Raw genomic sequence first — 64,301 nt, 5'->3', positions numbered from 1 at the left:
GATTATGGAAGGTTGGTTGAAATTGACCCATTCCTTTGTATGCTGCAGCATTTGAAGCACTTGAAAATTCCAAGGTGTCATGGTTTGAGGATGTTTAAAGGAGCTCCATCAACACTCAATCTAGGTATGGTACATCAATCATGAGCAGAATCATTAGGGGCGCGCATGATAAGATTTCTATTTTTCTATTTCTTTATTTCTATATTTCTCTATTTTTCGGAATAGGTTTGGAACATAAATCTGTTTGGTAACCTAATTTGATTTTTTTTTATTTCTAGAACAGATTTCTATTCCAGAAATAGATTTGAAGAAGAAATTAAAAGCTAAAATTTTTAACTTCTCAGTTTCTAAAATAGAAATTGAAAAATCAATTTCTGGCCAAAAATCAATTTTTGTTCCAGAAATTTTGTCATGCATACCCTAGGTAACCTAAAGCATCTATCAACGCTAAGGATGGAAAATGTGGAACTCCTTGAACTTCCGGATTCAATAGGAGAGATAGCCGGTCTTCAAGAGTTGTCTTTAAGTAACTCATCTGTTAATGTACTTCCTAATTCAATTGGGAAATTGAAATCTCTAATCAAGTTGAATCTATCTTCCACAAACATTATAGAGCTGCTTGATTCGATTGGAGAGCTTAAGAGATTGGAGGTACTACTCATGCAAAGCTGTAAATTAAGAAAGCTATCTAAGGCAATTGAGATGTTGGAGAAGCTTGCACTTTTGGAAGCTAGCAGGTGCAGATTTTTGGAGGGAGGAATTTCAATGGAAAATGGGGCATTATCATTTTTGAAAATCCTAGTCTTAGGAGAAACCTGTATTTCTGAAGTGCCACCCAAGTATAAGTGGGCTCTCTCAACTTCAGGGTTTGGTTCGGGTACTCATCAAGAGCTTTAAGAATTGCGAGAGCTTCCTACGAGTTTGGAATTGTTGAACATTTCGTCTTCATTACAGATGATTCCGGATCTGTCAAACCTGACAACTTACAATTTTTGGCTTTATCTGACTTTGGTCGTCCAAGATATGTTAATATGCCTCGAGCATCACCAAGCGCATGCCAAGCTCAAGATTTGCAGTGGATTGGTAGCTTAACTAAGTTGAAATCGTTAACGTTGGACCTCGTAGATATGACCGCGTTCCCTTCTGACTTTAGCCCCCTTACCGAACTCATACAGCTCCAATTACTGGGCTCCACCTTTCAATTTCTCAAGGGGAATCCACCCAATGCTTCGTCTTTGACGTTCTATGACCTTGAGCTAGTGATCTGGTTTGGATTCCACATCAAGATTGATTTGATTGAAGACAAGGACTTTCTATACAAAGAAGCTTTACTTATGGAAACCAAGATTTCGTTTGTATGGGCGATCGGAATCAATTTGGGATTTTACCTTTGTCACTCAACGGCTACCAAATCTTCTAAGATACGAGCTGTCCAATGGGTATATTGGAAGACGATTCTCCGGGGGATGCTGTCCAACGGTAGTTTGGAAGTGGAGGAGTATTTAAGGAGATCATGGACCGATGAGCAAGTAAGAGACGGAGCGTAGAATTTATAATTCCAAAGTCTAAGCGACTTTAGATCATATACTTGTCTCTTGAGAGCTTAAACGTTTGTAATCGTGAGAGAAATACCAAGAGAGTGACTTAGTGAGATAGTGTGATCTACTAAGTGTTTGCACTCGGAGTTGTAATCTCTTGTTGATTGCATAGTGGAATCCAGCCAAGAAGGCTGTTATCGTGGGAGAGTGGACGTAGGCTTGGATTAAGCCGAACCACTATAATTTCTGTGTTCTTATTCTCTTCCCTAACTCCTTTATTTTGTTCATACTAGCACTCTCAATTGGTATCGAGCCAAGTGCTCGGTTTATAAAAGTGTTTTTACTTTTGAGCTAAAGATTCTTTATGGCTAGTATGTTGGCACCAGGTCTTATGGAAGGGCAAAGCAACACAAGGCCACCATATTTCGATGGAAGAAAATACAAGCAGAATGGCCAGAAAAGAACAAAAAGAAGAAGATGATGAGCAAGAAAATTTATGCTTGATGGAACATTCAGAATCTGAGTCTCACTCGGACAGAGACTCGAATCGAGTCCGATTGTAACCGCACTCGGAACCGATGAGGAAATCAAGGGGAGAAATCGAATCCAAAAGAAAAGGAAAAGAATCGTGATCACCTCAAAAGGCAACAAATTGAGGGGGAGCTTTGATCAATTATGGAAAAATCTTTTTGATTGATCGTGATCTTATTATGGATGGAAGGAAAGGTAATTGTGTCAGAATTTATTCTACAAAATCCGGTTAGTGCATCTCTTATTACCTTTTGTCATTAACAAATCTCATATTGATATTATCATTTTATTATGACAAAAATGGTACGTGAATTTCATGATGCATCCGTGATTTTTATTGGATATTTACTGATATGATCGAAGTGAGCTATATTGCATATCTTTAATATTCGATAAAAGCTGATTTTTGGAAATTGTGATTCATGCAAGATATTTGTTATCATTCTCTACGTGAATCCATTATTATCGCTTTTTGATTAAGACAAAAAGGGGAGAAGATATGAATATGCATATGTGCTGATTGGTTGATATTATCTATGGCATAATATTGAGCTGTAATTATTTTCTAAATATTATTATGCTCAATCTATTTGTTATCTTCTGATATCCTTTGATTTAAATTTTTAAAAGCATGTTTACAAATCTGCATATTCAGAGATTGTTTTGTCATCATCAAAAAGAGAGAGATTGTTAGGGAAATCCCTTATGATGTTTTGAAGATGACAAAATAAATCAAATGCTACTAACATGTTTGATGGTTGAGTAATAGACCATGCAGATGTTAGAACATGTAAAGGATATTGGCAAAGTCTGAAGACGACCAGAAGACTCGAGACTCAAAGTCTGAAGACTGCCAGACTCGAGACTCAAAGTCTGAAGACTGTTAGACTCAAGACTCAAAGTCTGAAGACTGCCAGACTTTAGTGTCAAAGTCTGTTCTACATCGAAGTCTACTTACTCGACTAATTCCCATCGAACGTGAATGCCTGAACTAGAAGACAGACTCTATGCTGAAGCTGAATTGGGTATGCGACCTTAAAGTCTACGCTGCACCATTGTAAAGTCTCAAGACTCATATTGTAAAGTCTAAAGACTCAGACTTTACATCCAGATTCGATGAATCGTAACTCAAGCCCAATCATATAACGGCTAGTGATCTGGTTTGGATTCCACATCAAGATTGATTTGATTGAAGACAAGGACTTTCTATACAAAGAAGCTTTACTTATGGAAACCAAGATTTCGTTTGTATGGGCGATCGGAATCAATTTGGGATTTTACCTTTGTCACTCAACGGCTACCAAATCTTCTAAGATACGAGCTGTCCAATGGGTATATTGGAAGACGATTCTCCGGGATGCTGTCCAACGGTAGTTTGGAAGTGGAGGAGTATTTAAGGAGATCATGGACCGATGAGCAAGTAAGAGACGGAGCGTAGAATTTATAATTCCAAAGTCTAAGCGACTTTAGATCATATACTTGTCTCTTGAGAGCTTAAACGTTTGTAATCGTGAGAGAAATACCAAGAGAGTGACTTAGTGAGATAGTGTGATCTACTAAGTGTTTGCACTCGGAGTTGTAATCTCTTGTTGATTGCATAGTGGAATCCAGCCAAGAAGGTCGTTATCGTGGGAGAGTGGACGTAGGCTTGGATTAAGCCGAACCACTATAATTTCTGTGTTCTTATTCTCTTCCCTAACTCCTTTATTTTGTTCATACTAGCACTCTCAACCTTGAGTCCGTAGATGAATGGCCATGCCTTCACACCTTCAAATATTTGCGCAGCATAGATATAAGCAGGTCGTGCTTAACAGAAATTTCACTGGATGTCCTTGGACAATTGTGGAGCCTTGTCCAATTGCACGTATTGGACTGTCAATTCCTTGAAAAATTATCCCATACACCAAGCTTAAGAGAGCTATGGTCTTTGAAGGTTAATAATTGCCCACGGCTAGTTGAGATTCAAGGTCTTGAAAGATTAGAATCAGTGGAGCATTTGTCTATTACTTCCTACCCGTCCTTAAAAGAGCTACCGGATCTTTCCAGCTTACAGAACCTGGCAACATTGCGTTTATCTTGCTGTGACTCGTTGGAATGTTTGCCTATTGTAGCAAATGAGGAAGTATGTCGTATCACTGTTTCTTCATGCAGGATGCTGTCTCACGTTTGATATTCCTTATCAGCTTCCAACTAGGAAGGTTACGATGGGCAGCTGACAATCCACAACCAGAAATGGCAGCATTCGAGTGCCCTGCTGAGAGGCTGTTGTCTGCACTCCTGTCGACTCTGTTCACTAGTCATCTTTGTCGTGATATTTTTACTATTTCAAATATGATCCCAATTTTATATTTCCCAATTAATTTCGACTTATTGCCTAATTTATTACCCACGTTTATTACATGATATTTGTCCGTTAGTATGTTATCATAACGGTCTTAATGAAAGATGTCGGTAACGTAAGAAACGAAATAAAACGTCAGATCGTCTAGTTCAAACCCTATCACTACAGAAAATGCACCATTGGCTTGTGGAATAGGACGTACAGATTTGGTATTTTCATATTCACAGATCAATCGTGCTTTTAGGGTTTTCTGCATTTGCAAATTTTCATTAATGGCTAGAGGTATGTCGATTTTATGTTTCCGCAAATCGATCCCAAATTATGTACATAATTGTTTGAGAATGATAAATCGGGATCATTAGGTTTTATTTAAAAGGGATAAATGCACCAGAAGTCCTAAAACTTGTTAGAAAAGTGCAATTAAGTCTCTCCGTTAGTTCCGTCCAATTACACAAACGGAAAAAGCTAAGCTGGCTTATTTCAACAATTTTTCTCTCTTAAGGTAAATAACTTAAAGCCCAAATTCCACGTGAGCAAAACGAGAGTGTTTTGGACATTTACTAATCATCATCATTCTTCTCTTGCACGAAGTCCTCATTCTCTCTTCATCCTCTCCCCTCTTTGTTTTCCCAAATCCAAGTTCTAAGCCCTAAGTCCCAAGCGAGTTCGTGCGAGCCCCAAATCGAAGCTACAAGTTACCTTCTTTGTCGATCGCGAGTTCATACAAACCCTAAATCAATGGTCTGAGATATCTTCATCGTCGATCACCGGTCCTTGCGAGTCGTCCCTCCTCGTGGTGTCGCGATGGCAAATCGAAGGCTCGCATCAAACCTCTTCTTGTTGCATGCGAGTCATCCTGCGGAAGCAAGTCCGTGCAAATCGTGAGTCGTGCAAACCCTAAATTGTCATTTCGTTGTGTGGTGGTGCCAAATCGAAAGTCTGCATTCAATCTCATGCATTCATGCCATTTTCCAGAATGACTCTATGCTATTCCCACTTACATGCATCCACTGAACAAACATAAGCCCATTAATATTGTGCTCGAGTTTCTCCTTCTGTTGTTGATCAAGTTTACATATAATTTTTCTATGACTGGCTGTATTCACGAAAGAAATTATGTCATAAAGCCAAGTTTCACTTTTAAAAGGCCCTAAAAATGTTTCGAGTAGAGTTGACTAGAGAAAAAAAATGAGAGAATTAGAGCTTGAGCATGACGATGTGTAGACGAGGAGAGATGGAGAGAGCAGCGTGACTAGAGCAAGTCGTATTGCTAGAGCGAATTTGTGTGAGTTGTTCATTCTCATTTTGTGGTGTCAAATCCCTTCGATTGTTGCTTCTTTATTTTTCGGAAATTGCAGGTAAGGAAATTGGCAAATATCTTTGTCGAACATTGGCTTCATAGAGGATTGAAATCGACCGGTCACCGAATACTTCGAGATGGCAATGGTTGTGTGAAAGAACCAGCATTCTTGTAAGAATCTATTGTGGATATATAATTCGACATTGTTGCTGGATGGAAATGCAACTTTTTCCATGTAGTGTTTTGTAAAGTGGCAAATCAGCGGCTGACTCTCTCCTTTGCGTAGGTATCACACTTAGCCCTTTTAATCAAAATCAGTTGGTACTGCTTTATTAAGATTAGAAATAATTCTGGTCACCATAATGAATTCATTGCAAAGCCAATTTCAAAACGAAAGTACTATTTATTTTTATCCCTCGCAGGTTCGATGGCCAACAATAAAGCCCCTGTTACCGTTTTCTTTGGAGGTAAATTTCAAGTAGGACCACCATTGGAATACATAGGTGGAAAGGTCAATGTTGTCGAAATTGACTTAAGTGATGGTTCATTGTCTAATGTAACTAGAGTTATTGAGGCTTTGGGTGGGTGCAAAATAGAGAAACTCTATTACAGAGTTCCCAAAAGTAGTATTGTTGAAAATTGTCTTAGATATTTATGGGATGATTTTGCTGTGATAGATCTCTTCTATCATCATCTACATTATGAAATTATTGAACTATATGTGGAGTATGTTGATGATAAAGAGACAACTATTGAGATAGAAAATGAAGGTCTGTATGATGTGGATGTGGAAAGAGTTCATAAGGTGACTAGTAAAGTGTTCGAAAATGTGATTGGTAATCCTAATGATGACATGAATTGGGTTGAAGTTGGTGATGGGGAACTAGATGATAATGAGAATGCTGGTAATGTCTTCGAAAATGTGAATGGGAATGCTAATGATGGCAAGAATCAGGTTGAGGTTGCTAATCAAGATCAAGATGAGGATGATGATGATACATTTAATTTGGTGGATACGAAACACTCAAGTGATGATGATCATCTTGAACTGATTGAAGCAAGGACAAAGTTAAAGGAATATTCAACTGTACATAGGCTCATGACTAGGGTTAACATTGAACCAGTTGGTACTTCCTAATCAAATGTTAACTTACCAATAGTAACTTGTCCTCAGTCTGTGGATGAATCTGGGTATGAAACAGAATACTATAATTCAGATGATGAAGAAAGTTTTCATTTGAGTTCCAATGATGAGGGTGAAGAGGAGGAAGATGTTCTTTCAAGGAAGGGAAGTAGGTTCCCATCATATATTCGAAATGATACTAATCCAGTATTCGTTGTTGGCATGACATTCTAGGATGCAATTGAGTTCAAAGATGCAATTTTGAGGTATTCAGTGGCTGAGCAAAGGGCAATTAAGTACACAAAGAATATTAGCAGATTTGTGAGAGCGAGGTGTGCGCAAACCAATTGTAAGTGGATGATTTATGGCGCTCTTGATAACAACACCGGATCATTTCATTTGAAAAAATATATGGATGAGCATATATGTAGTATCACTTTTGAGAACAAGAGAGTATCTAGTGCTTACTTAGCCAAACATTTCATGACTCTAATTTCTGCAATGCCTAAAATTAAGGCACCGGAATTGAAGAAACTAGTTAGGGAACAACTAGGGGTGAATGTTATTGTGAGTCAATGTAGGAGAACAAAACTAAAAGTGTTGAAGGCATTGAAAGGCAATTATAGTAAGGAGTATGCACAAATGTGGGACTACTTGATGGAGCTTTACACTGCAAGCCCCGCAAGCATTTTTAAATTGAAAGTTGAAAGGCCATTACCAAATTCCCTTCCATTATTTAATAGGGTTTACATTTGCTTTGACTCTTGCAAGAAAGGGTTTTTGACAGGATGTAGAAAAGTCATTGGACTAGATGGATGTTTCTTGAGAGGCTTAATCAATGGTGGGTTGTTGTGTGCTATAGGGAGGGATGCTAATAACCAAATGTATCCAGTGGCATGGGCAGTGGTAAGAATTGAGAATAAGGACACATGGACATAGTTTATCGACTTGTTGAAGTCAGAGCTCGATATGGATAATGGTAGTGGTTGGGCTTTAATAAGTGACCAACAAAAGGTATGTAATACTTTGTTATCACTCATCTTGAAATTGTTTGTGACACTTTACATAATGTTTATTAGTTTTAATATATTTTTTTATGTTTTATGTATTTGTCGTGGTCTAATCCCTTCGGTTGCTGAACTTTTACCAAGAGCAAAACACAGGATGTGTGCAAGGCATATATATTCCAATTCGGGTAAACAATATAAAGGAAAACAATTGATGAAACAGTTTTGGAAATGTGCCAAGAGTACTAATATGACAGATTTTGAGGTCCATAGACAGAGATTGAAGGAAATGACTCCACAAGGTCATGATGATCTATTCTAAACTGATCCAAAACACTGGTGCAAAGCCTTATTTGACACCAACATAAAATGCGATGTCGTTGATAATAATCTCTGTGAAGCTTTCAATGGTAGATGTGTTGAAGCTAGGTGCAAAGCCATTGTGAGTATGCTGTAAGATATTAGAATCATGATCATGAATAAAATGCACAGTCAGAGAGATGCATGTGCTAGGTGGAAAAGAAATTATGGTCCAAGAATTATGCATAAGTTACATCGGCATACAACTGCTAGTAGGTATTGTCATTTGATATGGAATGGAGAACAAGGATATGAGATTATGGAAGGCGGTGACAAATATGTGATTGACTTAAATTTGAAGACTTGTTCTTGCAGAAGTTGGGACGTTAGTGGAATTTCATGTTGTCATGCAATATGTGCAATACATCATAAGCAAAATTATCCAGGTGACTACCTAGCTGAGTCTTTCAGCAAGGATAAATACTTGAGTACTTATCAATTCATGATGCCTATTGTGAGGGGACAAAAGTTATGGAAAAAAACCAACAAAGATGCTCTTCAACCCCTACCAGTCAAGAAGATGCCTGGAAGGCCAAAAAGGAGCAGAAAAAAGCAACCAATTGAGCTTGTAAAAGGTGACAGAATGACTAAAGAAGGTAGACAAATGACTTGTTCTACTTGCAATATCATTGGACATAACATCAAGGGATGTCTATTGAAAAAGGTATGTCTTCATGTCGATACTAAGTTTATTATCTTAATTTGCCGTCAATTAATACTTGTCATGTACTTCTTAGGCCAATGCTCAAGGCAATGAATGTACATCAAGTGCCGATGTCAATGCACCCAAATCTGTGAATAAAAGAGAACAAGTAAGTAATTCTAATCTTGATATGCAATATATGAATACGTCAATGGTACATTTAATGATAATGACCATAAAATTAGGCCAAAGCTAAAGCGACGCCAAGTACAAGTGAAAGAAGATCTAAAGGTCGAGATATTACTTTTGTGGAGGCAAGTGCAGAATGTGGTGGGCAAGCCAATGCTTCAGCTCAGGCTTGTAGCGGGGCCAATGCTTTTGCTGAAGTCACTATTGATTAAAGACAATGAATTTATTTTGCTCAAGCAAGTGTAATAGCACATGATGGACCTAAAAAAATTCCAGTGAGTAATACCTCAATCCCCATGCACTTATGTGTTGTCATTTATTCTCATGTCAAATGATTTTTTCCAATTTAAGAGACCTGCAACTGAAAAGGAAAAGATGCAAGGGCAATCACAACCAAAGAAGAACAAAATGGTAGGATTTGGTTGTTACACAAACCCTAAGACAAACCTTCAAATTCTCAATGTGAGTAATATTTTAACATTTTATAATGATAAGTCATTGTCTCATTGAGCTAAAATATGTCCATTATAATGCAGCCCAGTACTCCTGGTGCAAGATTATTGAGCCTACCAAACAAAGGAGTAATTGCAAGAGCTTTCAATACAAAGGCACCATCACAATCCCAAGTCAACGCACAACCTCAATTTTTAACAAATTTTCCTCAAGAGCATGTTGCTACAAAGACGAAGGCGCCATCACAATCTCAAGCCACTTCCGAACCTCAATCATTAACAAATTTTCCTCAATAGCATGTTGCTACAAAGATGAAGGCGCCATCACAATCTCAAGCCACTTCCGAACCTCAATCATTAACAAATTTTCCTCGGGAGCATGTTGCTACAAAGGCGAAGGCGCCATCACAGTCTCAAGCCACTTCCCATTCTCAATCATTAACAAATTTTCCTTGAAAGCATGTTGCTATAAAGGCGAAGGTGCCATCACAGCCTCAATCATTAAGAAATTCTTCTCAAAAACATGTTGCTACAAAGGCAAAGGCGCCGTTACAGCCTCAAGCTAGTTCCAAGCCTCGGTCATCAACAACTTTCCTCATAAAAGTGTTGCTACAAAGGCGAAGGCACCATATACAAGGAAAAGCTCTAGACTTTTGAATCAAGTGAAGGCCAAACCTGCAGGACCATCAGAGTTCATAAACTTGGATTAATATATTTTCTACATTTTTTTGTTGAGCAAGCTTGTTTTTGGTAAATTTTGTTTCTATAGATTCCCCATTTATGATGATGTAAATATGGGATTTGGTGTCCCCGTAAGATGATGGAGGAATGATTATTTTGATATCTAAGCAATCGGTTTAGTTGCTTCATTGTAATGCCTCAATCCCCATGCATTTTAGTGGCTTTTAAGTCACAATACACTTAATACTTACTGGCTGTATTTGTTGGCTAAGTGATGCACCACATATTGATCACTAATATAAATATTATGCTAAATATTGATTACTTATGTATCTTTAAGTTACTATGTATTTAAGGTGCTCATTTAAATGGGTTAGTTTCAGACCTTAAGCTTTATACAAAAACAATTGATATATAAACTTGTAGAATAAGTTCTTTTACATAAAAACATATATGCAAATCCCAGTGGATTCTTTACGAAGTTGTGCAGAATGAGTTCTTCCAAACGTGAAGCAACTTAATCGGAACATGATAAGGAGCACCATAAATCTAAATAGCACACATTCATCTCATTAATCCATAACCAGACTTACAAACTTAGAAACGGGGTTCTATGGAAGACTAAGAAACTTCCCACCAAGTCTCATGTTACACATAACCAACACAAAGATACAGCACATGCACAAAACAAATGCCATTTGATACAGCATCTTTTCTTTCTTCACTTGTGTGAGTTCCTCCTTCAAACATCTATTCTTCGCCTTTTGAGTCTTAATTTCAGCTAACAATGAGCTCACTTCGACCTCATCATGCCTTGATTGACTTGATTCACAAAATGCTTGATTCCTTTCGAGGAGGTCGACTATCATGTCCCTTACTTGATCTGGTATCTTCGGATCAACCCACATGAAGAAATTGCAGCAACTTGGACTATCGAACTTAGCACATCCACGGAACCTTCATCCTGCATTTTTCCTTGTCTTTGCTATGAGAATTGGTGATTTAAGACCACAATAGCAAGTCAGCTCCGACTCAACCTCCTTAGAATTTACCCCACTTGATTCACATGTTGTCGGCCTCAATCTTCTAGTCGCCATTCTTTGATTTAGCAATTGAAGATTCTGACAAACTAACCACCATAAATCAGAAAAATAGACATAAGTTGACCGATTGAATAGTACCATCAAAAACAAATCTTGTGGAACAATAGAGACCTTGACTCATGCCTCGGCAATCTTTTCATTTGTGTGTGCAACAAAGGGATTGCCCAAATTGGAGAAAGCAAATCAAGATTCTAAGAATATTAAAGACTATACTTGTACGGTTGGAACAAAGTTTTCAGATTAATATCAAGTAAAGAATGCTTCAATCCCCAGCATGATGGTCAATTAAATAGTAAATTATATATAAAGGTAACCAACATTTCCTACCAATCCAGGCATTTTACACCATAACAATGTTCTCTGGCTGTGTGCATTTTGTTAAATAAATATAGAGAAAGTGTCCAAATAGATTCTAAGTAGCTATCTCTTTTTGGCACCAATCTTTTGGTTTCAGATCGTGGACAACCCTAAAAAATGCTATATTGAAAAAGTTGCATTTCCATCCGGTAACAATGTCGAATTATATATCCATGACAATTCTTACAAGAATGCTAGTTCTTTCACACAACCATTGCCATCTCGAAGTATTCGGTGATTAGTTGATTTCAATCATCTATGAAGCCAATGTTCAACAAAGATATTCACCAATTTCCTTACCTACAATTTCTGAAAAACAGAGAAGCAGCAATGAGAAGGGATTTGACACCACTAAATGAGAATGAACAACTCACACGGATTCGCTCTAGCAATACGGCTTGCTCTGGTCACGTTGCTCTCTCCATCTCTCCTCGTCTACACATCGTCATGCTCAAGCTCTAACTCTCCCACTTTTCTTTCTCTAGTCGATTATACTCGAAACATTTTCAAGGCCTTTTACAAGTGAAACTTGGCTATATGACGCAATTTATTTTGTGAATAAAGCTAGTCATAGAAAAATAATATGCAAACTTGATCAACAATAGAAGGAGAAACTCGAGGACAATATTAATGGGCTTATGTTTGTTCAGTGGATGCATGTAATTGGGAATAGCATAGTCATTCTGGAAAATGACATGGATGCATGAGATTGAACATGGACCTTCGATTTGGCATCACAAAATGAGAATGAACAACTCGCATAAGTTCGCTCTAGCAATATGACTTGCTCTAGTCATGCTGCTCTCTCCATCTCTCCTCGTCTACACATCGTCATACTCAAGTTCTAACTCTCCCATTTTTCTTTCTCTAGTCGACTCTACTTGAAACATTGTTAGGGCCTTTTACAAGTGAAACTTGGCTTTATGACGGAATTTCTTTCGTGAATAAAGCCAGTCATAGAAAAAGTATATGTAAACTCAATCAACAACAGAAGGAGAAACTCGAGCACAATATTAATGGGCTTATGTTTGTTTAGTGGATGCATGTAAATGGGAACAACGTAGAGTCATTATGGAAAATGGCGTGGATGCATGAGATTGAACACGGACCTTCAATTTGGCACCACCACACAACGAAATGACAATTTAGGGTTTGCACGACTCACGATTTGCATGGACTCGCTTCCGCAAGATGACTCGCACGCAACAAGAAGAGGTTTGATGCGAGCCTTCGATTTTCCATCACAACACCACGAGGAGGGACGACTCGCAAGGACCGGTGATCGACGATGAAGATATCTCAGACCATTGATTTAGGGCTTGTATGAACTCGCGATCGACAAAGAAGGTAACTCGTAGCTTCGATTTGGGGCTCGCACGAACTCACTTGGGACTTAGGGCTCAAAACTTGGATTTGGGAAAACAAAGAGGGGAGAGGACGAAGAGAGAATGAGGGCTTCGTGCAAGAGAAGAATGATGCTGATCAGTAAATGTCCAAAACGCACTCGTTTTGCCCATGTGGAATTTGGGCTTTAAGTTATTTGCCTCATAAGAGAGAAAATTTGTTAAAATAAGCCAACTCAACATTTTCCGTTTGTGTAATTGGACGGAATTAACGGAGAGACTTAATTGCACTTTTCGGACAAGTTTTAGGACTCAATTGCATTTTTTGCAAGTTTTAGGACTCAATTGCATTTTTTACAAGTTTTAGAACTCAATTGCATTTTTGTGATAAGTTTTAAGACTTCTGGTGCATTTATCCCTATTTAAAATTAGTCTTACAATCTTTTCTTTATAGTGGTTGTGTATATGGAACATTCTTGCCTTCATACTGAGATTAAAAGTAGAGACACTTTACTCTCTTTTAATCGTTGTACTTAAGTCATGATGAGGCTCAATCTTTTCGCCACTAGTTAATTTGGGTCATTAATCAATGAGGTTTATCCCAGTAGCTACCATTCCATTATGAAAAATTGAGGTTGGGGTTCGAATTCCCACATTTTCAAAGAGTTAGGGTGGGGATAAATTTAGTTTCAAGTGTAAGTTTTAACTCCCATGCCCTGTAAGGAAGTAGAGCAAAAGTCTCAAAATGAGATTTCGAGTAGAAATAGAAAGTAGGATCGGAAAAAGAAAAGAAAAGGGTCATTTGCCACAAAAAAAAAATTCCGAAATTGCCTTGCAAAGGTCTCCACGTCCTTGTCAATGAAGAAATAAAGGAGCTCGTTTGACCGTAAATTGGTGGCGCCACAATGACCAAGCCGGACTTTGAATTTCGTTTTTCTCCAATATGTGTTCTTTTTCCCTCTCCTCGTGTTTGGGCCAAAATTACACGGGTAAGAGAAATGCCGCACGTGCCATGTCGATTGTCGGTTGACTTCGCCGGATCAGACACATCAGCTCAACCAAAGTCCTCATGCGCTAAACGGACGATTGGCGATCGAGAAAGGAACATCAAATTGATCTTGGCTCTTGAATCGAGGTCTAGAACTATTCAAACACTCAATGGCGGGCTCTCGAAGTTGTTGGCAAGAATCTCAAAGAAGAATGATTTTGACTATGTCGAACCTACATTACAGGAAAGTAAAGGTGTAAGAACAGGAAGCAAAATTCAATTGTGATTGCATGATAAAAATATTAATATGTGGTACGACGAACCCTGATTGCAGACTATACAAAGCCTATTTATAAACTGGTACAAAACAAACTTCTAGTAAAACACATTATATACACTAAAAGATACAACGGCATATAGCAGTTACACGTTTGAAATAAAATAACTTACGTAAACATCTCTCCGAAAAATAAGGTCTTGTCTACTCTCAACTTCCCTCTTCAAGCCGGCTAATTTCCACCTAATCCTGAATTTAACAACGATAAGTGCTTGTGTGTGAAACAAATGAAGTCGGCGAAGTAATTGTCAGTCAGCGGGCAAACATGTAATACCATGCAAGTCAGAAAAATTCCAGACTTCGGATTTTACAGTGCCTACACTTCATTACATCCATCTTATGTAGCGAGCTCTCGTCTCTATGTATATTTATACATAATTACAACATGTGTCAATCTTACGACTCTCATTAAATATTCAAAATCAGTAAAGAATCATTAAATATAATATCCACATACCTAGATAAATTGAAAATTCGAAAAAAGAAATAGAACTAACTATCTATAATTAGTAGGACTCTTATTTAATAATGACAAGAAACATCATATTTCAATTTATACATGACCAATTAACGCTAAATCAAATGAATATTCGGTCATGAGCTGATTATTACATATTGTCTATGCTTATATTAGAGTAAGCCGGTCAATGGAGATAATTTCAATATTTTCTTTTTTGGTTTTAAGTAACGTAAAGAGTATCTCTGATATGGGAGAGAGAACGCCATGAGCAGTACTGTTTTTTTCTTCGGTAATTCAATAAAACTTTATTGCTACCGAAGAGAAATGCTAGACCGAATGCCTCACAAGCCCAACAATCTACTTTGTGGAAATCATGTTCCTGGCCCAAATCGACAGCCACAAACCCAAGCCGAATCCTTCGGCGCACCACAATAGGCTATATAACAAAACTAACGAAAGTTAATAGACAAATCAAAACCATTACTATGGGGAAGTCTTGCGAATTTTTATTTAAAGTCGTTCGATTGAAGCAAATGCCTCTTTGTTATGCTCTCGAACTTTTCGATAAGCATGCTTTTAGAGGAAAGACCCCGCATGTGATTATGACAGTATCTCGACTAAGATCACCATAACTATTGAATTCCTTCGATACTTAAGTGCTCATAAAATTCTGGATGCAAATAAATGTATCGAATAAGTAATATAATAATAAGAAAATAATATCGTCCCATATAGATTGATGAATAACAAACCAATTGAATATTAAAAATAGATTAATTCGAAAATTTATCTAACATGTCAAAATAGAATTGAGAGTAAATTAAAACTAAAAATCTTAAAAGCAAAATTTGAAAACCAAATGCAGGATATCAATCGGATAAATATGTTAGAGCATTTGATTTCATCATAACCACTAAATATGAATTTCGTATTGTTACACGTACAATAACAATATCAAATATATGATAGCAGAATTTCCTAATCAATTTACTATCCTATCTCTAAGTATAGTAAACCGACTCAATTTATTAATTCACTAAATCTCTATATGAGTTTAAATAAATATAAGTGCATTAAAATTTATGAATATTCCCAGCTTATAAAAAGTCTTTTGAATAATCTTATCACTAAAAACTACACAAATAACACCATATATTCTATCTACGTTTAATTCAAAATTATATATTATAAGAGGTAATTGCATATTATTACTTTTTAATCTCAAGCATACACATCAAATCATTCAAGTGGTGGTCAGTTACTTAAAAGTATTAAGCACAATAATATATAATTCATATAAGTGAAATCACTTGTACCATAAAAATCATAAAATTCATATCATCATTGTCAAGTTATATTATAGCCCTAACAAAAGAAAATTGCAACATAGTAGAAGAAGATACGAAAATATAAATTAAACCAAACAACTTGAATCAAAGAACAAGAATTATATCATCACTTAATTTTCTCTTCCAAAGTACTTGAAACACTCCTAGAACGATAAAAAAAACTACATGAAAATAAAAACCTTCTTGTCCCCAAGCTCTCAAGGTTATCATATTCATAGGATACATTCAAGAATCTTAACACAAGGCAATTACTCATTTTTTTTCCATATAAAATCAAGGAATAAACCGCAGAATCATTGATTTGATATCCATCTTCTAATGCTTTTTTATTTGAATTTCCAAATCACAGAATATTTCTTTCTTTCTTTTTGCCCTTTGTTCCTTATTTTCTCCATATCTCATTATTCTACATAAATAATGAAGATTTTGGTAGATAGAAGGAAATCCAAATATTTTTTAACGAATACTGCATTATAAAGCACTAGATTTGTTGACCAAAATAAGGTAAATAAGTATATTATTATACAATTATCGTTAAGGTTATTGGTCCTCTCCCTTGCTAGGGCCTAGCGACCCCTACTAACCATTTTCCCATCGTCGTCAGCCCTTCTTGACGATGGTAGGCAGCGGTGGCGATAAGAGTTTGCAGCCCTTGCCTCCTAGTTCTCTTTGTCCTTTTGTATTTATTTAAATTTTAGTTTATTTTTAAATTTAATAGACAAATCTAAACCATTACTATGGGGAAGTCTTGCAAGTTTTTATTTAAAGTCGCTTGATTGAAGCAAATGCCTCTTTGTTGTGCTCTCGAACTTTCCGATAAGCATGCTTTTAGAGGAAAGACCCCGCCAAGTGACTACAACAATATCTCGACTAAGATCACTTCAATGCCTAAGGTTGTTGGTCCTCTCCTGACTAGGGCCTAGCGACCCCCTTGACCATTTCCCCACCATTGTTAGCCCTTCCTGGTGATGCTGGGTGGCAACGGCGAGGGTTTGCAACCCTTACCTCCTGGTTCTCTGTTCTTTTTTAAATTAAATAATTAATTAATTAAATTTTGGTTTATTTTAAATTTAATTTTAATAAAATCGTATTGAAAATCAAATTTGGACGAAACCTACGTCAGTTTAGTTATGTCATTGCCACGTGGAAGGGAGAAAATATTTTTAAAAAGCCATGTCAGCATTTTCCGATAACCAAATTAGATGAAGTTAAAAGAAGGATTTGATTAAATTTCCGTGACAAACTTTTGGATTTGATTGCACTTTTTATAAGTTTTAGAATATAATTGCACTTTTATAATAAGTTTTTAGATTTTCAGTGAACATATCCCAAAAATATTATCTAGCAAACTTAACCACTAAGAAATTATAGAATTCGAAAGTCTGACATCATATGAAGGGTTTGGCCTGTGTTGAACAGATCGAGTTGTTTCAGATTGGTACAAGAGCAGCAACCCTCAAGTAGATATATGGTTTGTGGACAAACTGATTGATGAGTGATAAATGATTGTCAAGGTGAGAGAGGGCGCAAAGAACTTAAAGAATTAATGTGTTGGCAATCACTTCTCACCCTCGTAGGATTGAGTATATGCCTAGTTTATTCATAAACCACGGACTATTTACAAGAGGGGATTTTGCTCTAAATCCATTTGTAATGTTTCAGACCACAAAAGGAGTACGCTAAGTGACCACATTTGGTGGTGATCATTTGAAGTTGGTGATAACCGATGCCACCCTTAGCAGCGCCTCTCATCTGATGTTGAAATTTGAGAATTTACTGAGGAAGAAACATATAATTATACAAGAAAAAAAGACAAACAAGCTAGCCCTTCATTTCGTTGCTTCCTTTTTCTAACCCCACCAAACACAAGCAGAGCCCATTCTCAACTCTACTCCATAATTTTCTCATTGAGCTTGGTAAATAAAGTTAATGGAAATTTCACTTTACACCCCCCCCAAAAAAAAAAAAAAACTCTAATGGTCCAACACGTTTAACTCTAAATTTTCAATCTTTTTACCGTATCCCTGAACTCTCGCGCTCTTACATACTCTAAATCATTACACTATCCCCTCTAACTTTCATTCTCGTTTTCGTTGAATCCTCTACTTTAAATTCTTACGTTTTACTCGGCCGAACATATAGCCAGAGTGATCACTTTTTCCTCCTCACAATACAACTTCCAGACAACGTAGATTATCTCTTATATAAGGCTTGTTTTACATCCCTAGCTTTTCTTCACGAAGAATTTGCAATGCCTTGTCCACCGTCCAATGCATATTACACATATGCTCAACTTGTCTAAATAATTAAACAAAGATTCATCTGCACATACTTATGCCCCATCTCTAGCATGGTGACATTACAAGACATAAATAAAAAGGACACTCATTCTAGGTCCTCGATGACTTTCTAATTTAAACCGTCTCGTTTTGTTGGGGTTGATAAGTCGACGTGTTAGTTCCAACTAATCTATTATAAGCTTTTAGTGATGGAATCAATGTCAAAATCCGCGGCCTTAAAATAATCCCAGAAACGCGTTCTCATTGTCAGATTGTTGTCTCAGTCAGATTATGAAGGAAAGAAAAAATGGCGTGTTCCGCACTGCCTGCAAAAAAGAAGTCGGCTTGACTTGGAAAACTAATTCAGGAGTCAATTTCAGTCTTTGTCGTCTATCCTCGGAAACTACCTGGGAATTGCCTGCTGACAACACCAAAGAGAAAGCAAACGCCCTCTGCCTTAAGTAAGTTTTGGTCGAGATTTCAAACAGACACTTTGCTCTTCCTTTCCCTAAGAAATTCACACTCAAATTTTCGTGAACCGGTTAAGTGAATTCCTTCAACAATGTGATCATTCAAGTTATTCCCACAGAAAAACCGAACCCAAAATCCGCCTCATGTAATACCACGTCACCCTGCAACAAAAAGTGGATGAATTCGTCCGCAATAGAAACTGGTCAGTATACTCCCACTTACAGAATTCTACTTGCTGTGATTTCCAGTGGAATGCACACAGGAAGAAAAAAGGAAAAAGATGGTCACCATGTCTAAAGCGCAACCCTCGAAATCATATGGTAGAAACAGATTGGGCTTGAAAGCACTAAAGGAAACTTTATTGGAAGACACTCGGGGTGTTTGGATGCGGGCGAGAGAAATGAAAATAAGAGGACGCGTTATGACACAAACATCATTTTACGTGTTCTTCTTCAAGTTGTGGTTCAATTTTCTGTTCTTATTCGTTACGAAAGCTCGTTCAACTGTGGACCATCACTAGCTACACTACATGACACATTGTGTCATTGTTATTGCAATTTCTATAAGATAATCATCATTTGTGTTGTGGAAGCAAGCGATTGAACAACAAAATAAATCAAATGCCCCAATTACGTGGTTCGATCGGTGTGACCTCCATCCAAAAAGAGAGCATTAAAAAATTTAATTATAAATCAAGTAATATAGTGTATTTTGTAATCACACTCGAGTTACTCAAACACTTTTAATATTTCTTAATCTCTAATAACTTACGCAATATTTAGTCCCACAATTTCTCACGAAAACAATCTCTAAATCACACCAAAAAAAAATAACAAATCTTATAACAGCTCTACCGTAACCAACGGAAAAACACGCACGCGCATATACGTGCATGTGTTTACCCACCGCCTAAAGAAGTCCAGATTCGGTCAGCCCGTACTAGTTAGCAAAGCCTTAGCTGGAGGTTACCTTTTTTCTTTTTTCTTTTTTAATTTCCTAGATTAGACTTCAATTAGGAATCAAAGTGAACGCGGATATATGTACCCACCGCCTAATGAAGGCCAGATTCGGTCTGCCCGTATTAGTTAGCAAACCCTAAGTTGGATGTTTCCCTTTTTTAATTTCCTAGATCAGACTTCAATTTGGAATCAAAGAGGACGTGGGACTTTCTTTCCTATCTTTCTCGGCCAAGGAAATTGTCGTGTGCTTCAAACACACTTGTATCCAATCCAAAGTCCACGTTGGACTAAATACTAAAGCAATGTTCATAATCTGCATTATTCGTTTTTGAACTTTTGCATACCGAGTAATATAATTTGAGTCAAGTCTATTTAACGGGTTCAAACTTAAGATATATTTTAACAGTTTGTTTGGCCGTGATCACTAGAAAAATGATAAATTAAGCAGGTGAAGAAATGTTAAACAAAGGATAAGGAAAGCACAAGTTTTTTTTTTTTTTTTTTTTTTTTTAAAGACGGAATGGCAGCCAAGTTTCTAAGAATTGTCTAGGTTTATTTGCCTGAAAAGAAGGATTATTTGAGAATAAGAAGGATATTAATGTGGGGTTTAAAGAGGTTAAATATTTGGTGATCCATCTTAATGACCATCAACTAAATTCCATTGACAAAAAAAGTAAAGATAAGCTCTATTACAATGATGACGGTGTAGCTTGGCTGGACTGGTAACTAAAATCTATTGTCAATGATGAAATGCTTGGTAGTTGTTCTTCCTTGGAGGGCCTAACTTTTGTTCATGAGGTAAAATTAAAAGTCACAGAACGCCCGGTGACCCGTGGAAAGTTTTTGGATAAGGTGATCTTGAGTTTTGCCTAGAAATTGTCACTACTCCAACAGATAAACCAGTTCCACATAACGAAAGAAAAGTGGGGAAAAGGGAACATATAGCTATCAAAACAACTTTGCATTAAGAATTTTTCAAAAAAGAAAAACCTTCAATTTGCACCCTCTTTTTTCTAAAATTGCTCCAATCCCAAGATAAGAAGCAAAGGTTTCGTAAAGTCTTGAGATGCCAAAAACAAAAGGAGGAGAATAGAAGTTAGAGAATGATAAATGTAAGATGAAAGAAAATTGGGGATGGGGTGTGTATAATGTCCCTTTATTTTAGTTGGATGAGGATAACGAAAATACAAGAAAAGAAAAGAAAGAGATTATCTTAATAATAGACACTGATACAAAATTGGAAAAGGCATTATTACGCAATTATCATTTTAGCTGGGCATGATTAGGTTATCGGCCACAAATTTTTAGCTTAAATGTCCAATCGACGTTGTAACTCAACTTTTTAATAATTCTTTAGACAATATTAATACATGCAATACAATGGCTAAAAAAATCAACTATTTGTAATGCCCAAAATTCACTTTTACATAGCACTTACACAATAGGGAAATTTTTACCTACAAATATTCTCCTTTTTTTATTAAGATTCTCCACATAGATATATCTCACATTCCAAAAGTGGAAGAAGGTATGTTTCAATCATCAGTAATACATCATAAAGACTTTACTTATTTTCCTGCTATTGCCTCTTTTTTTCAAAGCCTTTTTATAAAATTCAGATAGAGTAAAAACTTATTTTCGCTGGAGTCACAAACTCACTTTCATATAAATACACATTCCCAGGTATTTTGCGGTTTCATTGAAGATATTCACTTCAAAACACAAAGTACATATGTCAAAAAAAAAAAAAACTCATGAAAGAATAACAAGTAAAAAAAACAATGGTTAATACCCTGAAAAACTCTAAACGGGTCATTTGTAATAAATTTACCCCAAACTATTTTTTTTACCATGAAAAACCCAAAACCGGTATACTTGTGACAAATTTATTCCGACTGACCATAAAAAACCCTAAACGAGTACCATTGTGACAAATTTATCCAAAACTAATTTATTCGACCACAAAAAATCCAAAACCGGTAAATTTGTGACAAATATACCATATGCTAAATTGGATTAATACTACAAAAAAATCACAAAAATTATAAAATGTGACAAACAGAGTGTAAAATCTTAAATTGGTATACTAGTCAACTGTCACGTGTTATTTAACTTATTAATTTGACTGTAAAATTTAACAAATACTAATATATGGTAAATTTTATCACATGTGTACCAGTTTGGGATTTATGATAGTAAAAAAAAATAGTTTTGGGTAAATTTGTTACATGTGTACTAGTTTGGGGTTTTTCGGGATATTAACCTTAACACGAAGTTATATGCTTCCGTCGGTAAACATTTATAAAAAGAAGTGGCATACTTTTGAGGAATCTCCTCTCATTAACTTTAAAATCTGATTTAAATACTATCTTATTAATTCTAGGATTTCATAATTTATTATTGTTATGTCTCTCAAGCATCAGACATCACCTCATTTGTTGTTCAAAATTCGATATTTTCCTCAACTTTCTCAAATTCAATGTTTCGGTTAGATTGTAATTTTCCCATAAAGCTCATTCACAATCTTTATGAATATTGTTAAAAGTCACGAAGACCAAAAAAAAAAAAAAAAAAACCCTCTACAAAATAGAGTGGATTATCAGAAGAACGTACCCTTTACCTTATTTAATCTCTTTCATGACCAAAAAAACTAGCTCCACTTTCCTTTTCGTTCTAAATGTCTTCTTTTGATTAAAAAAATATATATTTTTTGTGTTTTGTTTTTGTGCTTTTTTGGCTCTCTATCATGTGATAGTGTGAGGCAAGTGTCACGGGCCGATCGATTGGGATCGTGACCGCGCGTCGACTCGGGCACTCTAGGATCGGAATAGATCGCCAAAGCGCCTAAGCCAAGCCTTGCACCGTCAAATGCTCACTCGCTCACCTTACCCGGATCGTAGAGAGAGAAAGTATCTAGAGAGAGGAGCTCTGGAAAGAAGACTTGCTTTGTATTGCGGAAGTAGTGGATGTTTACAAATGAATGAGGACACCCCTTTTATAGTTGAGGGCCTCGGATTACAACCATTGATCTAGAATCCTATCGGCGGACGAGATCGCACCGCCTCAACTACCGATATAATGTCGTCTACCAACTACCGACATAAATAAAGGGAACAGACTCCGTAATCTTAGCTTAATGACATATTCGCCCGTTCTTGCAATTCGGGGAGAAGGCTTGGTGGGAATCCGAGTGACAACAGGAAGTCCACAGGCAAGTTGGGGTCGACCTTGGGGAACCTCTCGGGTCGTCCATTTCTAGGCCCGTGACATTCTCCCCCACTCATTCGAGCGACGTCCTCGTCGCTCTCAGCTTGGCGGGCAGCCTTGCGGGCTTTGGCACGATCTTTCTTGTGCTTGTTTCTCTTCGCTCGGACGGTCATGAACGAAGGACCACATCCTTCGATGATGAAGTCGGACGCGCGCGGCTTGGTCTTCGTCTTGGACGGAGCACGTGGTGCACACTCGACCTTGGGGAAGAGTGCTTGATAGGCATGGCGTGTGTTGGAGTCGGATCCAACTTGGCCGGTGGCTTCACCTCGGACAGCTTGTTGATGCGCATGACGGCCTTCAAGCTCTTGTCGAGGCGTCGGATTGACGCGATGGTCTTGATGTCGACCACCCCTTTGATCATGGGGATCATCGACGGGCACTTTTTGTCGAGGATCATCATGCACTTCGTCCTCATGTCGATCATGGCTCCCACACTCTCGAAGAATTGCATGCCAAGTATGAGATCATAATCATCAAGAGGGATTACCTCGAACGACATTCGTCCCTTCCATCCGCCAATCTTGACGTCCACGTCGGGTGTTGCTCCAACGCCATGGAAGTCGCCCGAGTTGATGGGCTTGTACGACTTCCCGGATGGCTCCACGTGTAGACCCAAGACCTTAGCAACCTCGGTCGACATGAACATGTTGGATGCGCCGGTGTCGACCAAAGCGTAAAGCATTCGGCCGCCCACTTCGACCTCCACGGAGAACATGTCTGTGTTTAGAGTGATGCCTTCTTCTTTGGTCGGCGATCGGGCTTGGACCGAGTTGATCTTCTTCACAGCCCCAATCCGGATCTACCGCTTGTCTTCTTTGGGCTACTCCTTCTCTTCTTCGATGGCAAGGAGGGCGTTGATACGGCCCCTTTGTGGGCACTTTTGGGTCCAGTGCGGACCTTTGCAAATAAAGCAAGGAGAGGGCGGAGGTTGATCGAACTTACTCGCGTAGTCGATCGGTGGTCGACCTCTTTGGAAGGACGGCTTAGGAGTCCCTTCTCCCCATGGTTTGGCTCGAACGTTTTGATCATGCGCGCCTCGGGGAGTGCCTCTCGTGTCGTCTTCGGGTCAATCTGACCTCCAGTCTCTTGCCCAGTTGTTTCTCGATTCAACTCTGGTGAGGTCGACGAGTGACTCGGCCATGCTCAGCGCACGCGCAAGACTATTCATGTCCCGCCGCTTCAGCTCAAGTTGTGCCCATGGCTTGAGTCCATCCATGAACGCTCCGAAAGCCTCCTCTTCGCTCAGGTTGCGAATCTGGAGTTTGAGCTCCGTGAACTCCTTCACGTACTCTCGGATCGTGCCTCTTTGCTCGAGGCGATGGAGCCTGCTTCGGGCTTCCTGTTGAGCGAACTCGGGGAAGAAGTAGTCGCGGAATTCCCTCACGAAGTCGTCCCACGTGTTCACGGGATCAGCGCCGCGTCTACTCTCGTCACACCTATTACGCCACCACAGCATCGCCGTATCGACAGAACATGGAAGCGGTTCGTACCTTGATCGACTCATCGTTTTATGTTGACGGCGCCAAGTACACGCTCCATGCTCCACACGAAGTTATCCACCTCTTGGGCGGACCGGTTGCCTTTGAACTCCTTTGGCTTCGGGACCTCAATCTTGGTCACCGTTTGAGCAGGCGCCGCACCATTCGTGATACTAAGTTTGCATAAGGCGAGCTCGGTCTTGAGCTCTTGGATCTCCGCCTCCATGGCTTCGACCTCGTCCCTACACGGGCTTACCTCCTCGATTATTTGGACACGCTCGTTCAAACCATCGATCGATGCTTCGAGAGCTTCGTCCTTGTCGAATAGTGGAGCCGTGGCTTGGTTGATGCCGGTCGTGAAGTCTTCACGGAGTGAGCCCTCAACCTCCATGATCCGGTCTCGCACATCGTCAAGACCTTCCATGAGTTCGAGCACGGCACTCCGAACCTTCCCGATCTTCTCATCGAATGTAGCCGCAGCATCTACCGAGGTATCTCTCTTCCTTGTTTTGCTGCGCGTGTCCTTGACTGGCACAGCTTCTCCAACTATATTCACATCTTGGCTCGACATTCTCTCAAACAGTTGGTGCTCTTCAATCCCTTGGATACGGATCTCTCTTTAGCTCTGATACCACTTGTCACGGGCCGATCGATTGGGATCGTGACCGCGCGGCGACTCGGGCACTCTAGGATCGGAATGGATCGCCAAAGCGCCTAAGCCAAGCCTTGCACCGTCGAACGCTCACTCGCTCGCCTTACCCGGATCGTAGAGAGAGAAAGTATCTAGAGAGAGGAGCTCTGGAAAGAAGACTTGCTTTGTATTGCGGAAGTAGTGGATGTTTACAAATGAAGGAGGACACCCCTTTTATAGTTGAGGGCCTCAGATTACAACCATTGATCTAGAATCCTATCGGCGGACGAGATCGCACCGCCTCAACTACCGACATAATGTCGTCTACCAACTACCGACATAAATAAAGGGAACAGACTCCCGTAATCTTAGCTTAATGACATATTCGCCCGTTCTTGCAATTCGGGGAGAAGGCTTGGTGGGAATCCGAGTGACAGCAGGAAGTCCACGGGCGAGTTGGGGTCGACCTTGGGGAACCTCTCGGGTCGTCCATTTCTAGGCCCGTGACACAAGCACCGAATAAACTAAAACAAATATTTAATAGCGAGGAGCGACGTAGACGATGATTAAGTCTTACCACAAGGATAACAATATCGGCTATCCTGAAATTAATAAAAATTATGATGATAAACTCAAGGAAATCTATTTAATTTATAAATAAAATAATTGATGAAAAGATTAAACTAACATGTATAATCATAAATAGATTATATATACTTTTGAAATATACCTTTCTTAGTTACATTAGAAAATCAAAAGGTTAATATAACAAATAATCCAAAATTAATACGCTTGTGATAAATTTACCAAAAATAATTTTTTGATCACTAAAAACTCCAAATTGTTACATTTTTGATAAATTTACTTTCAATTAGTTTCTATTAAATTTTACTGTCAAATTGCCGAATTAGATAACATATAATAGTTGACGAGTGTATTATCCTCCATTTATCATAAGTTTATCAATTTGTGGTTTTTCTTATTATAAATCCAAATTAACAAAAACTAAAATAAGATAAATTTGTCATAAATGTATTAGTTTATCATTATTTTTTTTGTCAAAAAATTAGTTTTGAGTAAATTTATCATAGATGTACCAATACGAGGTTCTTCTATGCTTAAAAAATTAGTTTGAGGTAAATTTGTCTTAAATAAAAAGGAATTAAGATATTTCATGGCGTTAATTCTAAATTAAATAGGCTAGACCACTTTGAACGTGAGAGTTTCTAGCTTTACAAAAGACAAAAATTACCAAAAAAATCTTAAACCTTTTTGCGGTTGTACCAATTCAATCCTAAATTTATTTATTTTTGTCAATTAAGTCATAAATATTTTACAATTGTACCAATTTAGTCCTTCCCGCCAAAATTGACTGGCTGGCGTCGGCAACAAATTTTAATAATATTTTATTTTTTCAGATTATTTTATTAATTTTTTAATCTTTTTTACCTTTTTTCTCTCTTTTTTTTTCCTCCCTATTTCTTCCTTTGGCTTCGATGGTCGGCCAGCCCTTGCCGGTCGCTAGACTAATGTGGTCGGGCAAGCTCGTCTTGTTGTCGCTCACCAGAGCTAAGGGAAGAAGGGGGAGGAAAAAAAGAGACAAAAAAAGGTTAAAAAGATTTAAAAAGTAATAAGATAATTCAAAAAAATAAAATATTATTAAAAAATTGTTATCGATGCCGGCCGGTGGCTATGTCAACGCGTAGGCTAATTTTAGTCGGAATGACTGAACTTGCACAATTAAAAAAGTTTATTCAATTAATCAAAAAATAAAGTTAGGATTGAATTGATATAATTATAGAAAATTTAGAATTTTTGGTTAATTTTCGCGGCTCAAAAGAGAAGAAGATTGTGAACGTGTGATGGCGTTTATAGAGCACGTGTGAACGGAAGTGTGTTATTCAAAATGTGATTTCTGATGGCTGCGGGAAAAGTGCCGTTAACAGGCACCATCAAATGAACAGGCTGAGATATGTTTACTGCTTTTTGCATCAATATAACGAATTCGAAGTGCCAATGCAGTATTGCCATAGTGTCTGCGCCTTAACAGTGAAGAAGAAGCAAATAGTGAAATAGTGACATCACAACCCACGTATATACAAATAAACAAAGATGAACTATATTACAATGGTGACGATGTAGCCTGGCCGGATTGGTTGATCTAAAATCTATTGTCAATACCGAAATGCTTGGCGGTTGTTCTTTCTTTGTTCTTCTTTCGTGAGACTTCTTTTGTTTTACCCCCGCAAAACGTCCAAGAGGGGTTGACCCCATGACCTGGTAAAGTTTTTGGATAAGGCGTTCCTTACTTCAGCCTAAAATTGTGTCTTTACCATACGGTAAAGTAGCAGTGTGCACGGATCTGGCTTGATTTTGCAGTTCCGTGGAAACTGATTCGATTACTAGTTGCAAATTTTTGGACCGATTATTCTCTGTTCTAGGTGCAGAATCGGACCGCTCCGACTGAAGTGAACCGATGTTTTTCTCTTTTATTTAAAAATTTCAATATTTCCTTTTCTTTGATATAATAAAGAAATGGAAATTGCAAAAAAACCCTATATCAGACCAGACTAACATGGGAACTAGTTCGGTTCCTGGTTCTAGGATGGAACTAGCCTAATTCAAAAATTGATTACCCCTACTGGCAATCTTGGACTTTTGCTTATCATCGACTCTTTTATGCGACACGACATGTTCAAAGTATATATAAACAAAAATATTTGAAAAATAATAAGTTCATGTTCTTCCATATACCTGAAAATCTTAAATTGGCAACCCAAACAATCAAATTTAGAAAATCAGATTGCACTACTGCCTGGGATTCTCCATGGCAAAAATCAAGATTACAGAACTTGGATTTAGATTTCACGTAGTAAACAAGATTCTTCAGGAGTCTGTGTGACAAGATAATCAGTGCTACTATTGGGAACATTAGCAGCACTTTTCTTATGGAACCCAAGAGAGCTGAGATGGAAAACCGATTTTGAATGTGTTGTGACTTCACAACGCTTGCAGGCAATTGATCCTATTCCTCATTCCTGTCCAAGCTGTGCAAGGGCGACAGCAATCTTAGTACCAACAAAAGCATTGTTCATCAACAGTGCAATGTCTGGTATGGCCAAGAAAATCACGACAAGCAGTCATCCAGGCATTACAGGTTAAAGTACGTATGGAGTTGGAAGATGAGCCAAGGTACTCCTCACGCATTTCTAGTCTTTTGGTCAGAGTAAGCAGAAAATAAGAATCAGTGAGTTCACAGACAGAAAAAGGCAATGCTATGTATACCAAAATTGATTTTCAAACTCCGTATATTAAAGTGATATGGCAAATTACAAGTGGTCATCTTAAACAAATAGGTCATATTCAATACTTAATGACAATTCGCAACATTACTTATTATACCGGCTTTTCAAACCAGTTTTAGTATACATAGCATTTCCTTGAGACAAAAATCCTAACATGGAAAAAGAAAGATAAGGAAGAAAAGAAGTAGTTAATAACAAATTTGCAACTGACAATCAAGAAAAGGATTCTCGAAGTAAGCGATGCTCCTCCTGTCAGCTCATTCACTCTAGAGAGGACATATGGAGTTTCTGCACTTCCTGTAAAACTTTTATCCCTGAGAGAAATAAAGAAACGAGAGCATCAGTCACAACGGGATGCCCATTAACTGGTCCTGCAGCTTGCTGAATTGTTAGCATTTCGGACAACTCTAGGAACAAGGGAAACTGATACAAGGTAGAAAATTACCTAGCTTCTTTAATGGCCTTCTGGATTGCATCCTCAATTAAACTCCCAGAGCATGCATGTTCATTTGGTATTGGAAATGCCTATTAGAGTTCCACTTCCAAGTTCCAGTTTCCTATTTGAATCTGAGATCGACATTGTTGGTAAGAAAGATCAAAATTGCTCCCAATCTTGAAATTACTTATGGAAATTTCAAAACGAGCTACTTGCCTATTAACCGAGCACAATCTTCTGGTGAATCTACACGACAGGGAACCTACATATCTAATAAGGGATCAGAAGAAGCAGCAGTTAGCCATAAAGTGCAAGCTGGGCTTGTTTTTGCAGGGATTATTTGACGCCATCTCAAACAGTCTTCTTCACTGGCATGCTTCATTGTCATGAACTTAAGCCATTCACGTTCCAAGCATCATTACAAATCTAAGGGGAAAATCACCGCTTCTTTAAATCTTAAAGGTTTGCAAGTTTTGTTGAAAGATAGTTTCTCTGAGTAACAAAAAAAAACAGTCCCCATATCTGATAGTCGACTTTGAAGGAGCAAGTGAGAAAGAATTTAGAGTAACCACATTAAAGTGCTAATATGTCGCTATGAAGGGGGAACAAAACAATTCAACACCTAACTAGATAAGGTGCATTATTTTATCTGTTGACAGATACTCCATTTCTATGGAAAGCATGACTGATGAAATACTTGAGTTCATTCACGCTAGTAGATATTCTGTCACTTCACTTAGATTAACGATCAATATTTTGCAGCCACTGGTTCAGGTAGAAAAGGCTAGAAATTCATCAGTATTATATGCAGCAATACAAACTCCAAGGGTCTCCTGTTATTCCAGAAATTGAGGAACTAGAACTAGACCACTAACCTGGCTGACTTTCAAATAAATAATAGAAGTTTGAGGAAAACAAAAACTGTTACCGAATACTCAAGCGTCTAGGGGATGTCTGAAATTGATTATGCACCAGCAGAAACAGCTGCTATAGGAGTCCTCCCAAGTTTTGTAAGATTGGAGGATATGTCCAATGCTGCAACAAAGATCGACAGAGCGTAGTTGGTATTAGCATTCACAAGAAAGTCCAAGTTTTATCACATCACTAAATTCCAACACATTTTCTTCTCAAGAAAAAAAAGAGGATAAGTACCCTAACTAGTGATGAGCACAGCAAATGGTGTAATTTCTCATGGAAACTCTTACAACAGGCAAATAGCTAAAGTGGCGTCCATCCACGTCTAGACCATAGGCAGGACAAATTTCCACCTCAAGTTATTGCCAAGAAGGGTTTAAACTAATCAAGCACATCGTGGAACAGTCAAGTGGGGAAAAACAAAAACTGCAGCCGGAGCACTTCAGAGAGGGATCTAGAGATCTTAATGGAGCTATCATCATATTATTACTAAATTCATTTCTTGACAACGTAACTTACCATGCTCTGCTATGCCGACGTACTCCACCGAGTCCTCCAGTAGCAAAGACAGAAATCCCAACCTTCAAGATAGATGCTAAGTGATTGAGGACATCTCTTGAAGCTTTCATGGTACGTCTAGAAAAGTGGCGAGCAAAATAAATGGGAATCAGGCTGAGAACTAGTAGCAATCACATTGGAAGCGAAAAACACGGTCGCCGAAATAGTAGTTGCGCGGCTCAGAGAAGTCAATTGATTCCGACTAGCATGCATAGATTACAGAAAATCATTAATAGATTGACTTGACTCTAGAGCCAATATTTAAGGGGACGTCCAAACTGGAATAACGACAGGCAACATCCAAACAGGAATTGGAGTGAAAGCAAGGCTCCCATTTTTTAATACAAGGAAGGACTTTTTGCACTGCGATCAATTAATGGGCCAAGCCACGGTGCAATTGGACTAAGCCCGCCGACTTAAATAATTTTAAACAATCTTTTCACTTTATCTTTCTTTTTTTTTTTATAGCATTTTAAAATTCAATTCATGTTCAAGCCCAACACCTAAAATCGACGAATTAAAAATCTTTTCCTGTATTCATTTTAGAAACTTCGAAGGGAAACGGTAATTTTTTTTTTCCTTTTCGAAAAATTAAATAAATTTCAGCAGCGCCTCCTCGTTTCCATTATTTGGAGAACTCTTTTAATTGCATTTTATTGGTGAAATTTTCAACCCACTTCTGCTCATTTTCCACGTTGACCAAGCGATGGTAATGAACAAACAAAATCAGTGAATATTTGCTATGCGGCGGATATTCTTAAAATTATGGGTTTGATAATATGCTTGGAAATATGCCTAAATCAATTCTAGACTATTCTATGAGGTGGTCATTTTGGTAGATCGCTATCAAGATCCTAAATGACCTTACCACCGTGAAAAACCTATCGAAGTAGTCCATTGATTTCACATTCCATGTGCGGCTTATCTTACGTTAGCGTTTAAAATTAAGGGGAATTAGCAAGACAAGTTTCATTGGTCCAACAAAAGAAAACAAAATACGCAATCATATTTGGGAGAGAAATGACTGACGGCGAGCAACTTGTCGCACGTCGGCCGCAGGTTTCTCGTCTTCATACATGTTTTATTCATTTTGCAATCCCACGTTAATGGATAGGAAAAAGTGCTAGTCACATCCTTCAACCCGCCACCGACACCTCCCTTACTTAATCGCTTTCCCGCTGGACCAGATGCTGACTTCGGCACAACCCCCTTCTCAGCTACTGGACTGAACTTGGGCAATTCTTCGATGCCGCACCGTCTGAGCATCAGGTAGTCCTTCATTGCTCCATAGTCACCACAGAATTGCTTCACAATCATCGCCAGGTACTCGCCCTCTGCCTGTGCTAGAGCCTGGATACCCTTTGCCTCCTCGATATCAGCCAAGAGCTTAGCCTTTGCCACTAGCTGACGCGTATCGGCCTTCTTCAAGCTCTCGTAGTGGACCGCATCGGCGATTCTTTGTTTCTTGTAGAGTTCCCAATCCGCCGCTTGCACCTACAACGAAGAAAAGCATTTTTTTTATGAAGAAGATGTAGAAAATTTATTCACATATACAATTAATCAATCAAGGAAATAACGGATCCATATTTGATTGTAAAACACCGATCAATAAATACAGTGGGATTAAAGCGTACATGTTTGAGCCATTGTTTTACTTGCAGAAAAATAGATCTCTCTGATAATCAGGGATCTATCGGAATGCTAGATCTTTTATCTCTATGATCTATTTCGATATAGCAGCTTTCAATGGGATTAAAGCAACTGATAGGTATAACCTATCATTTTATAGGCTAGAGAGGGGACCTAGCAAACCCTAATCAACAGCGTGTCAACTGAGTCATTCCCATTACGGGCTTCAGTTAAACACAATTGCATATACTTTGCTGCTCAACTAGGCCCATTATCAATAAATGACAATACCCAATTCAATCAGATCACTTTTAAAATAGAAAATCAATTAATTAATGTAAGCCCATATTATATGAAATTTCCAACATTCTCCTACTTGGGCTACATTAATTAACTTATTTTATTTTGAAAAATATTTTATATTGAAAACTACACTATCGGGTTAATAACTAAAATTTTGTTTTATGTGGCCACAACTTTAAAAAAAATAATATTCCAATAATGGCATCTCAATACCAATCCAATCCTATATAACCTCAGTATAGGACTATGGAGATCAATGTATTAAGAAAATATCATTACACAAGACCTTCCATAATCACATATAATAAGCATTATATTTTCATGGATCATGGGCCTAGTAGTATAGTAAGAAATAGTGCCAACATGTGATCAAAATATACATTATTTCTTATTGATCCTCAATGCAATTTCTCAATAACATGAAACTGCATTAACGCAATTTCTAAACAACATGAAATTGCCATGGTGCAATTTCTAATCTAACATGAGATCTCATAATCAGTGACATCCAGTCATCTTTAAACTAAAATTTGTTTAAATATATTGTTTTATACTTCCATTTCTCAGTCAATGGGAGAAAAGATAACAATAGAATCAACAATAATAATCATGGAAAATAAATGCTTTAATAAACATCATAAAAGCATTATCTGTTTGCATATAAATACAATATCCAGAAATACAAATTATATAACTCCCACTAACAAAAGAAATTAAAAGAATCCAAGACACTCATATTCTTTACATGTTCTTTAAACAAAATGGGCCGTAAACCCTTTTGTTAGAGATCAATCAACATGGACTCAGTTCTAATATTCACAATCACAATGTCTCCTTTTTGACCAAGTCCTTAACAGTATAATATTTGATCCAATTAACATTTTAACCGTGGCATTGTTGTTATTTATAGCAAAAGTAACTGTTTGTCACACATAATGCAATAAGATCAATTTTGGACAATAAGTATTTCAACAAAAATAATTAGTACATTATAAACTCCCCTTTGGGCAGAGTGTATAATGCAAAAAAAAAAATTCACAGCATGAAGTTTATAAAGCACCAATAAGGAGAATTACATATAATCTTCAAGGTTCAATCCCCTTTGGGCAAAAAAAAAAAAAAATCATTTAAATTATATATATATCCATTATCTCAACATAGAGAGGAATTACACATAACTCTAAAAATTTTATCTCCTTTAGGCAGATAAACCTTTGAGTCACACATCCCCATCATTTATCTCTAATATATCAATATAGAGGGGAATTACATATAACTTTCAAAAATTTATCCCCTTTGGGCAGATAAATCTTTTTGAGTCATACATTCCCATCTTTTAATTTTGAAATTTATCTTCATGCAATTTTTAAATTAATATACACAATAACCCCCTTTGGGTAGGTAATTGTATATACTAATTTTTATCAATAGGAAACTCCAAAAAATATATATGTCCAAAATTTATCTAACAATATGAAGCACTTTACAATATGTGCTTCCCAAGATCATATTGCATTTACCAAGTAACAATTTTTGCCACAATTTTTTTTTTAAATGGGGTAAAAAAAAACAGTTTTAGTCCAAATCACTGAATTAACCCAACAAAAGAAAGGATAGGTGCATCTAGCACTTTAGTTAGCATGTTTGGTATTTAAGTTTAAATTACTCATTCACCAAATACCAAACAAAGACACCTAGGCAAGAACTACAATCTTTACAAGAAAAAGAATGGCAATCAAGCTGCTTACTTGACCTCAACTTAAACAGAATGAAGAACACTCTAAGCAAGCACTGTAACCAATTACAGTTTGTAGGGAAAGCAACCCACCATTCTGTCACCTTTAGTCAATAGGTTCTCATGCTTAAATTAATAAATAAAAGTCCCACTAGCAAATCTTAAGCACTCACTTCAAGTCCCAAGTACATATAGGCAAGAGACTAAGATAAAACAGCAAATATAAAAGTGAACGCTGATTCTGCAGTAATAATTGCAATATGTTATGAAAGAAAGCACCACTTCCACAAATTTTGGGCCCGAGATCCTAACTACCCATAGGCTAAGCTCTCCGACGATGGCCGACGAGAAGCAAGAACAATGCCATATTTCTCAAATTAGTAACATATAAATAATCAGAACAACAACACGTCACTCAGCACTAAGGACAGAAGAAAGACATCAACAACCAACCAACGATACAAAAATCACTCCCATAGCTAATGATCCCGCACAACACGTAGGCAATGCAAATTCAAGATCATTCTCTAACTTTCACATACCCCAGCTGTACCTCACCGAGTTCAATTCTTGATATGGGGTATAGCTAACTTGATCTATCTTATGTGAAAACCTTGTCAAAAATTGCATTTATTATTATCATATTTTTAAACTACCAGGACGAGGGCAATAAATTCCCAATATTGTTCAAGTTGTGTTGCATAGACATCAGAGAAACTCTTTAACAACCAAAGTTTTATTCTTTCCTTTTGCTAATTGCTTCCCCTAGAAAGTAGAAAAAAAAAACTTATGTAATAGACGAAAAACAGCTAGTATGCTGAAAATGGGTTTCTGCGATATTTGGGTCTCACGGGTCATGGAATGTGTCTCTACGGTATCATTTAGCGTCAAAGTAAATGGGGAACCTACAGCTTCTTTTAAGCCTACTCGCGAGATAACACAAGGTGACCCCCTATCTCTGTACCTATTCATTATTGTGGCAAACATCCTATTTATGATGCTGAAAAGAGAAATGGAAAATGGCAGCATTAAAGGTATTAAGCTGAATAGATTTTGTCCATCACTATCCCATCTACTATTTGCGGATGACTTAATCTTGTTTTTGGAAGGCAAATTGGTCGAGTGTCAAAATGTAGCAATGATCCTAAACCAATATTGCTTTGTGTCTGGACAAGCTATAAATTTGAACAAGTTTGGTATGCTCTTTAGTAAAGATTGTCCAAGAGAACCGAGAAGTAACTTGACTAAAGAAATGAGAGTACCAAAGTTGGAAAAGATTGGGAAATACCTCGGGATACCTTCTAATTGGAGTGGATCTAAAAAGCAAATGTTTAATTGGATTCTTGCACGAGTCAATATGAAATTGGAGGGCTGGAAAGAGAATTTTTCATCAGAGGCAAGGAAAGAAATTCTACTTAAAATTGTGGTGCAGGCTCTACACTATGTCCATTTTTAAAATCCCCCTATCTATTTGTCGTGCCATTGAAAGGAAAATAGCAGCTTTCTAGTAGAAAAACAATGAAAATAGGGCAGGTTTACATTGGAAAAACTGGGATATTCTTAGAGCAAGAAAGGATGAAGGCGGGCTAGGCTTTCGAGATCTAATTAAATTTAACGAGGCATTATTGTGGTGGCAAGCATGGAGGCTAATTCAGAATCCGACTTCTCTTTATAGTCAAATTTTCAAAGGACTATACTTTCCGCACACAGATACATTCCATGCAGAGAAAGGCTCAAGACCATTGTGGGGTTGGCAAAGTCTACTCTTGGGAAGAAATGCTATAAGTCTTTCATTATAGTGGGTGGTTAGAAATGGAGAAAAAATCAGTATCAAGAATGATCAATGGTTACCGAGAGGCTTAATTGGATGACCTGCAAATAGAGATGACCCATCACGGGTTTTGGAACTTATAACTAGAGATTCTGCTACTAGGAAGGAAGACAGAGTACTAGAACTTTTTGACCATGACGTGTAAAGAAATTCTAGCAATTCACCTAAACCCCCAATTTCCAGAGGACAAATTAGTTTGGAAGCCAACCAAAACAGGTCAATTCAAGGTCAAGAATGCATATAACAAGCTTAAGGCACAAGGAGAAAATCATACGTAAAGCCATGCTTTTTCGTCCTATCAAGTTCCACAATCATTGTGGAATAGAATATGGAAAGCCCAAATTCAGCCTAAAATCATATTTTTCCTTTGCACAATATGCAACAAACATCTAGAGTCATTAGAGCATCATTTCCTCCTTTATCCATAAACCAACTAAGTCTGGGAGGTCGCTGCAGTGACAATACAAAGAGATAGTCATGGGATAACTCGGATAGAGGAATGGCTAGCCAAATTTCAACACACCTCAGTGTCCTTTGAACGATTAGCCCTCTTGTTATGGCAGATCTGGGAATCACGCAACGATTGGTGTCTCAGAGCAAAACCGTTGAATTCCCAGCATATAATCACCTCAGCAATGGCCATGGAAGAAAACTTCAACATGTGGATGAAAAAACAAACCAAAACAAAGCAGGTGCCGGCCTTCCCATCTCAGTTCTAGGTGGCTCCAACGAAGACTTCGCCCAAAAACTCCACTCCTCTGATGCACAGCACGATGCAAACCCGGAGTTCTTCGCTGCAACGCCCGCATCAGGAGCAGGTGCTAACTCCCCCATCTCAAATTTGGACGCATCCGTAGGCTTCACCTCAAATTTCGACTGCTTCGACGCACGGCTCGACGCAAAACTGGACTCCTTCACTACAGCGCCCGCATCAAGAGAAGATGCCGACCCCCCCATCTCAGATCTGGATGTCTTCAGCGCAAGCTTCATCTCAAATGTCCACCCCTCCAACGCACCCCTTGCCGCAAACCCAGAACCTTTCGTTGCAGCGCTTACATCAGACTCCTCCGAAGTTCATCTCGCCTCAAACTGGGACCTCTCCAAAGTATGGCTTGCCTTAGATCTGGACTCCCCTGACGCACGGTGTGATAAAAATCAACATTGATGGCTCCTTTCTTCAAGAAACAAGGGAAGCGGCATTAGCTTGCATCTGCCGAGACAGCCGAGGAGTCCTCGTTGATGGTTTTGCGCGCACGATCAGAGTCTCTTCAGTGATCCAAGTGGAAGCACAGGCTGTGTTACAAACCCTAAAGTTTTTTGAAGGAAGAGAAGATCATATAATCTTGAACTGGTGAAAGCTTTAGTGGAAAGTACACCGCAGAGCAACTGGGAAGTAGATGCGTTAATATGTAGAAGTGAAGCCACGTGTTAATACTTTCCCAAATCTGAAAATAGCCCATTGTCAGCGAGAATGCAACAAAGTGGCGGACTGGGTCGTCAAGGCCCACCGAAGAAATGCCCTTCTAGCTAATTGGGTTTTTTTATCCCCCTCTTGTCTTTTAGACTTGTTATGTTCTAAAGCTAATGCTTATACTATCCAAACCTTGCTTATAAATTTCTTTTCGACCAAAAAAAGAAAAAAAAAAGAACATTTAAATGGCATACATAAGCATTAGACATAATTGGTATCACCACAAGCAAATCTAATATTGCCTTCTTAGAGCCAAAATCAGGGCTCATCCTTGGGGCCTCGATCTTCCCTTCAACAAGCTTAATCAATGCGGCAATAAAACAAACAATAACAAACACCCTTTGCCGGTGCATTTGAAGTCGCAGACGTCATGCTCAACGAATCGATCTTATCCAAAACACAAAGAGGAGCGAGAAACAAAACTAGGATTATAAAAATCACCAACATCCTATGATCCCAAAACCCATTTCCCAGCCACTAATCAAAAAACCCTAGATGACGAACCAAGCCAGACAGAACATCACCCATGATAGTCTGCGCATGACAACGCTTCCGTTCCTGTTTGGTAACGACACAAAATTTCTATTCTTGGAACAGAAAAAGAATAGAAATGTGTTTGGTAACACAATAATTTCTTTTTTGACCGGTGGCGGTGGTGGGCGGTGGCTCGGGCGGTTGATGGTGGCCGCATCAAGAAAGAGAAATAAAAGAAAAAAATAGTTTATTTCTAGAAATTGTTCCGAGAATAAGAAGCAACTGTTTTTTGCTTCTTGTTTCGCTCCAAATTTATTCCGTGTTAACTTTCTATTCCTGGGAATAGAAAAACAACTTGGTGTTACCAAACAGGTTTTTTTATTTTTATTATTTTTTTTTTTTTGGGAACCAAAGAACAGAAACCATGAGAAACAAAAATGTTCTCATGCGCTACCTAAGTAAACCACCATAACACCGGCATTAGTGACTAATTAGTCACTCTGGGGCTGCATGGTAATGTTTTTTTTTATAAACAAAATTTTGCTTTTTTTGTTCCCGGGAACAAAAAACGAACAAAAACGCGTTTGTTTGCGTTTTTGTTCAAAATCTGATTTTTATTCCCGTAACACAAAAAGAATAGAAATGAGAAACAAAAAAAAAATTGTTTATTGTTGCAAAAACACTTTTGAAGAAACACTTCTTTCTCTTCCCTTTTCTTCTTCTTTCTTCTTTGGCCGGTCGCCGGCCTCGGCCATGGCCGGCGACGCTGTCAAGGGTTGGCGACCTCGCCGGAGTGTCGCCGGGGGCCGGGGACACTCGGCCTTGCCGAATTTGGGTGAGCCCGAGCTCGCCGTGGCTAGGTGAGTTTGCTGGCCTTGTCGACCGGAAAGAAGAAAAAATAAAAAATAATGGAAAAAGGAAAATAAAATAAAAATATTAAAAAATTAAAAGAAAAAAAGAATATAAATCTACAAAACGTGTTTCTATTCATTTTTTATTCCCGAACAAGTTTATCACACACGTGTTTTGGTAAAAAATTGTTCCTCGGAACAGAAACACTTTTTTTATTTTTTTTATTTCTGTTCCTTTTAGAATAATTTTTGAACAAAAACGTTACCAAATGCACCTATGATACAAATTTCTGACATAATCTCCCCAATGCACGTTCAACAACCTCCCCATATGAAGAGGCCTTGCAGAAAACCTCACCAACAACTCCACGCTAATTTCCAACAGTATACCCATCAGCACGATCAAAACAAACCCTAGAACCAATCCAAGAACCTTCATGGTTGCCGGAAGGGCCATAATCCCAGCACCAATTATTGTCGTGGTGAGGTTAAACACCGCACCCGACACACCGGATCTGGTCTTGGGCCCATTTCCGATGAGCGGGTAATCATCAACATCCACATTGGCATCATCATAATCATAAACACCGTCGACGCCATTCACGTTCTTGGAACCTATGTAGCCGTCCATATCGAGGGGGAGGAACTCGGGGTCGGATTCCACGAAAACCGGCCTCATTTCGGCTAATCGAGGAAGCCCAAGATTCCACCTGCCAAGGGAGTCGCAGAGACGAATCAAAAACCTCGACTGTGCAGAATGCAGAAAAACTCAAAAAGGGCGGTACACGACTCCTCGCCATAGCTAGTCCCCTAATGCTTCTATGGAGAACAACGTTCCCAACAAACCTCGCGGCTCGAAAGCTTCTCGGCAGACGAATGGAGAGACGGAGAGGGGGAGAGAGAGTGTGTACCGGTGGAAGCTCGGTACTGGGATTTCGATGGGGACGACCGATCGACGATAGGAAACCCTAGGAGCGGGAAGAAGACGGGTGTTTTGTACTCGGATCACCGTCACGTCGGTGACGTTATTAAATTTCCTTGCCTGGACCCCGTCCTCGAAAATCTAGCCGTCAAAGTCCGTCCGCCGTGGCGCGGGCTGGTCCGTCGATTGGCAGAGGGTCGGGTCGGGCGAATCCGAAAATGGGCCGAGCCAGTTCGGAAGAGGCCCAATGCACTGCGATTGGAGAAATCTTTATTTCTCGCGAATTTCCATCTCTTTGGAAATTCCTTTTAAAGTAGCTCAACATATTCTTTTATTTTCAAACCTTAGTTTTTATACGTGATTCCGGAAAATATGGAACCGGATCTATATTTCCTCAAGCACATTGGAATGCGAGATCGACTTCTTCCATTATTAATATTGAACATTGAAATACAATCTTGCGTCAAAAGTTACCGTTTAGTAAATTTTTAAGCAGAATTTCATTATGAATTCCTCTCCTCCCTTTTTGTATATAGATACATTCCATTCGAGTTGAGATTACAAATCAAACATACCTGCTTAACTCAGCTTATGTTACATTTCACCGCTCTTTACCCTGGCCAAAAGAGACGCCACCGTTTTTGTGTCTTATGTGGCCATTAATTTTAATTAAATAAAAATTGATCTTGGAAATGATCTTTAGAATCTTCTGCATTAAAATGTGGATTGCCTACCAATTACGTACGGTATCTTCTTTATATGTGTGGTAATCATCAACAATTTCCAACCAAAGGAATAATAATTTGCCAATTAGATATAATCTTCGGCATTAGATTTCCACCTCCCCACCCCAAAAAAAAAAAACCAGCCCTCCTTTCTCCCTCTCTCCCTCCCCCATTTTTTGAAAGATAAACCACCGCTTTGTCATCTCTCTCTCTCTCCATCGCCGGCTCTCCGCCGTGACAACCAGTGAAAAATTCACTGAGAGATCCTCCCTCCCCTCTCTCTCTCTTCAAATCGACCGATTCTTCGAGCCCCGACGGGGGGAGCGGCCGATCGGCTAGGGCGTTCGGAAGGGGCGGCTATGTTGGAGGAGAAGAAGCTGCTGAGGGAGGCGAAGAAGCTGCCGTGGGAAGATCGGCTACTCCACAAGAACTGGAAGGTCCGGAACGAGGCCAACCTCGACCTCGCCGCCCTCTGCGACTCCATCGCCGATCCCAAGGACCCCGCCTCCGCGAATTCGGTGAGTCCGTTGGTTCACCACCCCCCCCCCCTTCGCTCCCTCCCTTCCTCGGCGAGTGCAGGTTCGCCCCTCGGGCCATATATCTGGTCTCGCGGGCGGTGATCCTGCCGTCCGTTGTGGTTCCGTCTGGTGCGGCGGGGCCCATGCGGGTGAAAGGTGGCGGTTTCGTGTGGCGGATGAGCTGAGTGATGCGGAACGCTCGATTTTTGGTTTGACTTCGCGTGTGGGGGTGCTCGTCGTTGGTTTTTTCGCGTGTTGGTTGTGAATGCATGCGGCTAATTGGCAATGCTGCTCTCGCCTCGAGGAATTGCTCGAGCATTGTCCTCTCTTGGCGTAATTAATTGAATTTGTGGAAGTTTGAATGCCTACGGATCGCCGACGCCTAGAGAGCCTCGTCGTTTAGGCGATGCTTCCGGAAATTGACCTGCCTGATGGTTTATCTGACCCTTTGAAATTCGGTGATGGTATTGCCTGTGCCGACTACAATTGTCGCCTACAATTGTTATAAATGGTCCGACCCAAAGCGACCCATTTAACCCGTTTATAACCCATTTATTCGGTGTAAATATTTTGACCTATACCCGACCCGACCTATACCTAACCCATACCCGACCCATTTAACAAAACATAAAAAGCTTATATATATTAAAATGGTATTGTTAACATGATTTTATACAATACAAATTTAAAAAATAATTATTTAAAAAATCGAATTTTAATTATTTTTTATTTTTACAAAATTAAAATTTTAATTATTTTTAATTTTCTTTTCTCTTTTCTCTTTTCTTTTTCTTTTTCTTTTTCTTCTTCCTCTTCTTTGGCCGGCCGCCGGCCACGACGACGGCGGCCGACCGGGCCCCAGCGAGTGAGCAGCTCGCCTGGCTCGCCGGCTCGCCGGCGACGCCGGCGAGCTCGAGCTCGCCCCTCGCCGGATCTGGGCGAGGTTGGAGCCTCGCCCGACGCCGGCGAGTTCGAGTCTCGCCGTCGGCGAGGCTCGGGCCTCGCGAACGTCGGCGAGGCCTCCGCCTCGCCATCCGGCGAGGCTCGGGCCTCGCGGACGTCGGCGAGGCCTCCGCCTCGCCGCATCCGGGGCGAGGCTCGGACCTCGGCGGACGTCGGCGAGGCCTCCGCCTTGCCAGATCCGGCGAGCTCGAGGCTCGCCGGCGTCGGGCGAGCTCGAGCTCGCCCCTCGCCCGCCGGCCGGCGAGTTCGCGTCTCGCCCGGATCGGCGAGGCTCGAGCCTCGCCGGCGTCGGCGAGGCCTCCGCTGGCCGGATCCGGCGAGCTCGAGGCTCGCCGGCCGGTCGCCGGCCATCGCCGTCTTGGCGGCACCGGAGTTAGAAGAAAGAATAAAAAATAATAATAATAAGAAAGAAAAAAATAATTATAATTTTGATTTTTATAAAAAAATTGTAAAATTAAAGAGAAGAGAGAGAGATAATGAGGTTTTGAGTGAAAAATGGGTTGATAAATTAGTCATAAACGGGTCGAGAGCTGACCCATTTAAAACCCATATATCTTAGTGTTTACCCATTAAAATTTATTACGGGTGCTTTATAAGATAAAGCTTGACCCATTAATGACCCATTTAACTATAAATGGGTTGCACAACCCATTTAACACCTCTATCTGTGGCATCGATGCTTTATGGAGATGTGTTATGCTTAAGAGGATTGCAATTTAATCAACTTTCTTTGGCTTTTCATAATTCCATTATGTTGGAATGTAGGTTTTGCAGTAGGACTAACTTTAGGTTACCGATTAAATTCAATATTTTTTGGTGATGCTATAGTGAAAGTGAGCTTCTTATGAATCAGTATGTGTCGTCTTGCTTTGAATTGCATTTGCAATTTCTCTACCTTATATTTTAAAGTAGGACGGGATTGAAGTTGAACAAAATGCTTCCTTAAAAGCAGCATGGGCAGGAGTGTAGTATATGGTGGCACTGGCAAGCAAATTTTATAGGACCAGGGCGGGGTTAATTCTTGTGTTTGCAAAGATTCTATCAATGAAATAGGGATCGAGGTGTTGAAATGCTCAGATGAATATGGAGAAGGCTGATTTGCATGATGTGTAACAGATCATCGTTAGTCAACTACTTGAACTAAACATTACTTGATTCAATAACTTGGAGGTGAAGCTCAAATTGAGCTCGGTAGAGTTGCATTTCTTGAACTCTTAAAAGAGGGCTCAATAGTCTCAAGTTCAAATGTCTGAGGCAGTTAAATTGAGATCGGTTTGTAAACAGAATAGGTCCTTGGGCCGAATCACTAGCATTTCTCCAATATACTTGGGAGAGCTCTCTATTGACCACTAACAATGAACTTGTTTTATACCTAAAGGGCGTTGGGTGCACAAAGCCTCCCACACTGCGAGGGTCTGGGGGAGGAATTATGTAGCATTAACCCTGATTTTCCAGAGAGGCTGTCTAAAGAAAAGTAAATTCATACCTATTGTTGAACATGCATAAATAAAGCCCAATTTATTCCAATTGGTTTCAACCCAAAGGAAAAAATTCACAATTCATAACTACAAAACTATTTTTTTTTTTTTTTTGGTCACTAAATGGGAGCGTTTTGGTATTTCTCTTTGCAGAGAGGCCCTAACTATTGAGGGGATATTTGATATCAAGTTGAGCAATAAGTACTGTGGTCAATTCAATAATGAATTTGGGGGCTTTGGGGGCCCAAAGCCCTTGAGGGAAATTTTTTGAATGTTTGGCGAAAAAATGATTTGAATGCCTATTTTGTCCGAGCATTCTGAAGGCTGAATGCTGGGTAAGACCAGCTTTAAGCATTGAGCATTTTGAAAATGCAAATTACTATTCATCGTCGTTCCTGTTCATCTTCTTCTCCGCTTCGGCTCATTCTTCTTCGTCTTCCCGCCGCCTCAGAGTTCGGCTTCTCCGGCAACCACCACCGCCGCGTGGGGGTCGCACGTCCCCGGTGACCACCGCGACCCAGGCGGCGTCGGGCGGGCGCGAACCAGGCGACGCCGCCTGAGGTCGCTCGGACCCAGGCGGCGTCGCCTGGTTCGCGCGACCTCAGGCTGCGTCGCCTGGGTCGCGCGACCTCGCGACGCCGCCTGCGTCCGTGCGACATCAGGCGGCGCCGCCTGGGTCCGCGCGACCTCAGGCGGCGCCGCCTGGGTCGCGCGACCAGGCGACGCCGCCTGAGGTCACGCCCTCAGCCGCCAGATCTGGCCGTCGGGAGGCCAGATCTGGCTGTCCGACGGCCAGATCTGGCCTCCGCGCTGGCCTCCGCGACCTCAGGCCGCCAGATCTGGCGGTCCGGCGGCCAGATCTGGCGGTCCGGCGGCCAGATTGGCCGTCCGGCTGTTCGCCGGCGGTTTGCCGGCCACCGGATTTTATTTTCAGACTTAAAAAAAAAAAAATAGCAAAAGCTAATTAGAAATGCAAGTTTTGCCAAACGGTGTTTTTGCTAAAATTATTTTTCAAAGCTACTTGAGATTGTAATTTACCAAATGGTGTAGCATTTCGGGAAACCCCTTTATCTCAAAGGTATTTGCATTCTCCCAAGTGTATTTCCCCAAAGTTGAACCAAACGAGCCCTGAATGGGAGCATTTTGGTATTTCTCTTTGCAATCTAGAGGCCCTAATGTTAAGAGAACCGAAAATTGCATAGAAGCACCAACATCTCTGATATTTGATATCAAGTCTGAGCAATAAGTACTGTGGTCAACTAATCAATAATGAATATGACTGTTATTATCAAGTATAAAAAATTTGAATTTAGAACTCGTTAATTGATGCAAGAAAACTAGGGTCTTCTACTATACGGTTGACACGATACCCTCAAACCAAATGAAAGAGGTATACTTGTACATTGGTTCATCGTGCTTGAGTTAACATGATACACATTGGCTAGAGATTTCGGTGAATTAATGAGTGATGAGTGTGGGAAAGTGGAGGGAATTCATTGGATTGCGTCTTTGTGTGTGTGTGTACAGCTCATTAGCTCTTATACTAGTTTCACAGCTTGTTGCCTTGAACCCTGCTTTATATTAATGTATCTGATAGTGTCCTTGTAAGGCATTCAAAACAACTGCCAAGTAGATAGATGAGAAACAGACTCCTAGAGCTTAATAGGCGGAAGTGTTATAGAGTAATTCAATTAAAGCTGTTTTGTGTAGAATTTGTGGTATGCAAATATTTACTCTTTATCTTTCCTTTTGTTTTAGGGCCGCTTTTCAGGAAAACTGTTGCAGATTCTAATGCACCTGTCCAAGAGAAAGCGCTAGATGCTTTAATTGCATTTTTGCGAGCTGCAGATGCTGATGATGGAAGGTATGCTATTGTGCAACTTTTAGGTTTAACTAAATTTTATGGATTCGTTATTTTTCTCTTGTTTGTTGATTCTGATTATTTGACCCATGCCTTTAGGTATGCGAAGGAAGTATGTGATGCAATTGTTGCAAAATGCTTGACTGGAAGGCCGAAGACAGTGGAAAAGGCTCAGGCAGCATTTATGCTATGGGTGGAATTGGAGGCAGTGGAAGTTTTTCTGGTACTTTCTACTTGAGATATATACACATGTGGTGCATCCTTTAATAATTTTTTATGCTTTTTAATGATTGTGGTTTTACTAAGTATTGTACAAGAAAAATCAGTGTGCTAATGGCATCAGTCACTTTGATGATTTGTAGCTGAAGAGGGCCATATGACCTTTTATTCTATTTTTTAGCTGATTGTGTGAAGGGAATGAGCCATTTCCCTTACTTATTTATTAATTACGAGCATGTGAGTTAAGTACATGGTAATTATGTCTCCTTGAAATTTATTTTGAAATTCTGTTATGCTCTAGCTGATACCAGGTTTCTTAGTGTAAAATGTCATTGTTAGAATGATACATGCGTGAAGTTATTTTGTTGGGAATGGTTTAAGCTAGGTTCAATTCTACACTGGCTGTCCCTCATCAGGCTTTGGATTGTCTGGTAAATGCGAAAGCTTGTATTGTTAGTTGCATTTAAATCTTTAAATGTTCTCTCTTTGGTCACATAAAAAAATCAGTATAGGTTGTCAATGTCGGTTGTGTTATTAGTACACTATTTATGGCTGTCACCAATTTATTTGTTCGGTGATCCTAGATGAGATCATCATCCCATTGCTTTTTTAGCCAGCCCTCAGACATTTACAAGGTCTTGTCTAATGACAGGATGCTATGGAGAAAGCAATCAAGAACAAAGTTGCTAAGGCTGTTGTCCCTGCAATTGATGTTATGTTTCAGGCATTAAGGTATTGTGATGAATTGCTTTGGTGAAGGCATTCATGTGATTTTCCTTTGCTCTTTTTTCCTTATCAGACATGATATTTTGATCAGTGAATTTGGGGCAAAAATTGTACCGCCGAAGAGGATATTAGAGATGCTTCCCGAACTGTTTGACCACCAAGATCAGAATGTTCGGGCATCATCCAAAGGACTGACCCTTGAGCTTTGTCGTTGGATTGGGAAAGATCCTGTTAAATCCATATTATTTGAGAAAATGCGAGATACAATGGTAAAATAGCTCTATGTTACACCTTTTATCAAATTCCTTTCCATTCTTGCAAACAAGGTTAACTTTTTCTCTTATTAACTGTAGAAAAAAGAATTGGAGGCTGAGCTGGTAAATGTTTCGGGGACAGCAAAACCAACACGAAAAATTAGGTAAATCATGTTTACTCAGCATTTTTTTCTTTCAAAGTTGCTTCTTTATGAATATTTGCTCAGCGTCGTTTTTTCTTGATAAGACTCTGTCTCAATGTAATTAGCACAGTTGATGTATGGTTTACAACTGATAAGATGATGAATGTAAGCTTTTGATGGCTGAAAGTTTATTACATTAGATGTGTATCTGGGGATAATGAGGTACATGCATGTTCTTTCTGTACAAATGTTACATAAATTAAGTTGGAGCTGACAATGTTGCATCTTGATTAAGAGAGAGCAGACTAACTTTTGTTTCTTGTTTATCTCGATTGACAATGCTGCATAGTCAGGTATGTTGCCTTGTTTTTGCTTGATTTGCTTTCTAGCAATTAAGACCCGATGCCTGTCTCTGCTAGGGTAGCTAAATCTGCTCACTTAAATGTAGTGTAGCTATAGCAACAATAAAATCTTTCGGCCTTTGCCTTGCCTTGTCAGATCTGAACAAGACAAAGAGCCAGAACAGGAAATTGTATCTGATGTTGTGGGTCCCGGTCCTTCTGAAGAAGCTGTGGCTGATGGTATGTGTCTTGCCACCTCACAATTGAATCTTTTGGTGATTAGGGTGTTTTTTTTTTTTAATGGGGTTGCCATTTTCTTATTTTTCTTGTATGAAAGAATTACTTAAGTTGCAGTAGAGGACGAACTGTTGATGCTATGAAGTTTTACTTACTACTTTTTTCTGGTATTATTGGATCAGCCCCTCAGGAAATAGATGAATACGAGCTTGTTGATCCGGTTGACATTCTGACTCCTTTGGAGAAGTCAGGTTTCTGGGAGGGAGTGGTTAGTAGTCCTCTAGAATGCATTTTTCAGGGAAATCTACGTGTATGCTTGCTGCATAATGTCAGATATTTGTTTGTTACATAAGTTTTTCTATTGACGCCTCAGAAAGCTACCAAATGGTCAGAGAGGAAAGAGGCGGTCGCAGACCTAACCAAGCTGGCTTCAACCAAAAAAATTGCTGCTGGTGACTTCACAGAGATAAGCCGTACACTGAAGAAGGTATGCAATTATTTTTTGCTTCACTGCAATTATCTGACATTGAGTTTGCAAGGAGTTAATGGAAACTTTATCAATCACACGGTTAGATATCTGAATTTGGGACATATGAAGTACTCGATTAGAAAAGATGGAACATTTTGCTTCTTTTGCAAGAAATATTGTGAACTGAGCTTTGTTAAAGTGGCAATTTACTTTCTACCCTTGGACCCGCTGAAATGTTTCAGCCTGTTGAACATGCCATCCATTTATTAGCATGAGAGTTTATTTGGAATTTTGCAACTCTTATCCTGAAAGGATCTGGTACAAGTGTTCCAATTGACGGAGTTTGATGAGACAGTCGATGAGACTTCTCTTCCTATCATTGGGTGTCAAAATGCCATCATACTTGCACTTCATATGTTCACTCGAATGGATACTCTATTTCCAGCCTATGCTCATTTGGTTTGGAATAGATATCTATTCCCTGTCTATTTTTGATAGAACAACTATTCCATTGTCTGGTTCCTGGGGCCCCCACCAGTTTCATGGGACTAGGAATATCTTCAGTTTTTCTAATGAACTAAATAAGCCATTTTTCCCGAATAGCTATTTCATCTTGTGAACCAAACTATGGAATACCTACTCTGTTACAATTTTCACTTTATTCTACATTCCATTGAATAGCTCTTCTATTTCTGCTTTAGTCGAATCTGCAAGCCAAACACCGTGTCAGAATTCTGTAAGTTGACGCAGGCCTTGTTGGATAATCTTTGGGAATGAAAAAAATCTGAGAAGGAATTATCATTTTCTGCACTTGTTCATATAAATAGTGGTTCAGCCATGCTCCGCTTGCATTTCTTATGTATGTAATAATGAGAGCAAAACCCAGATATTTTTATCATTGAGAATTGTTCCTAATGATGGTAGTCCTTTCCTTGAACAATTTACAGAGACCATAGTTATCTTCATTTTTTCTTTGTTCTTACAACTCATGTCTACTCATTTAGCATAAAAAGAAAAGAAAAAACCTTTTTAACACTTCAAAGCTCTGACATGTCATTTTGGAGCTTAATTTAGAAATCATGGATATGTGAAATCAATTTTGATGGTTACAAGAGCTCTGACATACAGGATTTAGAGAGAGACTGAAAGTAGCTAACAAAGCTGCGAATGCACGAGTATCCTTTTGGCAAAAATTGTGCTTAACCATTTGACTCGTTATTTAACATAGCAGGCCTTATTCCCATGGCCGAAAAGGTTGGGTGCACAGCTTTTTGCATGAACGAATGGGAATACTTTTTGTTTTAAGCAGCCCTCCTCTGTCTAATTAATCTATTGCAAGTCAATAATAATGATAGATCAATATTACTCATGATTTGAGCTTTGCGAAGAATGAAAGTACCACAATGATGCAGAGTTTGGTTTGGCTTTGTAGAAGATTTAGCTCTTTCAAGTGATATGATTTTGGGTAGCAAGAAGTAATATGGCCGTGCCTTGGAGGGAAGTAATCTACAATAGGATTAAGGATTTTGAAATCAAGATTCTAAGACATTGATTCCACAAGCTTCTTTGTCATTGAAGGCTCCAGGCATCTAGTCCTAATAAGACTTGATGAACTGTTATTCATTTTTGAATTCTAGGTCTTATAGCAACTTTCATTCGCAAAGAGTAAACACATAATTTGGCAGTCAATCATCCCAATCGTTTGATAGTTCATGTGCTGGTGAACAAGGGAAAAGAATGAGTTCAACGTGTCTTCAGTCTCTTGACTTCTGGCTTCATGATCTCAGATAAAAACACGCCATCAAAGAAAGTCATCGACTTCATCATATTATGTCAATTGTATCGATGGTTATACTAAGCTGAATGCGGAATTGGAAGAATTGATGAGGAAAAAGGCAAAGCTGTTTCACCACCAAAAAGAATTTGCACCCAGCCTTTTAGAGTGGAAAAGTGTGAAGCTTTACCAGATGTTCCACCATGGAAAACGAAAAAATTATTGATTCACCTAGGAGAATGGTTTAATCAATAGTAGATTATGAAAGTTGCTTACACTTATTGAGCGGTTAAATTATTATATTGAACAATGAATGATCCAAACTGCATCCTCTGTTCGGCAAAAATAATGAATTCTATGTTGGTAGAATGGGTGAGTGGTGTCAAGTTGATAGATTTAATAGTGAATTGATCCATTGGTTTGTGATATGTATCTGGGAGCTCCTCTGGTCAATAATTTATTTGGGATCACTCCCATTGCTGAAAAATGGAACATAGCATACCCTGCCTGAATCAGCGTATTCATATTGTTTGGTCCTGGAATTAAATTGCATTGTAAGATCAAAAATCAGATGTGGTTGACTCAATATCTGTACTCATTGTTTTTTATCTTCATATTTTCTTTAGTTGTGTGAAACTGTTAAAACTCTTTTGCTATCTGTAATTTTCAGCTTATTACGGATGTGAACATGGCTGTCGCAGTAGAAGCCATCCAAGCTATCGGAAACTTGGCTAGGGGACTGAGATCCCATTTTTCAGGAAGTTCCCGCTCCTTACTTCCGGTTTTACTGGTAACAACTACAGCCTTTTTTTAAGGGCATTTTCTTTATATTAGAACAAGAGAAGTGTCTAGGTTTATCTCCATCTATCAAAAAAGTTTTTGGTTTTGGTTCTTTGTCCTGTAAAATCGATACTTAGACCATTTTTATTGCTTGGTACCAATTTGCCTGTTGAACAGGAAAAACTCAAGGAGAAAAAACCGATCATGACTGAGGCACTTACTCAAACTCTTCAGGCAATGCATAAGGCTGGGTGCTTAAATCTGGTGGATGTTGTTGAAGGCAGGTTCAAATTTGATCATTTATCATAAATTCTGGATCAGTGAGGACAACTAAGTGCTGGATTGTGTTGTCCCCTTCCGTTTAATGCAATCAGCGTAGTAGTTTGCTCACATCAGTCATTTTTTTCCTCTCAAATCAGAGACTTGTACTTGATCATCTGTGGCAGACAAATAAGCATGTGTTGTATTGTTGCACTTTACATCCAACATAAGCTCCATTTATGTCTGTTAGTGAAAGTCGGGGATATCAAGGTTTTATGTAGGGTGTGAAGTGCAATAACCCCCTTAGTGTAAATAAAATGTAATATTACTGATGGGTAATGCTCTTAAGATGTGGTGTCTTGGTAGCTGCTGGGTTTATGACATATTGTTCCATTGCAGATGTTAAAGCTGTGGTAAAAAATAAAGTTCCTCTTGTGCGATCGTTAACTTTGAGCTGGGTGGCATATTGTATCGAAACAAGTAGCAAGGCAGTTGTTCTCAAGTTGCACAAGGATTACGTGCCGATTTGTATGGAGGTCAGTGAATTCGAGTTGGAAGCATGGTTTGTTAGTTCAAGACATTCAAATATTGCAGTATGACAATCTTAAAATACTTGTTTAAATTTACTTCAGTCTTCAGACAATGTTCTTTTCTTAGAAAATGTTATCTTTGTCAAAATATGGCCCAATGAAGTGATAGTTCACTACTTTGAACATCATGGTCATGGTTGCCTTTCTGCTTAATGTAGTTTATCAAATGTTTTGCTCTTGTCTGGATTTGGTGTGCAATTGTCCGAAATTTAAAGTTACTTGTTATCTTCTAGGGCCTCAATGATGGGACGCCAGAGGTCAGAGACGCTGCCTTTTCAGCTTTGGCAGCCATAGCTAAGGTAATCTACGTTATCCATGACTCCATGTAGTCTTAAGTCCACATTCATTGTGGCTTCTGGATGGTCTTTTAGTTTCAAAATGTAGTGACTAGTAAATATGACTAGTTTGAATTATCATCTGATGCTTTTAAATGATCCTGCATAGCAATAATGTTTGAAACATGTAATTCAGTAGTGAAACTTTTCCTCTTCACAGTTTGTACGTATCTGATTATGTGAAGTAGGAGTAGGTCTATAGGGTGCTCTCAAGTTATAGAATACTAATTTATCATAGAATCAAATACTCTGATTTAGCCATGTAAGTAATAAATAAAAAGGGCTCTAAACTTTTGATTGTTCACATCTGGTGGTGATACATTTCCTTTCCTTTCCAGTCAGTTGGCATGAGGCCTTTGGAGAGTTCGCTTGAAAAACTTGATGATGTGAGAAAAAAGAAACTCTCTGAAATGATTGGGAGTTCTGGAGGCGCTGTTCCAACTGGTGCTGGGGCAGGTATGTGAAATATTCTTTGTTCTGCAGATTATTAAAAATAACCTTTCAAGTGAGTATATTCTAAAATTTTAATCATGTCTCAGCTACTGTCCAAGCTTCTGGTGGGATCTCTTCCTCAGTGGAGGTTAGCTCAGTTCCTGCCATTTTTATTCAGAAGTCCATTTGAATGCTTTAGATGTGCTTCCATTTTCAATTTTGGACTTCCTTGGTGCTGTTTTTCTGCCACTGGATATGCAGTCAGTATTCCGAAGCTTTGGCACTCGGAAAGATTGTCAGCAAAGGGGTTACTGGTAGATTTGAACAGCAGCCTTAGCTGAACTATTTTTACAAATTCCTAGGGCTTTTGACCTTGCCTGTGGTGTGTCCTTGACACCTGTTGTTTTGTTGTATTTCTGAGGACTGACCTATGTTTTCCATTTTTGGCCTCTGGGGGCTCCACAGGGGAAGGAAAAATAAAGGGTGAGGCCCCCCGGGGTGGGCCTGTTAAAAGCAAAAGTACCATAAATTAGTGTAGCCAAAATGTCATCTCTTATGGTTTTTTGTTGACCAACGCTTTCGTAGTTCAAACCTGACCGGATCATGAACTACTTCACTCTTAATCTCTGAAAAAGTAAGCTGGATAGTTTCAATTGGCAATAGACAACAGGTGGTGTATTTCAATCACTTTTACTTATGCCATTCTTAAATTGTTTTCAATTGGTGGGAGTGATTATGGTAATACTAGGTGAAGTGGTTATGCTTCATTGTGAAACATGTTATGTTCTCTTTACCATCTCAGTCATGCTTGTCTTGTCACATTCCATGTGATTTGGGAGTTATTTAACATTTTGGGTCATGTAAAATGGGGTTTTTTTTTTTTTTGGTAGTTTTGCTTATGCTGGGATTAATAATTATCTACACAGGTTGTAGACAGTTCATTTGTTAGAAGGTCAGCTGCTAGCATGCTTAGTGGAAAGAGGCCACTTCCTGCTTCGGTTAGCATGACTATTTGGTTTATTAAATTTGGCTGCTTTGCCGCTTATAATTTTCATCTAAATGATATTCTAATTTTGTCAGAATCCGGGCAAAAAGGGAGGCACCGTCAAATCTGGTGGCGGAAAGAAGGGAGAGGGAACTGCACAGGCTAAACCTTCGAAAGCTGTTGTACCTGAAGATGTGGAGGCGATAATATTCCTTTGAAAGTTTATTGCTTTGTCTTGAATAGGGGTTTGCAACGAAATTGCCCAAACTGGGAACCAACCGGACCGGACCGGACCGAACCGGCCGATTTTGGATGGTTCCCATGGTTTGGGGCTAGTTCTCGATTCCTAATCTTGGAACCGGTGGCTGGTCGGTCCGGTTCTTAATTCCAAGGTAGGAACCGAACTAAACTGGACCGATCGGACCAAACAATTTTTTTTTTTATATATATTTTATATACATCCAATTAATAAAATATATAAACATGATAATTTATTGTAACCAACATTACAATTTGAGGTAGCAACCTTTTATGTGGCCAAGAGATGGGCAAGGCTCGTCCAAGGCTAGTGAAATCAACGTCACCAGCCCCAATCTCTAGCCAATTGTTGGCCATAATCGAGGCCCAACAACTGGCTAGAGGAAGAAGGGAAGGAAAAAAAAAAAAAAAGTAAAAATAAATCAAAAAGATCATAAAACATTAAAATGTTATTTAAACTTGTCCATGTATACGTTGGCTATGTCACGTAAGATGGCGCGCGTCCACATCATTTACATAAGTGATTTCTTACCAGAATTAGTCAGAATGATTCAATTAGCAAAACGTGAAAAAAAGTTTAGGATTCAATCGGTATAATTAAAAAAATTAGGACTTAACTGATAAATATGTAATAGGTCTAGTACTTTTAGGACAATTTCCCTATCAAAAATATATGAACTACTCCGTACTGGACTAGCTAAGTAAAGAAAATACTCTCACCAAAATGAATAATTTATAAAGAGTCAGTATTCATCGGAGGAAAAGGAATCAAACCTTTGAGTAACAGCACCAAAACCCATGTCTCCCCCATTTTAAGTTCTATTCAATGTTAATAATAATAGTGTTGCTATGAAAAGGAGGGCTTTTGGTTCGGCATCTAATTGATAGTATATGAACCAAGTTGACTTACTCTTGTAAAATCGACGTCATAAGACAGCCACGATAAAAGGATTTCTCGAATAATTGCTTTGGTTTTAATATTCCTTAAAATTAATGGAATATAACCTTTATGTAACAAGACCAAGACCCATTGTCAATACTAATGATACTAATGTTTCTCTAAAATGGAGGGTTTTTTTATTTGGCGTCTAATAGACAGCATATGAATAGGTACCAAATGCCCAAGTTGACTTACTCTTATAGAATCAAAGTGGTAAAGATTCATTGAAGACCACGAAAAACAGATTTCTCGAATAATTAGTTTGGTTTTAACATTCCTTGAAACGAAAGGAATCAAACCTCTAAGTAGCTAGATCAAGACCCACCATCGTCCTTTTTTAATTTCTATTCAATACTAATAATACAATTGTTGCTCTAAAAAGGAGGATTTTAAATTTTGCATCTATTTAAGACCAGATGAAAGAAAAGGTACTGAATGCCCAAGTTGACTTACTTTTGTGGAATCAAGGTCGTAAAAATTCATTCACAACCATGATAAAAGATTCCTCGTATATATGCTTTGGTTTTAATATTCCTTGAAGCAAAAGGGATCAAACCTCTAAATAACCATACCAAGACCCATTGTCTCCCCATTTTAATTCTTACTCAATACTAATAATACCAATGTTGCTCTAAAAAGGAGGATTATTGAGTTGGCATCTAATTGATACCATATGAACAAGTACCAAATGCCCAAGTTGACTTACTCATGTAGAATCAAGGTAGTAAAAATTTATTCACAACCATGATAAAAGATTCCTCGGATGATCACTTTGGTTTTTGATATTCCTTAAAATGAAAGGAATCAAACCTCTCAACAACCAAATCAAGACGCATTATCTCCCCCATTTTAACCTTCTCAATAACCATGTTGCTCTTTCGAAGTCTGATTGATAGCATGTGAACAAGTACCAAATGCCCAAGTTGACTTACTCCTATGGAATCAAGATCGTAAATGTTAATTAATAAATATGGTAAAAGAGTTACTTTGGTTTTAACATTCCTTGAAACGAAAGGAATCAAACCTCTAAGTAGCTAGATCAAGACCCATCGTCGTCCTTTTTTAATTTCTATTCAATACTAATAATACAATTGTTGCTCTAAAAAGGAGGTTTTCAATTTGGCATCTAATCGATACTATGTGAACATGCATCAAATGACCAAGTTGACTTATTTCTATAACATCAAAATCATAAAGAGATTGCGTATGAATTACAATAAGACATTTACTTTGGTTTTGAAATGAAGAACCTAATAAGTCAGAGAACTAAAATTCATGTGACCGTGAAGGGCTGCTAACCTTTTTTACGGTCTCATGGATCACGTTGAACTTGTGAAAACTAATGCCATGTAGCCAACACGGGGAATGACCATTGAATGCGCGCAAGGGTTGGACCTTGTGTGTTAGCGACATTATCAACCCTTGCAAGCTACACACTATGAAGGAACGTATTTCTCATGTGCCATAAAAATTCCATATATTCCAAAGCTAACGAGAAAAATCGAAGAAAAACAGATTCATTCTATTAGATCAATTCAATTACATGTTGAGAAATACCAATGTCAATAATTTAATAAATCTTGTCTACCTTTTTCATCCCAATTTGCACATCCAAAAATTTGCATCTTCACCTCGCATTGGCTAACAACAATTCTTCTCCTTCGAGGTGTTCAACAATAAAACAATTTTTCTCTTCTATTTCCATTCTTTTTACAATAATATAACCACACATATATACACCAACGTAACCATTCTAGAATCTCCTACAAATCTGGAGATCTCCTATAAATCACTACAAGTCAAGAGATCTACAAATCAGAAGATAGATAGATATATATACACACATAGTACTCAAATCGAGAGCCTTTCGTTGGCATCTTTCTTGTTTCTACAGAGTGGTCCAAGCCGTAAGTTCTTGAGTGGCTGTTAGACCATTGGTTTAGCTCTATAATGGTTTTGAAGAAGGAACAGTTCCGATTTTAAGTATGAGTTTACGTAGAAGATCTACCTCTTCCTCTAGTTCTCTATCACAAATGGACTCAGATCCAAGTCCTATATATAGAGAAGAAGTAAGAATAGAAGATTTCAACAAATCTATAGAAAATTGGGAAATTCCTAAAATACAACTTAAGGAAATATACAAACAATCAAAATTGAAATTTTTCAAAAAATCAGACTATGTCATAACCATTGAAGAAAGAGATGTTCCTCTTTCTAATTTCTATGAAAAAACACATCTTTTAAATAAAGAGTCCATCCAAAAGCATAAACAAAAGAAGGTCTTAATACTTATATTATCTTAGTTTTATTAGATTCATGTCTCTTAAACTATGATGAGTCCATACTCGGTACTGTGGAGACAAGTCTCGACAAGGGACCTATACATTTTGACTGTTACCCCAATTTTTTGTTTCTCTTAAAGATAAGAACATTCTTAGAGCTCTCACACTCTAAATCAAAACCCATAATTATAAAGTGGTAGATGGATCTATTCCTTTAGCCCTTGTCTATAGAATTCATTATAAAGCCATGTCCTCCGCTTTTGGAGAAAATGCTTTCAAACATAGTTCACGAGGAGAAACACTTCTCCTCCAAACTGACATTTCTAGAACTAATACGACAATTCATAGGTCTACTAATTGGAACCAAGTTACTTTACCAGAACAATGGAAATTAGAAAACCAAATTCCCCAACAAGTTGTTCAAAATACTAGTCCGACAAATGTCATCCAACATCTAGAAGAAAGAGTGACCATTAGATTTCCTAGAAGATCTTTCAATTCAAGATCTAGTCATTCTTTTCATACATCTTATACAAGGTCGATAGATCTTAATCCCAATCTTCTACCTATAATCACTATCTCTCCAAGTACGCATAGAGACACTCCTCCTCCTAGTATGCATAGAGACACTTCCACACAAGATACAACACATTTACCTCCTTCCACCAGTAGAAGTAATCATGAGATACTTCTTGAACCGGAAATTAATGGTTTAAATAATAGATCAGAGATTTCCAGGCCAGTTTACCAACAAAATCAGCCTGAACTAGTTCTAGGAAATACAGATTCTCCTCATCATTCTCCTACTTATTTGTAAATGATAGATGCCGAGTTTAATGTTTTAGAAAAATATTTTGAACCAAACAAAGCTTTTCTTGCCACCCGTGGTGGCGGCGTAGGTGGTTGGGCACTGGTTCCTCTCACGAAAGATCCAGTGTTCGATCCACGGCGTCGTCTGGCTTGAAGGAAAGGAACCCACAACTTACCCAGCAAGCAAGAGTGGTGGTGACTCTACCTATCGTCTAGGGTTTACCCTCCGGCTGCCGGCTGTACGAGATTCCCTAGGTAACAAAAAAAAAAAAAAAAAAAAAAAAAAAACAAAGCTTTTCTTAATAAAGAATTTAATTTTGAAAACAACAGACAAATCAGAGAATGGTTCTTCAAAACCTTTGCTGATAAAGCAAAAGACATCAAACAAAAATATTACGACTATATGTATGAATATGAAATCCATATATTTTTCTTTGATTGGTTAGAAGAACAATTCCTCAAACCAAAAGAAATAATTGTTTTAGATCATCATTATAAGTGGAAACTTGATAATGGAGAAACCATAGAGTCCAACCATCCTCCCCTTAGGAGAATAAAAATACAACATGGAGATAGTGAGGTTACAATTACACCTTTTAGGCTTCCAAACAAAGGAGACTCTCTTTATACTCACAAAGTTATTGAACAAAACAATTATACTAATTAACATTTGGTTACCATAGGAAAATAGTTGAATAGGATAGAATCCACCATCCAAAATCCTACTCAACTCATCACACCACAAGTTGATACACTCAAAAAACCCATTGTCAAAGCTTTTGAATTTTCAAAAAACCTTAGTCTAGAGTTTGCCAAAGCCATAGAACAAAAGAAAAAACTCCTAGGGAAATCAAAGCTAGAGCCTACTCCTATACTAGACACTCATAAATTCCAAGGACTAATTATTAAAGACACTCCAGACGAACTTGCTATTAGCACCCTGACCAAACCCTCTAGTGACTTTGATAATGAATCAGTTGCTAAGGTAAACAGACTCAATTGGAAACAACCCCAAAAACTTTATTATTGTAGAGCTACCCCATTAGACATTGCCCAAGAATAATCGTCGCAAAAAATACAGAATAAATACTCTCTTGATGCCATTTATGAATGGAATATAGATGGTGTTGCCAAAAGCAATATCATGAATATTTTAAATAACATGGTAATGCTTGCCAATGCCTACAAAACACAGCAAGATGTTTCTGATCATGCTGTTGCTAATCTTTTAGTAGTCGGATTTACTGAACAACTAAAAGGTTGGTGGGATAATTATTTGACCGATGAACAAAGAACACAAATTTTAATTGCCTATAAAATCGACGACTTTGGCCAACGCATGGATGATGATCAAGGACATTTCATCCAAGATGCAGTCAATACTCTTATCTATTCCATTTCACAACACTACATAGGAGACCCTTCACACATTAGAGATGGGAACTAAGATCTCTTATCCAAAATGCGCTGTAAATCCTTAGGGAGATTTAGAGAATACAAAAAACTATTCCTCCAAAGAGTTCTTATTAGACCTGACTGCAATCAACATTTTTAGAAATACAAATTATTTAGAAGGTTTACCCCAAATTATAGGTGACCAAGTTAGAGATAAAATTAGAAAAGAATACAGTGGTCACATTCCTTATGATCTTCTTTCATATGGAGAAATAGTCTCATACGTTTATAGACAATGAACACAAATGTGTAATACAATCAAATTACAAAGACAACTCAAGGAAGAACAATTCTCTCACCAATAGAAGCCTATGAGACTTCTGTGCTCAATATGACCCCTCTTATAATGAAAAAACAAAGCCAAAATGTAAAGGGACTTATCTTTATGAAAAAGAAACAAAGAGACATCACAACAAACCTCAACCTCATAGGAATAAACGTAGATATCATATTAACCATAATAAACCTTAGACGGATAAGAAAAATTTTAGAGACATCAAATGTTATTCTTGCGGTAGAAAATGTCATATTTCAAAATATTGTAGAATTAACAAGAAATTGAATGAACTTTCTTTAGATAACAATACTCTTAATGAGTTAAACAACATCTTCATAGAAAATGATAATACTTCTTCTATTGAACTTCTTGAGGAAGATGGTCTTCAAGTTAATGAAATAGAATCCTCTTCAGATTTTGATTATGAAGACGCCTCTCAAGAAAAACTCATTCCTGATGTTAACAAAAAAAAAAGAATTTTTCCTTAGCACTGCTGATAAAATCACTGACCAGAAGCCAAAAAAGAATACCTAGATAGACTACATTCTTCTATGAATATTACCTCCAAACCCAATACTTCCTACAATTTAAAAGACATTTTGAATAGAAACAAAAAATCTCAGTCCAGACCCATAAATATTAATGACCTCCAAAATGAAATAAAACAACAAAAGTTAGAAATACAAGCCTTAAAAAGCAATCCAATCAAAGATGAAACAAGAAATCTCTGATATAAAATCCCTTGTCATAAAAGGAAAAACGAAAATGGAAGATCAAAATGAAATTACAAATACTTCTGATACTTCTGACCCAGCTTTTATTATGTTATTAACATAAATAACCTCTAGAAAATTGATAATAAATATAATGATAAAAATTAATAATGAATTTATCATTGAAACAACAGCACTCTTTGATACGGGAGGAGCAGATCTCAATTGTATCAAAAAGGGCTTGTTCCAACAAAATATTTTGATAAAATTTCCGAATATTTAAAATCAGCCTCGGAAAACAAATTAAACATTCAATACAAGTTGCCGAAGCATTAATAATAAAATACCAAATGTCCTATAAAACATCTTTTCTCTTAGTAAAAAATATGAGACGACAAGTAATTCTTGCAACACTTTTCATACAATTGATCCAACATTTTACAGTTACTAATGAAGGAATTGAAACTTATGCTCTTAATAGAAAAATCACTTTTAATTTCATAACAAAACCACAAAAGAGGAGTTTAAATATTTTGCAAGAACATTCCATTTCAGAAATAAATTGTCTAATAAAAGACAAAGAAAACCAACTTGAATTCTTAAAAGAAGATTTAGAATTCAAAACAATTGAAGAAAATCTTATAAAACCAAACATCATAAAAAAATAACTTCCCTACAAAAACACATAGAAAAGACTATATGCTCTACTTTACCCAACGCTTTTTGGGAAAGAAAGAAGCATATTGTTGATTTACCTTATGAACAAGAATTTTCTAAAAACAAAATATCTACAAAAGCCCGTCCTACACAGATGAATCAAGAAGTTTTGAAATTTTGTCAAACTAAAATACAAGATCTCTTAAATAAGAAACTCATAAGAAAAAGCCAATCACCCTGGAGCTGTTCTACTTTCTATGTTAATAAAAATGCTGAACTAGAAAAGGAGTTCCCAAATTATTTATTAATTATGAACTTCTAAACACAGCCCTTAGATGGATAAGATATCCAATACCCAATAAAAAAAGATTTTCTTAATAGATTATGTATATCAAAAATATTTTCCAAATTCGATATGAAGTTAGGATTTTGGCAAATACAAATCAGTGAAAAAGATAAGTACAAAACAGCTTTGACTGTCCATTTTGGTCAATACAAATGGAATGTTATGCCATTCGGTCTCAAAAATGCCTCTTTAGAATTCCAAAGAATCATGAATGATATCTTCAATCATTATTCAGAATACATCATAGTTTATATAGATGATGTTTTAGTTTTTACCTCTAATATAGAACAGCATTTCAAACATCTTTCTACTTTCATAAAAATAATCATACAAAATGGTTTAGTAGTCTCTCCCACTAAGATTGCACTCTTCCAGACCAAGATTAAATTTCTAGGTCATTACATCCATTTAGGTACCAAAACTCCCATAGAAAGATCAATCTCATTTACTGATAAATTTCTAGATGAGATTAAAGACAAAACCCAACTACAAAGGTTTTTTGGTAGCCTCAATTATATTATAGATTTCTTTCCCAATATAAATATTCTATGCAAACCTTTACACCAAAGGTTGCGTAAAGATCTTCCACCTTGGACTTCTGTCCATACTAACATCGTCAAACAAATAAAAAATCATGTGAAAGATATACCATGTTTACATCTTGCTAATCTTTTTACTTTCAAAATGGTTGAGACTAATGCTTCAGAATTAGGATATGGTGGCATTCTCAAATAGGTCAATAATAACAAAGAACAAGTTGTTCAGTTTATATCAAAACATTGAAATTCCATTCAACAAAATTATTCTACAATCAAAAATGAAATACTTGCTATGGTTTTATCTATATCAAAATTCCAAGGAGATTTATTGAATCAAAAATTTCTCCTGAGAATTGATTGCAAATCAACCAAAGACATTTTACAAAAGGACGTTTTAAACATTGCATCAAAATAGATTTTTGCCAGATTGCAAGCCATACTTTCAGTATTTGATTTTGACATTGAATTCATAAATGGTTCTTCAAATTCATTACCTGATTTTCTCACAAGAGAATTGTTACAGGGATACCAATATGCCAAGATCCAAAAAAGACAAAGATAAAGGCAAAGGCAAAGCCACTGCCGAACCCTCCAATACACCACCAAAGCCTACAGGCTTAATACCCATCAAAACATGGCTCCAAATAGTAGAAAACAACTAGTCATTCTTACAACAACACCAAACACCTTTGAAATAGATCCCATATCATCTAAACCAATGCTAGCCTTTAATCAGCTAGTCGACATACTACCAAAAGAAACAATATTGTTATTTGCCCAGTCTTTACAAAAAATAGTAAAGAAAGAGTCATCTAATGCCATTGAAGTAAGCAACAATCCTTCCCCGCTTGCTGCACAAAAACAAGCGGAATACAAAAGAATTTCGAATAAGGTGGTCATTAAGCCATAGGCAACCTCTCATTCTCAAAGATAAAAAATTTTCCCCAAAATATCTTTTCAAAAAATGTTGACTGTGGAAGATGGATTCTTTGATGAAAATCCAATCAAATTTGCAAAAAACATATTTCCAAAAAATTGACTTTTCAAACCACACAATACAAACAAAACTCTTGCTTATTATGAGCAAATTCTAGTGGAAACAGAATCAGCAAGATTCACTTACTTTGCTGACAAAAATAATATAGAAAATATTATATACTCAACTATATCCATCAGTAAAGTCATACACCCCTCACATTGGGAAGCTTCATCCCATACACCTAGAAAATTCCAAACCAGACTTACCCAAAGCCTACCATACTCCTCCTCATATACATACCGGGACTACCAACAAGCTTGGTGGAATGTCTTCTTCAGACAAAATACAAATTTCCAACACACCTGGTTATTATTTTTTAGAGACAACTTAGATAAAGCCTACCAAACTGGTTTGACTCCTAGTGGGATCTCTTTAGTCCTTTGAACATAATACTTCACCCCACAATCAAATAAGGATACAAGGTTTTTAGCGAATACTTCGTACCAACATCGCATGATATAAGGTTCCCACGCCTTGTGCATTTTTTTATAATATTCAGAATCTCTTGGGTAACAGCTTGAGAATTCGAATACAATACATCCACTAAACCGAGTGTACCGATACTTGTCCAAAATATAAAATAAAATAGTGTGATGGATTCAAATTTCATGAACAATGATCTGAAACTGCTGTTAAGACATGGCTAAATAGCCAGAAAAATCAAACAACCACAGTCCCATCAAATACATCTTTTTTACAAGAAAAATCCATTACAAGTGCAACACTGGCTGCAGTCCAAAGCAAGGAGGAATACTGCAACATCCTCAGAACAATGTTCTCCAAAGCGAAAGGATCACAATGTGAATTTTCCAAATATCAAGACAATACAGATGGATCCTCATAGTCATATCACAATGGAAACACCAATGAAGTCGACTGCTACGTGATCAACCTAGATAGAAATTAAACTCAAGAAATCACATGCCAACACTGTTACAGCAGTGCAAAGGCTATACACTGTAGCATGATAAACATACACTGTTCATACACTATTCACTATTCACTATTCACTTTACATTATTCAGCACTATAGCACTTTCACTGTAACATCTCCTATAAATACACCCTCTCGGCATAGAAGAAGGGGACTCGAAATTTTCAGACCTCTCTTCTCTCTTCTTCCTCCCCACCCTCTTGTAAACCCTCATCCTTTCAAGTCTCAAGCTTTCTTACCTTGTACCCCATGGTTTCAAAGTAAGTTAGTTTCAAATACATAGTTTTATATAGAATTACCAACTTACATGATAGTTGGTTAACCATTTCTTGAAATACAAACATCAATACTCCTTAGAGTGCGAATTACCACCCTAGTGGATTGACTTAATACTTTAGTTTTTGTATCTTTCAATACATGTAATTTTCAGTTTATTTATTACAAGTTTAGACCACCTTCATGGTGGGTTTTTTTTTTATGCATACTCTTACTTTATATTTTATATATTGCCTTTGGTCTTTACACTATTTATAATTCTCGCGATTTTATTTAAGTTTTTATACAATATTCATACATTCTCTGTTCTTATAGATCTGATATATATATATATATATATAAACTCTCATATTGAGGTTCTAATTGACAGCTCATGTTAACACTCCCCCTCAAGCTGGTGAGAAAATATCTTTGATACCCAACTTGACAAATGAGCTGTGGAAAGCTTGACTCGATACAGCCTTTGTAAGTATGTTTGCCAACTGGTCTTCATATTTGATAAATGAAAAAACTCACCACCCTATCATCCAGATTTTGCTTGATAAAATGCCTATCAACTTCAACATGTTTAGTGTGGTCAAGTTCTATTAACAACTTCTTTAGCCACAAAAGCTTAGATAGTCCTCGGCTTCAGCACTTGACAAAGCTACTACTTTTTGTTTCTTGCTCATCCATGTAACCAAGTTTCCTCCCACAAATGTGAAGTAGCCTGACGTCGATCTCATATCCGAGGTATTACCAGCCCAATCAGCATCCGTAAATCCTTCCACCTTATGGTGATTATTCTTCGCAAAGAAAAGTCTTTTCCTTGGTGCTGACTTCAAGTAGCGTAAAATCCGAACTACAACATTCACATGATCTTCACTAGGAGTGTGCATAAATTGACTTACAACTCCTATAGCATATGCAATGTTAGGCCGAGTGTGCGATAGATAAATTAATCTCCCTACCAACCTTTGATATTGGTCCTTATTGGTCGATACCTGATTAGGGAAAACTCAAAGTTTATGATTCTGTACTATATGGATATCAACAAGTTTGCAATCCAATATCCCCACTTCAGC

At 38.0% G+C, this 64,301-nt stretch overlaps 1 protein-coding gene and 1 pseudogene across 1 annotated transcript; one reads left to right on the top strand and one right to left on the bottom strand.

Moving 5' to 3' along the window:
• Positions 1-28,222: 28,222 nt before the first annotated feature.
• Positions 28,223-33,569, bottom strand: LOC104452233 (annotated as a pseudogene).
• Positions 33,570-40,483: 6,914 nt separating this feature from the next.
• Positions 40,484-53,211, top strand: LOC104450591 (protein MOR1-like). Its single transcript, XM_039315021.1, has 17 exons — positions 40,484-40,863; positions 45,063-45,168; positions 45,265-45,388; positions 46,037-46,116; positions 46,202-46,379; positions 46,464-46,528; positions 47,006-47,088; positions 47,268-47,353; positions 47,459-47,572; positions 49,999-50,118; positions 50,286-50,388; positions 50,769-50,905; positions 51,193-51,258; positions 51,633-51,750; positions 51,834-51,874; positions 52,653-52,724; positions 52,807-53,211. Exons 3-17 carry the CDS (start codon positions 45,350-45,352, stop codon positions 52,927-52,929), a joined length of 1,425 nt encoding a protein of 474 aa, XP_039170955.1. The 5' UTR covers positions 40,484-40,863; positions 45,063-45,168; positions 45,265-45,349; the 3' UTR covers positions 52,930-53,211.
• Positions 53,212-64,301: the final 11,090 nt, after the last annotated feature.

The sequence above is a fragment of the Eucalyptus grandis genome, chromosome 6 (genome assembly GCF_016545825.1).
Source record: "Eucalyptus grandis isolate ANBG69807.140 chromosome 6, ASM1654582v1, whole genome shotgun sequence".
Classification (NCBI taxonomy): domain Eukaryota; kingdom Viridiplantae; phylum Streptophyta; class Magnoliopsida; order Myrtales; family Myrtaceae; genus Eucalyptus; species Eucalyptus grandis.
Note: the sequence above shows the minus strand (reverse complement) of the source record. Positions and strands in the feature narration are given on the sequence as shown.

Bases quoted from the DNA above. Each gene is read 5' to 3' on its own strand.
- LOC104450591 (XM_039315021.1), top strand. From the start codon at position 45,350: ATGCTATGGGTGGAATTGGAGGCAGTGGAAGTTTTTCTG. The intron at 47,354-47,458 runs GTTAGTAGTCCT...TTGACGCCTCAG, and splicing joins CAGGTTTCTGGGAGGGAGTG to AAAGCTACCAAATGGTCAGA. The intron at 50,906-51,192 runs GTCAGTGAATTC...GTTATCTTCTAG, and splicing joins ACGTGCCGATTTGTATGGAG to GGCCTCAATGATGGGACGCC.